General features: G+C 35.1%; 4 protein-coding genes and 1 long non-coding RNA gene across 5 annotated transcripts; 2 read left to right on the top strand and 3 right to left on the bottom strand.

Moving 5' to 3' along the window:
- Positions 1-1626: 1626 nt before the first annotated feature.
- On the top strand, positions 1627-6343 carry LOC114760788 (nuclear pore complex protein NUP98A-like). The gene is made up of 9 exons (XM_028950072.1): positions 1627-1729; positions 2221-2282; positions 2842-3129; positions 3836-4366; positions 4544-4756; positions 5144-5194; positions 5285-5359; positions 5540-5793; positions 5990-6343. The coding sequence occupies exons 2-9, from the start codon at positions 2264-2266 to the stop codon at positions 6341-6343; spliced, it is 1785 nt and encodes a 594-aa protein (XP_028805905.1). The 5' UTR covers positions 1627-1729; positions 2221-2263.
- Positions 6344-19786: 13443 nt separating this feature from the next.
- Positions 19787-20140, bottom strand: LOC114760786 (leucine-rich repeat extensin-like protein 5). Its single transcript, XM_028950071.1, has one exon. The coding sequence runs from the start codon at positions 20138-20140 to the stop codon at positions 19787-19789; it is 354 nt and encodes a 117-aa protein (XP_028805904.1).
- Positions 20141-21453: 1313 nt separating this feature from the next.
- Positions 21454-42475, bottom strand: LOC114760797 (uncharacterized). The gene is made up of 3 exons (XR_003742088.1): positions 42393-42475; positions 37176-37180; positions 21454-21466 (listed from the first exon to the last, which is right to left on the bottom strand). It is a non-coding gene; the product is annotated as an uncharacterized LOC114760797 (long non-coding RNA).
- On the top strand, positions 42436-49086 carry LOC114760796 (nuclear pore complex protein NUP98A). Its single transcript, XM_028950085.1, has 13 exons — positions 42436-42613; positions 43101-43162; positions 43728-44030; positions 44733-45287; positions 45440-45664; positions 45773-46341; positions 46554-46641; positions 46740-46785; positions 47068-47206; positions 47342-47458; positions 47552-47726; positions 47934-47999; positions 48127-49086. The coding sequence occupies exons 2-13, from the start codon at positions 43144-43146 to the stop codon at positions 48789-48791; spliced, it is 2967 nt and encodes a 988-aa protein (XP_028805918.1). The 5' UTR covers positions 42436-42613; positions 43101-43143; the 3' UTR covers positions 48792-49086.
- A 16789-nt stretch (positions 49087-65875) lies between these two features.
- On the bottom strand, positions 65876-67177 carry LOC114760785 (transcription factor MYC2-like). The gene has a single exon (XM_028950070.1). It carries the CDS (start codon positions 67175-67177, stop codon positions 65876-65878), a length of 1302 nt encoding a protein of 433 aa, XP_028805903.1.
- Positions 67178-72089: the final 4912 nt, after the last annotated feature.

The raw sequence follows: 72089 nt of genomic DNA, 5'->3' as shown, positions 1-72089 counted from the left end.
ACTCAAAAATTATGTCTTATATTAAAAACTGGATGAGTAATTAATTAAATTTAACTGGCTAAATTTTGATGTGAATAATTTAATACTCCTTTGATTCTTAATATAAAATCTATTTAACTAATTTGATTAGATTAAGAAAGTTAGATATATTAGTTAATTATAAGAAATGTAACATTTTTTTTTCTAAAGTACCATAATCATCTTTCTTAATATCATCCCTCCCCCTCCTACTTGATTATAGTTGAGGAAGTATCAATAGAAATAATTTAAAAAAATTAATAAATTTGATAAATAATTCTTATATGTAGGACTAAAATTAACTCAATAACTAGCACTACTAAAAAAAAATTCATTTTCATCTCTTATTTTCATTTAAAATAAAATAAAAGAAGATAATATATTCGTTTGGTTACACTAAACAAAAAAATATAGGCACAAAAAAATATAGGCTCTCATGCTCATCTGTTGGATCATAAAAGACAAGCATGAGGCCCTGTAGTGATCAGACGAGTACATGAGTGACCATTACGAGTATATGACCCGTATACTCGTCTGGCCACTGGAGAAAGGATCGGAGCAGTACTACAATAAAATAAAAAAATAAAAAATAGAGAGGAGTAGTGAAGGTTCTAACTGACTTATACGGGTATGAAGATTAAGGACGGACTGTGAACAAATCCCTTCAATATTGTAAAATATGTTATTCATAATTTTTCTAGATTTCCCCCTTTTTTTTTCAAATCCAATTTTTCAATATCGGAAAATATGAATGATGATCATATGAAATGATTGGTTGCTAGCTTGGGAGGTATGGATTATAGAGAAAAGTGGTTCGATGAAGAAGGCGAGCATATAATGAAAAAATAAATTAAAATAATTTATTCATATTATATTTTAGATATTATTTTAATTTAAATTTCCAAAACTAAAATAATTTAAATTAAATGAACGAAATTTGCAAAAATTTCTCAGCTTTGTGAAGCCTTTAATTACATAGCCACTATATAAATTTATTGAGTTAATATTTTTCAATAAACAATGATAAAATTAGAAGACTAAAAGTATACATTACAGGACTAAAAATATACATTATAAAATTAAAACAAAAAATGAAGCTTGATATAAACTTAAAAGAACCAAATGTATAATTTATCCTCTAAAGTAAAATATAGGTAAATGATTTAACGAAAATAATAATAAGGTGTAACTATTCTTTCTTTGCATGTAATAGACATTTTGGTTTAATTAATTTTTTATATCACAATATCCATAATTTTGTTACTAACTATAATAATTAATAGTCTATATTCTTAATTATTTATAAAAATTATTTTGTATTATTTAATTTTTTTTGCCAACGTATTATTTAATTATTACTAACTTTTTAATGTTAAAAAGATGAATCATATTATTTTATATACACACGAATGACTCCCCAGCCTTTTCCATTATTGATTTATTTCCTGCTTCTTAGTCCCCACCCTCAGGACGGAATTTTAACGCAATGGCAAAAAAATCTACAAAAAAAAAAAAGAAAAAGGGACGGATTTTTAACGCTACGCGGCTTTTCTTCTTACAAAAGCAACCCATTCCCGCTTTGATGTCACTCCCCGTTGGCCTTCTGCTCTTCTGTGTGCCTCTTCTCGGAAGTGTTTTTTCGATTTCCTTCTCTGCAACCATTGCCCTAATTGACCTTATTCGACGCAAGGATCTATCTTGTTCGCACGCCGTAAGTCTTTCTCTTGATTTGTTTGAATATTTTTCATGTCAGAGTTGTAGCGTATCTCCACCACACCATATTCGGATCTTCTGACTGAAATTTACTGTTGTTTCTCTCTTTGCTTGGCTGAAGTTATTTCTTCATTGTCACCACTTTCAAGTTGCAACCATCGTCACTGTGAATAAGTTGCCTAACGCTCAAAGGCACATTGCTTGTAGTAAGATGATTTGAATTATTCTATTCTTGCAAAATGTAGATATTAATTGTATTTGTCTGCCATTAAAATATTATTTTCTAATTCATTTTTGCCCCTGTACGGTTACTCATTGAAGCTTTTTCCATGCCTGTGCTGGCGAAATTCCTCATGATGCCATTTATATATCTTTTTCTTTCTCTCACTGCGACCATTGTGGCATATGTTGCAGAATGTCTTGTTGGAAATCTCGTATATAACTAATCGAAATCTTAATCTTAATGAAGTTTGTTTGCTGTGTTTTCAGTTTGGGAACATAAAGCTTCTGCTGCGTTTGGAAAATTACAAGCATGTTTGGTTCAACAAACCGTAAGCCTTGCCCCCTAATGCCTTACTTGGCTATAGCACTCAAGCTAACAAACTGCTATAGGGCATGCAAATGGACTAAACATAGAATTATCGTCTGAAAATTTATTCTAAGATGTCACTCAATTCTGTATTTTTATTTCTTGTCTACGTCAACATTAGGTGATACACTATTTTTGTGGTGGTTCTACTCTTGCTGCCCTCAGCACTGAAATTCATCATTGTTATTGCCTTTATGTTCAACCTGATTTTTCAGCATTCTGTGGTCTTATTTCTTGAAGTATTTAGGTTTTGATTTGTTTCTTCTGACCTTATGGCTATCACGCAAACAAAATCTGTTGATGCTTTTGATCATCAAAATTGAGCCAGTTCTATTTGGTCTCATAATTGATCATATTATTGCATTTTATTTTATTATGTGATACGTGGAATATTATTTCTTGAACTGATCACTTGTTGGATGTGATAGCTTTTTTTATATTGTGATTCCACATAGAGCATCTTGCTTCTTTTCTTGCCGTCTGCTTCTGCATCCCATTAATAAGGTGACATCATTTAACAGCTATTGGGCAATCATCTTCAAGTCCACTTGGCTTCCAATCAGTTTTTGGGCAGACCAATGCATCGAGTAGCGGCCCTTTTGTCCCAAAGCCATTTGGTAGTACAACACCACTTGGCTCAAAAACTAGTTCTTTGTTTGGAGGTGCTTTGACTGGCGTAGTTGGTGCATCTTCCCTCTCTTCAACGACCACCTTTGGTGGTTCTTCTTTGCCAGCCTTTGGCAGTTCAGTGCCTGCTTTTGGGTCATCTTCAACTTCAGCTTTTGGCAATTCATCTTCATCGTTTGCAGGTAGGCAAGTGCACATGACTTGTTTGTTATACTTTGTTATTAGAAGTGTATCTTTAGTGTTAATCAGATTCACTTATTTGAATCCTTGGAAAACAAGTGTACGGCGGATATGTCTAATGGTGTAGAACACTATATTTGACTGATTGCATTCTGTCTTGTTTAAAATAAGATAAAGACAGAGTGCATACGCTTACATGTATATGCTTGAAAATGCATGACTATGTTGAGGGCCTCTTTGAGTTCGATTATGTTGTCTATATCACTAGGAAGAACAAATAATGTGGCATTTTCTCTAGACTTGTTTCATCTGGTTTAAGTTTCCTTGATGCCGGTGCTTGATGTCGTTGGAAGCAAGAGTTAATAAAAAATATTGGTGATGATTTTCATATGTGCATGCTATTTCTTGTGCTCTTTAGAGAATTGGATTACAGCATCTAGGGACTACATCAAATTTTTTACCATTCCTTTTTTTGTTATGGCTTCCTTGACTTTACTTCTTATACGGACAGCCATCAGTACCCTTTGTCCTGTTTTCCCACCTCCTTTGATATTTTAATTTTGACTAATGTTCTAGAATCTGCTAAGCTTTACTTTGAACCATCTGACTTTTATATTGTTTTATGAGGTCTTGTTAGAAAAATTCAGGCTTGTCAGTATAATCTCAACGTCTTACAATTAATGCTGATGAAATTCTCCTGCTCTTTAGGGTTGTCTACCTTTGGCCAAAAACCTGCTTTTGGAGAGTTTGCAGCTTATGCTCGAATGAGTCCTTTTGGAGGTGCTGGACAACCATCACAAACGGCATTTGGGAGCAGCATATTCGATTCTTCGACAGATTTTGGTGCATCATCTCAGCCAACACTTGGCTCTACGAGCACCCCCGTCTTTGGTTCTACAAGCACTGCTGCCTTTGGTTCTACAAGCGCCCCAACATTTGGGGCAACTAGCGCCCCTGCATTTGGTTCAACCTCAAGTCCAACTTTTGGCCACACATGGAATGCGGTTGGTGTAAGCTCTCCTGCATTTGGAGCTGGTGAAGGATTTGATGCGTCAAGTACCCCTTTATTTCATTGTTCAGCTATTCCAGTATTTGGGACTTCATCCACTCCTGCATTTGGTGCTTCTAGTACTCCTTCCTTTAGTTTTGGATCCACTATTGGTAAGTCTACTTCAGCATTTGGTAGCAGTCCATTTGGGAGCACTTTTTCATCTGTTGCAGGACAAAGTTATCCATTTGGTGAGTTTAGAATTTGGAATTATGAATAATTTAATTTTGACATTTATATATATTTTAAGTCAAAAAGGGACTTTTAATTTTTTTATATCTTTTCGTATCTTATGTGTTGAATTTTTTATGCCAATTTTATGTCTTGTGCTACAATTGAAAGTCACCTATGCATTTTTTCTCATTCAGGATCTCAGACAACTTCATCAGCTTTTGGAAGCACTGGTATTGAGAACTCTGGTTCGGGGGGTCAACGGGGTGGGAGTAGAGTCATTCATTATGCACCAATGACTGAAGAAGATGGTGGTACCTCTAAATTGGAGTCCATATCAGCTATGCCTATTTACAAAGATAAAAGCCATGAGGAGCTAAGATGGGAGGAGTATCAAATTGGAGATAAAGGTGATTGCCATTATTATTCATCAATTAATAGTGTGTAATTTTTATTTTTTTTTAAGTTTTGGTGGTTTTTATGGCATAATGAACTTGATATTTCTATAATACTCAATACAAATTGAGATGGGCTACTCTGTTCTGCTCAATCTATTAGCTTGGTCTGCTTTAATTCATCTTTTGGAAGACAGAGTTCTCCATTTTGTGAGTTTAGAATCTGAAATCATGAATAATTGAATACTGACATAGATGATGTGTGTGTGTTTGTGCATTTAATTTACAAGGGGCTTTTTTTTTTTTTTCAATACCTTTTGCATCTCATGTCTTGAAACTCTGATGCCTTCTTTATGTCTTGTGTTACAATTACAAGTCACCTTTGCATATTTTCTCATTCAGGATCTCAGATGACTTCATCAGCTTTTGGAAGTACTTCGACATCTACATTTGGTGCTAACTCTCCATCACCTCTCTTTAGTTCTTCTATTGTTCTGGGTATATGCATTGGACTTACCTTGTATGCCTCGTTGTCACTAATAGGATTTTTGTGTATGAGATGCATATTGGTATTTTTCGACCTCTTTTCAACTTTTCGAGGACAGAGATCTCTATTTGGTGAGTTAAGAATTTAGATTTATGCATAATTGAATTCTGACATGATATATATTTTTAAGTTACAAAAGGCTTTTATTGTTTTTTTCATATTTTTTTGTATCTTATGTGTTGAAATCTTGATGCCTTTTTTATGTCTTGTGCTACAATGGAAAGTCACCTTTTGCATATTTACTCTTTCAGGATCTCAAACCACTTCATTAGCTTCTGGAGGTACTGGTGTTGGGCATTCTTGTTTCGGGCGTCAGAAGGGTGGGAGTAGAGTTGTTAGTTATACACCAACAGCTGAAGTAGATGTTGATACCTCTGGACGATCTGCTAAATTGGAGTCCATATCAGCCATGCCTATCTACAAAGATAAAAGCCATGAGGAGCTAAAATGGCAGGACTATCAAATTGGAGATTGTAAAGATATTGTAGGAGATATTATAAGATATGTAAATATCCTGTAATTAGTATATAGGATATGATGTGATATGATTTCATATTAATGAGCCATTAATACCTAGGCTCCTCTATTGTATATGAATACCCAATCGAAGTATCAATAAAATACACAATTTTCATTCTCTAAATTACATGGTATCAGAGCCAATTTACTAGGGTTAGAAGAAATTTTTTTTTGGCCGCCAGCGTCCGTGCACTGTTCACCAGCATCCGTGCACTGTTCACACGCTACCAGAGGTCCGTTCTCCCGCCATCTACAGTGCACACGCGCCGGTCAGGGGAGGTCACAGGGTTCCGATCGGCCAACCACCGGAGTCTCGTCGCCGTCCGAGCAGCGCGTGGCCTTCACGTGCCGTCACCCCGTCCGTGCACTGTTCACGCGCCGTCGCGTTTTGCAGTGTTTTCCGGCGTTGTCTGTCATTTTCCGGCGTCCTCTCTCGGTTTCCGGCGTCTTCTGTTGTTCCCCGACCCATCCTTGCTACTTATACTTCGTGGGTCCCATTATTTGTTGTGATTCAGAGCAATTTTTTGGCTTCCTGAGAAAGCGTTGGTGCTCTGGTTTGTGGAATTCTGATCTATTTTTTATTTTGTGGTCCCTAGTGTGATCCATTTGACTGATTAGTGTTGTTGTGATCATTATTATCCTAATGGGTGATAACAAATCTGTTGTTCCTGAGGTGGTTCCAGTAGTCACTAAGATTACTGAACACAAACTAACTTGGAAAAATTACCTGGATTGGAGTAAGACTATTCGTATTTATTTTCGGAGTATTGAGAAGGAAGATCACTTGACTGACAATCCTCCTGATGAAAAGGATGCCTCTCGCAAGTCATGGTTAAGAGATGATGCACGACTTCTGTTACAACTTCGTAACTCTATTGACAGTGAGATCATGCCTTCTATTACTCATTGTGAATTTGTTAAAGAGCTAATGGATTATTTGGCCCTCTTATACTCAGGAAAGAACAACATCTCTCGTATTTACGAGGTCTGCAGATCGTTCTATCGGTCCGAGATGCCCGTTGACCGTTCCCTCACAAACTTCTTTATGGACTTTAAAAGCACCTATGAAGAGCTCAATGTTCTTATGCCTATTTCTGATGACAGGAAAGTTAATGTGTCTCACCGCGAGCAGATGGCCACCATGAGTTTTCTGACTGCACTGCCATCTCAATATGCGGCTGCTCGATCACAAATTTTGTCGGGAGCTGACATCCCCTCTCTTGAAGAAGCTTTCTCTCGTGTACTGAGAACTGAACAAAACCCTTCCTCAGCTCCCATTCCACCTACTAGTGCATTACTCAGTCGAGGCCAGAATGACAATCGAGGGCTCCCTAGTCGAAGTGGTCCGAAACCAGGAGGTGGTAATCAGGAGCCCAAGGAAGTAATATGTTATTACTGCAAGGAACCGGGACATACTAAACGCACATGTCGTAAGCTGCAAAACAAACAACAACGACAGAGCTCTGCCCATGTGGCTACAACAACCAGTGACATGGTTACTATCTCAGCTGCCGAGTATGCTCAATTGAAATCTGCAAATCCCCCCGTGAGCACTGCTAGTGCAACAGGTAATGAGGCTACTGCCCTTGTCTCTTCTTCCAACAAATGGATCATAGACTCTGGTGCTACTGACCACATGACAGGTAACCGTCATCTCTTCTCTAGCTATACTTCTTATGCCAACCCTTCTGCTATCACCATTGCGGATGGTTCCCACTCTCGTGTCCTTGGATCTGGATCTGTTAAACCTACTCCTTCTATTCATTTAAAATCTGTACTCAATGTCCCAAATCTGGCTTTTAACCTTTTGTCCCCTAGCAAGCTTACTCGCCAATTAAATTGTTGGGTCTCACTTTTTCCTGACCATTGCTTGATACAGGATCTTTTGACGAAGAAGATTATTGGTAGGGGCTACGAATCTGGCGGGCATTACTTCCTTGATGATCAGGGGTCTCGTGCGGTGGCTTGTACTGGTGGTGTCACTCCATTTGAAGCACATTGTCGTTTGGGTCATTTATCTTTATCCTCTTTAAAAAAGGTTTATCCTCAGTTTCAGCATTTGTCGTCTTTAGATTGTGAGTCGTGTCAGTTTGCTAAACATCATCGTCTACCGTTAGTGTCTAGAGTCAATAAACGGGCTTCGTCCCCTTTTGAGTTAGTGCACTCCGATATTTGGGGTCCGTGTCCAGTTGAGTCCAAAGGTGGTTTTAAATATTTTGTCACATTTGTTGATGATTATTCCCGTACCACTTGGCTATATTTAATGAAAAATCGTTCTGAGCTTTTCTCTCACTTTTGTACTTTTGTTGCCGAAATTAAAACTCAATTCAATACGCTTGTCCACACCTTGCGCAGTGATAATGCTAAAGAATATTTTTCTGAATCCTTTCGCTCTTTTATGCTTCAACATGGCATTCTTCATCAATCTTCCTGTGTGGACACACCGGCTCAAAATGGTGTGGCCGAAAGAAAAAATCGCCACTTATTAGAAGTGGCCCGTGCACTTTTATTTCAAATGCAGGTTCCAAAACCATTCTGGGCAGATGCAGTCTCCACAGCTTGTTTTCTTATTAATCGCATGCCCTCCTCTGTCCTTGATGGTAACATTCCCTACACTACTCTCTTTCCTTCCAAAGCTTTGTTCCCTATTGATCCTAAGATCTTTGGCTGTGTTTGTTTTGTTCGAGATGTGCGTCCCACGGTCTCTAAATTGGACCCCAAGTCTCTTAAATGTGTCTTTCTTGGCTACTCTCGAGTTCAAAAGGGTTATCGATGTTTTTCTCCTACTTTGAATCGTTATTTGGTTTCAGCCGATGTCACTTTTCAGGAATCTGTTGCCTACTTTGCACCTAATGCTTCCGCTGCACCTTCTCCACCGGCGGAGGAGGATACCTTTCTGGTATATTCTGTTAGTCCAAGTTTACCACCAGCACCAGCTCCCGTACTGGCACCTGGTCAACCATCTTTGTCTTGGGTCTACACCAGACGTTTGAAGGAAACTACTCCTACTGTTGCGCCACATTCTGCTCCACCATTATCTGCTTCGTCATCTGATCCTGCAGCAAGCATCATGCACCCTGAGCCTGACCCTGCCCCAGGTCTAGATGCCGATCCCTCAATTGACTCTGAGACACCTCCTGTTCCAGATCCAGATCCCTCTCTTAATTTGCCCATTGCCCTTCGCAAAGGTAAACGTACTTGTGCCCATCCTATTTCTTCTTTTGTTTCATATAACCACCTCCCTTCTGTTTCTCGTGCCTTTGTTGCCTCTTTAGATACTATTTCAGTACCTAAGTCCCTTCATGAAGCCTTGTCCCACCCGGGTTGGCGTACTGCTATGGAAGAAGAGATGGCGGCTCTTCATTGTGCTGGCACATGGACCTTAGTAGATTTACCAGCAGGAAAGAAAGCTATTGGGTGTAAGTGGGTGTTGACCCCTAAAGTTAAGGCGGATGGTACACTTGAACGCCTCAAGGCTCGCCTTGTCGCAAAAGGCTATGCTCAAAAGTATGGTATTGACTACTCTGAGACTTTTTCTCCCGTGGCCAAGCTCTCTTCAGTTCGTCTGTTTATCTCCATGGCCGCTACCTATAGTTGGGATCTCCATCAATTAGATATCAAAAATGCATTCTTGAACGGTGATCTCCTTGAAGAAGTGTATATGGAGCAACCACCAGGTTTTGTTGCTCAGGGGGAGTGTGGGAAGGTGTGTCGCCTTAAGAAATCACTCTATGGCTTAAAACAAAGTCCTCGGGCATGGTTTGACAGATTTAGTACTGTTGTGAAAAACTTTGGCCTGCACCAGAGTAAGTGTGATCATTCTGTGTTCTATCAGCAAACAAGTGCTGGCATGATTCTACTGGTTGTGTATGTCGATGACATTGTGATTACAGGAAACAATGCCTCGGGGATCTCATCTCTCAAGTCGTTCCTTAACTCACATTTCCAAACGAAGGATCTGGGTTCATTGAAGTATTTTTGGGAATTGAAGTCATGAGGAGCAAGAAAGGCATCTTATTGACTCAGAGAAAGTATGTTCTTGATCTGTTGAAAGAAACTGGGAAACTAGGGGCTGCCCCGACCAGCTTCCCTATGGTCTATAATCCTCTGCTTGATGCTGATGGTAGCATACCATGTGAAAATCCTGATGAGGCTGCTAAGAGCAAGCCATTTGAAAATCCAGAGAGGTATAGGAGACTGATTGGGAAGTTGAATTACCTTACAGTGACCCGTCCTGATATCACCTATCCAGTAAGTGTCCTTAGCCAATTTATGGTTGCGCCAACTGTCCGACAATGGGAAGCCTTAGAGCATGTGTTACACTACTTGAAGGGATCCCCGGGTCGTGGGATATTGTACAAGAATCATGGTCACACAGACATTGAGTGCTTTTGTGATGCTGATCATGGTGGGTCGAAAGCCACGAGACGATCGACTACAGGATACTGTGTTTTTGTAGGAGGCAACTTGGTGTCCTGGAAAAGCAAGAAACAGAATGTGGTGTCACGATCGAGTGCAGAAGCGGAATACAGAGCCATGGCGCAATCTGTATGTGAGATAGTTTGGATACACCAGCTACTAAAAGAGGTTGGTCTTAAAACCTCGTTACCAGCAAAGCTGTGGTGTGATAATAAAGCAGCCCTACACATAGCTTCGAACTCGGTCTTTCATGAACGAACGAAACATATTGAGATTGACTGTCATTTTATTCGAGACAAGCTCAAGGAAAACTTCATCTCTACAGGACATGTCAGATCCAGCGACCAGTTGGGTGATCTTCTCACCAAAGCTCTCAATGGGGTTCGAGTTGAATATCTTTGTAACAAGTTGGGCATGATTGACATCTATGCTCCAACTTGAGGGGGAGTGTAAAGATATTGTAGGAGATATTATAAGATATGTAAATATCCTGTAATTAGTATATAGGATATGATGTGATATGATTTCATATTAATGAGCCATTAATACCTAGGCTCCTCTATTGTATATAAATACCCAATCGAAGTATCAATAAAATACACAATTTTCATTCTCTAAATTACAGAGATAAAGGTGATTGTCATTGTTAATTAATTGTTTATAAGTTTTAATTTTGCTGCTTTTCATTGCACTAATGAACTTGATTATTTTATGATATTCTATACAAATTTAGGTGGGCCACTAAGTTTTGCTCAGTCCACTGGCTTGGTTGGCTTTAATTCAACCACCCCCCAGATAAACACATTTGCTCCTTCTCCAGCTTTTGGTCAATGGGCTGCTAATGCTTTCTCTACTTTAACCCCTTCTAATCCATTGGCAATAATGACTTCAGCTTTTACCACTGGCTTTGGGACTTCATCTACTCCTGCCTTCAGTTAATCAGCCTTTGGTACTTCGACGTCAGCAGCACCACCTCCTATTTTTAGATCATCAACATCTATATTTTGAGCAAACTCTCCATCACCTCAGTTTGGTTCTTCTCTTGCTCTAAGTTTAGGCATCGGACTTGACTTGTATGCCTCGTTGTAACTAGTAGGATTTTTTTTTTTTTTTAATGAGGTGTATATGTCTATTTTCAGACCGTTGGGTATTTTGATATGATTATTGTATTTGGAACTTGAATTATTTCTCCTTTTGAATTATACTGCAACTGGGACAGTTCTGTTACTTGGATGGACGTCATTGGAATTCTTTCATGTGGTTGGAGCGACGTTGTTGGCTTTCTGTTAATACAATTATGTTTTGATTCAAAAGCTCTTGTGTTGTGATGGCTTATCGGACGTTGATTCTAGTGGGCTTGTGCGTAGGGTAATACATCCTCGTGTGATAATTGTGCCCTAAGTCCCATTGTATTTGTTAATGTTAGTGTTTAAGCATGACCAGTTTGTTATGAGGAATGTGTTTACAGGCATGGTAACGTGTCATCTACAGGTTTTATTCTTTTTTTTTTTTTTACCGTGGCTAACCTTTTTGAAACAATAATTTATTGGGAAAATCCCAAAAAAAGTCCTTGGAATATGGGAAATGCCAGATTGGGTCCTTAAATTTCAAAAATGACAGAATGGGTCATTGACCCAATCTGTCATTTGTGAAATTCAGACGAATTGACAATTTTGCCCTCATTTATTCATTCACTATAATGATTCAAGGAATCACTATAAGAGTTTAGGTGTTATCTAGATTCGTGTAGCGAATAACTACTCACTTTTTCATAATCAGGTGTCTTGTTATTAACTACAACTAATTCTGTAATCACTAGAACAATGTAAGCATTATCTAGATTTGTATAGAAAATAACTACTTATTTTTTCATAGTCAGGTATTTTATTATTGTCAAGTACCTTATTATTAACTACAACGAATCTTGTAATCACTAGAACAGTGTAAGCGTTACCTAGATTTGTTTAGAGAATAACTACTCACTTTTGCTTAGGGACAAAATTGTCAATTCGCCTGAATTTCACAAATGACAGATTGGGTCAATGACCCATTCTGTCATTTTCGAAATTTAAGGACCCAATCTGGGATTTGGTATATTCCAAGAGCTTTTTCTGGGATTTTCCCTAATTTATTCCTCTTCTATTATGGTAGCCTTTCCATATTGGTTTCTTTCTTTTCTACCTCTATAGTATTCTGAATGTTTTTTTTCCCCCGGTAAACAGTATTGTAAATGGTTTTAATAACAAAGCGAACAATCTGTAAGGATGTGTGACAAATAGTATATAGTAAAGGTAAATACATGACCTTAAGTCATAACTCAAAGTAATCGTATGATTTGTGAGTACTTAAGCACCAACTTGAGCTTGCAAATAGGGTAATGAGGATAAACACAAGACTTCATGTTATGCCTTGAATGAATGATATGAATAGAGAAGCATGTATTTGAGGCTTAGCTTTCAATTGACTTCACTTAGATAAAATCTTGAGAATGGAATACAAAAGTCAAAACAAACTTCTAGTTAAGATTTGAATTTCTGTTCTAAACAAGAGACTGAGCACATGAAAGATATGGATCATTATAATTTCATGAAGTGGAGTAGATGATTTGAGGCACTTAATTTCTGAAATATAGTCAAGTATGTAACTTCTAATTTGATCTCGATGTGAGGCATGTGAGTTGGCCCTTAGTAATGCTTGACTTGAGTTGATGACTCAAATTTGTTTAGCCAAGAGTTGAGTATCAACTTAACAATTTATAAGAATTGGAAGCTATCATTAGTTAAATAAGCACATAATACTTGACTCTCACATCATATAATTTATATGAAGTATACGACTTAAATTGTAGGCTTGAGTTATGTGCTTAGGATCTGTATTTTCTTATTAATGGTTATTAACAGTTAATCTGGTAATACAATACTTATTTTTAGTTTTCATCGTCAAAAGATGAATACTAACATAATGGTTTAAAACATATCAGAAGACTCTTTGGCCAATGACCTATAGAATAGGAATATCTGATCAAATCCCATCAGACTTCTAATTAATTTGTAACTCATATGGGACTTCTTTGCTATATTTTTTGTTTTTTGAGACCGTAATACAATTTTCTTAAAAAATTCTCCTCCCATATCCACCCGTTGGTAGGAACCTTTTGACTGCCACAAGGTCATCATTATCTTCGATAGCAGGTCCCTGTGTCTTGTACTTTTCCCTAACAATTTAACCATGTGTGTCTTCTCCAACTCTTTCACCAATAGTGCCTGAACACTACTCGAGAAATCAATTGTTAGGATGGCACCCCTTTTTATAATCCAATAATCACCCTCATTGATTAAAATATCATGCCCTCTCATTGCCACCAAGCCTCTAGTTTTCCAAATTCATTAGCTTACTACAATACGATATGCTTCCCAAACTCTCTCCCATTTACATATCACCACCTTCCTCCTCCGTAGCGTCCTCATGCCCTTTCCCCCTTGGCTTATCCAACCTTGTTAGTTGATCGAAAACTATATCCACTGTCAGCGATGGCGTCGCTTCCTTCTTGTTCAGAGTATTTTTACTCATAATTCTTCATCAATGGCAAATACAAATGTCCGTCTGTGGAATCTGTGGATCTGGATGGTAGGATGTCGGCCATGTCCTGGGACTCTGCAGATTGGCTATGGATTGCTGGAGCTTAATTTTTCCTAACACGCACCTGACGCGCTTTCATGCTGTGAGTTTGGCGGATTGGTTTAAGGAGAATTTGGGAGGTAGGAAGAACAATCCCTTGTGGTGTGTCACTTTTGGAGTGCTATATTGGAAGTTATGGAGTGCGCGCAACAACTTAATTTTCAACGAGGAACGGACCCGTAGCTCCCGCTTAACCAATGAGAGCATCTCTTTTGCAAATGACATTATAGAAGCTAGGAGGTTTCTTGTTGCTGTCTTGCAGTTAATTTCCTTTTTTGTACTTACATTTCTGCCTTCGTCTGTACATATTTTGATTAACGAAATACCTTTCTACTTCCCAAAAAAAAAAAAACACACACACACACACACACAAATGTCCATCTTGTTCTTACATTTGTAACTCAAATGCAAGATAGTCTTACACTTTAACTCATTACAACTTAGTTCTTATAATTTTGACTTGATTGTAACTTGGTCTATAAAATTCAATTTATTATAATTAAGTTCCTATAGTTTTAACCTTTTAAAACTTTAGTTCCTAGATTTCATAAAGTATATAATTTTATTTTTAAAAATATAGGAAATAATGTTTTAAATGGTTAAACTATAAGGACCGAGTTATACCAAGTTAAAACTTAAAGGACTGAGCTACACTAAGTTAAATTTTAAAAATGGAGTTACAATTGGGTCAAACTATAGAGGTCAAAAGATTAATTTTTTCAAAAACAAATGAAATGGTAGCCATTTTACATCCACTTTTTTCCTAACCTAGCCTTAATAGAATGACTTGAAATTAGGGGATTAAAGACTAAGCAAGTTCCTTTATTTTTCTTTTACCTATTGGAAAGTATGAAAATGAATTACTTTGTGATGTCGTGCGAAGGCACACTTGTGATGAAGTTGGAGATGATTATTCCAAAAATTATTATTCCTTTCTTCTTAACAACAAAAGTTGCCTTGTCTCCTCTTAGCTTAAAGAAGCATATAAAGATGAAATCAGAATTTTTAGAGAATGTAAGTTTAAAGAAAAATTGAGCGTAGTAGAACAAAAAAAAAAAAAAGAAAGAAAAAGAGAAAAGAGGAGAAATTGAGAAAGTAGATATTTTTCAAAGGGAAAAGTGAAAAAGAAGAAGAAAGTGAGATTGAGTAGAATATAATTAAGGATGACTTGATTGTGAGTGAAAATGATGAGAGCTTTAATTACCCTTTCTCTAGTAAGGTTGTTTCACTTTTGTAGGTGTAACAACAAATAATTGATATGAGAAATAGGTCTTGGATATCCCTTAAAGATGCTAAAGAGTCGAGGACAACTCTTTCTAAGGAGGGAGAGAATAGTAGTAGGAGGCAATTCTGAACTTTTACATGACAGTGGTGAAGAAGGAGAAGCCCACCAGAAAATAGGCTCAAAAAGAATATGAGGCATGACAAGAGGTATCCTATGTGATATTTAACTTCCAAGTGGTGCATGTAGAGAAAGACAAATAAAAGATCAACATGCATAGCCCATCCTCATCAAGCAAGGTGGTGGAAGCAAAGGAGAACCAGGTCCCTTTTAGTTTCTTGCGTCCTGGGCCTTGCACCCGGATTTTAATAGCTTAGTTGCAAACACATGGGATACTAATTATGGGCTTGTAGAGAACATTGAATTCTTCACTGAGCAAGCTTAACAGTGGAACATTGACGTTTTTGGGAAGGTGCGAAAAGAGAAGATTGTGAAGTCGACTAGTAGGGGTGCAAAAAGCCCTAGAATCCAGCCCCTGTTCAACAAGTCTTCTCGAGCTAGAGTACTCCCTGCTCATGGAATATGAGAGCATCTGTTTAAGGGGAGAGGTGATGTGGGCTCAAAAATCTCGAAGTGAGTGGATTAAGAGTGGGGATCGCAACACTCACTGCTACCATATGAGGGTAGTGATTCGACAAAGGAAGAACCAAGTCCTCCTTCTAAAAATGACGAAGGCATATGGGAAGCAAACCAAGACTAACTTAAGCGTCTAGCTGGGGACTACTTTTGCAATCTGTACTCTTTAGAGCAAAGCCACCATATAAGATACGAATGCACAAATTTGTTCCCTAATCTTGTAGACTCGTTGGTTACCTATCTTGAACTCCCAGTTACTAAGAAAGAAACTAAACATGCTCTATTTGACATGCACCTACTCAAATCTTCGAGGGCTGATTGGATGCATGCTTTTTTCTTTCAGTCCCAATTGGAAACAGTGGGAGAGTTGATCTTTAAAGAGATCAAAGCTATCTTTGAAGGGGGGCTATTGACAGAAGGTTCAATAGAACAATGATCACCCACAAACTTTAAAAGAGTTTAGGTCTATCAGTCTCTGCACCACAATCTACAAGATTATTACCAAAATAATTGCCAATTGAATGAAGAGTGTGATGCCGTACCTAACCCTCCCTTACCAATCTAGTTTCATAAAGGCAAGGAACATCACCGACAATATAATTATGGCACAAGAGGTTATACATTCCATGAGAAGAAAGAATGGAAAGATTGGCTAGATAGCTATCAAGATTGACTTGGAAAAGGCTTTTGACTAGCTCGATAGGATTTTATACAGGAAACCCTCCTAGAAGCTAAACTCCTGAATGGATTAGTTCACCTAATTATGAATTGCATTAGTTCCTCCTCCATGCAAGTTTAGTGGAATGGGAAGCCTACTCACTAATTTACTCCACAATACGGCATTGGACAAGGTGACCCTCTCTCACCTTACATTTTTGTACTATGCATGGAAAGGTTGTCTCAGGCCATTCACCTGGAGGTAAACAAAGGGAATTAGCAACCAATTCGATTAGGGAAAAATGGACCACCCTTATCGCACCTCTTCTTTGCTGATGACTTAATCTTATTTTGTTCCACCAAAAACTCCCAAGTTAGTCTTGTCAGTAAACTCTTGAATAAGTTCTGCATTGCATCTGGCCATAGGGTGAGTGCTACAAAGACCAGAATCCACTTCTCTAGAAATGTCAACCTGCAAGAAGCTCATTCTATTTTTGGGGAGCTGGGTTACTAAAAAATAGATAATTTGGGTAAGTACCTAGGGGTCCCACTATTGCATAATAGAATCATGAAGGATACTTATCACTACATTGTGGAGAAGGTATAAAAGAAGTTATTGGGATGGAAAGTCTGATCACTCTTACTTGCAAGGCATATAACTCTCATGCAGTTAGTACTCTCTATGATACCATATTATGCCATGCAAACAGCTCGAATCCTTGCGTCAACTTGTAATAAGCTCTAAATGTTAATTTGAAAATTTATCTAGGTGATACGAAGGAGAAGAAGAGTGTCTACCTAATGAAATGGGACTCCATTTGTCAACAGAAGAACTGTGGAGGTTATGAAATTAAAGATATTGAGGTGCAGAATCCAGTATTTCTTATGAAGCTTGCTTATGCGATAGTGAACCGACCAGACTTATTGTGGGTAAAGGTCTTACGCTCAAAATATAGATGGAATGAAAAGCCAAGCCAGTAGCATAAAACACAATGTGGATCTCATCTCTAGAGAAGCCTATGTCCAGTATGGGACGATTTGACTTTGGGAATTGAATGGACAGTAGTGTTAGTGGCAGTCTCACCCAAGAGAGGGTGAATTGGGTGAGTTATAAAAATTTGTGAATTTAAAACAATAAGCTAACGGAAATAGAGAGTGTGAGTAGGAGAGATTTCACCGTAGAAAGTGGACACAGGATTTATACTAGTTCGGTCTCAAATACTTGACCTACGTCCAGTCCTCAGAACACCTTTGAGTATTCCACTATGTTCCAAGATTGATCGGGCTCTTGGTGCCGCAGTACAGTAATTGATACTCTCAATTACTCCCCCTTACTACCCCTAAGGTTACAATCCCACTCAAGAGTCCACACTCTTGAGTTTCACACAAGACGTGATTAATGATAAAAGATACAAACTCTCTTACAGAGTGAATAAATGATAATCACTGAAGCTCAGTGTATAGAAGAAAAGAGTACTGAATGTAACAGTAAATGATCAACAGGGGGTAGCTCGCGTATTCAATCTATTTATTTAATGCTTCTTCGTGCCTTTTATAGTTAAGGTAGTTTAGTAACTGTTAGACGGAAGAGCTTCTAGCTGTTGAGAGTCCGGTTGCGTGTTTTCCCAGTTGCAACGGTTTTCGCCATTAATACTTTTAACAAGGTAGGTTACAGGCTACTTAGATAACTGTTGGAGAGTCGTTGGGTTTTTCTTCGTAATCTGCAATAATACTTTAACTCAATAAGTTTTTCTTTGCAGAGTAAGATTTAAAGCAGAACTGAACAAATGATAAAATGAACATTCATAGTTTACAAGTAGAATCATTCAGTTGTTAAATGTGCTAAGCAATAACTAGACATGCTTGGTCAAAGTACTGATCGATTACTGGTTGATCGATCAGTTATGATTATTCAAATAAGAGCTTTTGAAACAGATAACTAAGTTTATCGATCAAGTGATGGATTAATGATTTATCGATCAAGTGATCGATAAAAGAAAACAGGGACATCATACTGGTATGCAGAGAAAAAGAAGATCAAGATCGCTCTTGATTTTGAATCACTTTAAAAAGATAATTAGTATAAGCATGAAGGCTGAGAAAAGCTTGAATGAAGTAGATAATTGAAATTGAGAATCATCGTAACTGATTGAAGTTTAAACAGAAAAACATTCCATGATCGAACAAATGATTGAACACTTGTTGATCGATCAGGTTATCGATAAATAAAGTGTTATAGAACAGATTTTAAAGCAATAATAATCGAACACTTTATCGATAAAAAGATGATCGATAACTTTATCAATAAATGATGAGTGAAAATATGTTCAGTAAAAAACACAGACTATGTAGGTTAATCGAATAGGTGATCGATTAATGAATGATCGATCAAGTGATCGATAAAGTAGACATAGAGATTTAATCCTGCAAAGTCAAAGAACTGATTTATCGATCACGTTATGTGAAAAATAAGGCAAACATGAAGTGCAGTGATCAATCATATTATTGATAATTTGATTATCGATCTGGTGATCGAAGAACCATGATTTAAGAACGATGTACTGATGATCAATCATGTGATCAATAATTTACTGATTGATCAGGTGATCGATAAATTACTTGGATAAGTACCTGCATGTAGAGAGGGTTATGAAGCAATGTTCGGTCATGTTATCGATAAATCAACGATCGATAAAGTGATCAATCAATGGTGGCTAAAGCAAAACATAGAATGAGTAGAGCACATTACCATTTATCTGTCTTCTCATCGATAATCTGTTTATCGATCATGTGATCGATAAATGCCTATCAGATTTGTATCTCTTTATCTAACTGATGTTCGATCATCTTGATTATAGATCAAGTGATCGATAATTTACTCCAGACTTTTATACATAACTAAGTTAACAATGATCGATCAATTGATTGATTAACACATTATCTAACAAGTTATCGATCAAAGTTTCTGCTAAGTTACTTGATTGTATAGAGATATTATATATTAGCTTATCAATAAGTCCTTGATCGATCAGATGATCGATCAATATACTGAAACACATATTACTTACTTTGTTATCATCAAAACCTTAATCCTAACATTCTCCCCCTTTTTGATGATGACAAAACATATGTGAGGAATATTAACTATGGAGCATCAGATAACAGTAAAATCAAAACAACAAAGGCTCTTGACAGACCAAAGTGAGACAGAAAGGCAATAGAAAGGAAAGCAATTTAACTGATAACGTGAGCTGTCAGAATACACATCAGTAAGCAAATTACACAACTGTTAGAAATCAAAATACATAACAGTAAAAGCATAACAGTAAAAGCAAGAAACTGAATAAAAGAGACTTAAATAGCAGAACTAAACTGTAGAATCCTTCTCCCCTTTTTTGTCAGTATCAGAAGAAGAAGGGGAAGGAGTAGAAGCAATAGGCATGGGCAGTGGAATAGGAAGAGGTGGAAGGTAAGAAAGTGGAGAGAATGGTGGAAAATGCAGAGAAGGAACTAGTTGAGGAACAATGATAAGAGCTAAAGTAGTAGGAGGAGTGGGAGAGGTAAGGGGTACAGGTGGTGAAGTAGAAATAGGAGATGTGGGTATAGGAGAGGTAGATGGTACAAGCTCATGGTGAGAAGGAGATGGTGGGTGAGATAGTAAATCCTCAAAACTAAAAGAAGTGCTGGGGGCAGAGAAGTTCTTGCAGAGAGAGGCCACCATCCCTTTGAGTTCTCAGATTTCTCTGTCAACATAGTTGAATCTCTGAGAAACCTCCTTTTCCAAAACTATCAGTGCTTGTCGATGAAGATCCAAAATTTTGGAAATGCCCTTAAATTTTCTATCTGAGATGTCCCCATGGTCTCTGGCAGTGATATAAACTCTCCTCTCAAACTCTTGAAGTTTAGCTTGAAACATTTCCCTGATTGATCTCTCCATAAATGATGGTCCAGGGGTATGAGAGGGAGCTGCAGTGGATTTGGCCTCATCCTGGGTTCTAGAGGTGCTGACAGCTGGTTATTTCCCTTTATCCTTCTGAGTCATCTTCTGTGAGGGTCTAAAGGGTACAAAGATCCTCATCTTGTTCAGCTAGGTGATACCAAAAGCAGGAACTTTGGTCTTGAGTTCTCCCAGCTCAAAAAGGGCAATGTTATTTACCTGTAGGATGTATGTGGCTAACTGAGGGTAGGGGATTGGTGTAGACTTGGATTTGTTAAGAATAAAATCCTTCATCTCATTATAGATCAAATCCTCAATGTTGATCTTACCCCCATTGATAATCCTAGCCAGCAGCAAATAATCATCTTGAGTCAGATGTGAAAAACTCCTGAATTTATTGATCATGCTCCTCGAGTAGATATAGTAGATTATTCTATAATAATCACACATTTGTTTAGGTGGAAAGTTTAGCTCACCGAGGTAGTCATCACTTTGCATCAAAATCTTGTAAGCTTTGATATCATTCATATCCCCCTCACAGATTCTTGGGTTCCCAGCAACTCATTCAGCTTAGCACCAGTAATGTGGAAGGTTCGGCCTCTAAGTTTGACCCTAAATAATCATCTATCAAATTGTCCTACTCATCATATTCTTCCACTGATTCCATATTACAGTAGAACCGCTTAACTACTTCAGGACAATATTGTCCGCCAATAATCAACCAGTTAGAGTAGTATTACAATGGGTTACTTAAATCTAGATTAATCTATTTGTTTTTCTTCAAACTCTCAATATCCACAGAAACCATTGGACAGAATTTTCGGTTGGCAAAATTTGTCTTAAACTTAGCCAAATTTACTTTACTATCAAGGTTCCTAATTAATAGCTCAGAAAAATCAGATAGGATACCTTCGATAGGGATTTGCCATGACATACCTTCACCAGCTATCTGTTTTCTCTGTCTCGATTATCTGGGGATGGGAACTCTTAAGGCAGTCTCCACAGCTTTCTGAACTGAGGCTCCTTCATCCGACTCTGTTTCTGATTCCTCGGTGACCACTGGTAGCTTGGATTTGGATCGAGGAGATTTTCTCTGAGGAGTGGGTTGCTCTTCGGCTTGACTCTCTCTTATCTTAAGGACTCCTCTCTTCTTCGATGATTCTTCCCTCACTTTCAATCTATACCTCTTCTTAGTACCCGAGGGAGTAGTGTCGCTGGGTTGAGTTTGTTTCTTAATGCTTTCTTCCCTCTCAACGTTTGGCTGCTTTACTCTCGTCATTTTGTGGTACCAAAAGATTCTGACGATTTAATCGGTTCAGCAAGTGTTTCTTGAGTGCGGTGGAGGTCGAGTGAGTGTCAGAGACTGATTCGAGTGGAACGGGGCCAGAAATTTAATGGAATAGTGATTTCAGACTGTTGCATGAAAACAGGGTATCGGTTTTTGTTCGAGCTAGGGTTCGATAACTGACGGGGGGTTTTCAAAGATTGAACGTTATAAACTTCAGAATTATCGATCATGTTATCAATCAATGGATGATTGATCAAGTGTTCGATAAATATGAAGAACACAGAAGAACACTGAAGACAATTATCGATCAAGTTATCGAACAAGCAATTATCAAACATGTTATCGATAAATGTTGATAGAGGAAACACGTACCTAGCCTATTTTATCGATCATTTGATCGATTAACAGGTTATCGATTAGCTTATCAATTAATGCTTACCAAAATTGAATGAAGTGTCTCAAATCCTTGTCACCCCTGATCGATTGTGTTGATCGATAATCAACTTATCGATCAGCTTATCGATAATCCTCGTTTTGACTTTCTTCTTTCTCCTCACATGCTACATTTATCGATCAGTTGATCGATAAATTTTCCCTTTATGGCATCATGATTATCAATGTCTTGATCGATTATTCCATACTCTGTTTACCTCTGTTTTTCTTCGACAAAACATAGCTTCCTGCAAAATAAATTTCTATCCACTCTGATGCTTAAGTCAGTCTTTTAATCATCAAAATATTAAATCTAAAGATTCAAATTTTAGAGATAATATGATATTTCTTACAACTCATTAGGATTTACCATTCCCAATTTTCTTCTAAAGTAGTTGAATTTTTGTTGATCTAGAGGCTTCGTGAAAATATCTACTATTTGATAATCGGTGGGGATGAATTCTACTTTTACATCTTTCTTTTGAACATGATCCCGAATGAAATGATGTCAAACGTCAATATGCTTAGTTCAGGCATGATGAATTGGATTCTTGGACAGGCTTATCGTACTCGTGTTATCACACAGGATTGGAATTTCTCTCAAGTTGATTCTTAGATCCTATAATTGTTGTCTTAACCATAGAATATGAGCACAACAGCTGGCAGTGGCAACATATTCTAATTCTGTGGAGGAAATTGCCACAGTATTTTGCTTTTTCCTTGACTACGACAAAGGCACCATCTGAAGAATTGGCATTATCCACTGGTGCTCTTTCTGTCCGTCTTATATCCTCCATGATCTGTATCTGAGTATCCCATTAGATATTTTACTCCCTTCTTTGGATACTAGATTCCCAAATTCTGAGTTCTGACAAGGTATCTGAGAATTCTCTTGACGGTTTATTCATGTGATTCTTTGGGGGCTGATTGATATCTTGCGCAATTCCCACACTGAATTGAATATCTGGCCTGCTAGCAGTGAGATAGAGTAATGAACCAATCATTCCTCTATATCTGGTCAAATTCACGTCCTTGCCCTTTTCGTTTGTATCTTGCGAGATGGTTGAGCTCATAGGAGTTTTTACACTTTTGGTATTTTCTAATCCATATTTCTTTAGTAACTCCTTCAGATACTTCGTCTGGGATATAAATATACCATTTTTCTTCTGCTTGATTTGCAGTCCCAGAAAGAAATTCAGTTCTCCCATCATCGACATTTCGAACTCCCCCTGCATTAGCTTAGCAAACTCTTGACAAAGATCTTCATTAGTAGCTCTGAAAATAATATCATCTACATAAATTTGAACAATCAAAAGATCTTTCCTACTTCTTTTAATGAAAAGAGTAGCATCCACTTTGCCTCTATTAAAGCCTTTTTCTATCAAGAAATTGCTAAATCGTTCATACCAAGCTCTAGGAGCTTGTTTTAAACCATATAAAGCCTTTTTCAGTTTATAAACGTGATTAGGAAAGTTGGAGTCTTCAAAACCAGGAAGTTGTTTGATAAAAACTTCTTATAAAATATAGCCGTTCAAAAATGCACTTTTAACATCCATTTGATATAATTTGAAATCTTTTATGCAAGCAAAGGCTAAGAGTACTCGTATGGCCTCCAATCTAGCCACTGGAGCATAAGTTTCCTCATAATCAATGCCTTCTTCCTGATTATAGCCTTTAGCTACTAATCTGGCTTTGTTTTTTATGATCTGCGCAGATTCATCGAGTTTATTTTTGAATTCCCATTTGGTGCCTATGACCGGATGATCATTAGGTCTGGGTACCAATTCCCAAACTTGATTTCTCTCAAATTAGTTAAACTCTTTCTGCATTGTAACTATCCAGAATACATCAGATAGGGCCTCATCAACATTGGTAGGTTCAATATGCGAGATGAATACAAAGAAGCACACTTCATTGAACACTTGTCTCTGGGTTTTGACCCCTTCATTGACTTTACCAATGACTTGTTCCAGAGGATGGTCTCGGTTATGTCTCTAAGCCTTAGACTGCTCTAAATTTTCTTGTAAAGAAGGTTCATTTAAATCATTTTTGTTTTCTAAACATTCTTCTGAAGGTAATTTGTTTGAAAATTTATTTAAATCTAGTTTTTGAAAATTTTGAACGATCTCTGCATTATCATCTAGAGGTTTCGAAATCAGCTCAGTTTCAGCAAACACAACATGTATTGATTCTTCAATTGTGAAAGTGCGTTTGTTGAAAACCCTATAAGCTTTACTGTGATTAGAGTAACCAAAAAATAAACCTTCATTAGCTTTAGGATCAAATTTACCAAGATTCTCTTTGTTGTTGTTGTGAATGTAGCACTTACTCCCGAAGATCTTTCGATGAGCCATGTTAGGCTTTCTTTCTTTGTATAGCTCATATGGTGTTTTCCTGAGCAGTGTTCTGATGTAAGCTCTATTGGAGATGTAGCAAGTCGTGCTCATTGCTTCTGCCCAGAACACTTGTGAAATGTCTTTCTCGTTCAGCATTGCCCTTGCCATTTCTGTGAGCACTCTGTTTTTTCGTTCAACAACACCGTTTTGTTGAGGAGTTTTTGGTGCTAAAAAGTTGTGATCAATTTCGTGCTCGTCACAGTCGTCTGTGAATTCGTTGTTTTCAAATTCTTCTCCGTGATCAGACCTGATTGACATAATAGAAATACCTTTCTCATTTTGGACCTTCTTGGCAAAAACAATGAATGCATTAAACGTTTCATCTTTAGAGGAAAGAAACAAAGTCCAAGTGAATCTGAATAGTCATCAACTATCACAAGAGTGTATAGATTTCCACTGAAACTTTTAACTCTTGATGGACCAACCAAATCCATATGAAGCATTTGGAGTGGCCTTTCAGTTGAGAGTGTCTTCTTTGATTTAAACGAAGACTTTGTTTGTTTACCCTTCTGACAAGCATCACAAATAATATCATATTGGTACTGAATTTTTGGTAAACCAATAACTAGATCCCTTTTTATTAATTTTGAAAGTTGATTCATGTTAACATGTGTAAGACATTTATGCCAAACCCAACTTTCCTCCTTTTTGCTACTAAAACAGTTTTCAGAAGATTTTGAGTCAATTTGGAGTGTATAACAGTTACGTCCCTTGGAGCTTTCAACTTTATATTCAACTCTTCTTTCTTCAATGGCAAGTCATCTTTGCTTATGACTAAGCATTCTTCTGAATTGGAGATCACCCAGTTGTTTTTGTCGATACTCTGACTGACACTGAGTAGATTGTGACACAGACCTTCTACTTAGTATACGTCTTCAACCTTCATTCCTTTGTTACTTCCTATCTCTCTAATTCCAGTAATTCTTCCAGATTGATTGCCACCGAAACTTACTTTGCCTCCGTCTTTTGGTTTGAGTGATGTGAACTTCTCAGTATCACCCGTCATATGTCTGGAGCATCCACTGTTGATGTACCATTTGTTTGTTCTGGATGTTTTGAGGCATACTTGCAACAACACAATCATGTTTTAGGTACCCATACCTTCTTGGGTCCTTTTTGGTTAGTATGAGTTGTTCTAGGCACATAAGTATCTTTGGGCACCCATTTTAATGTCCCGTAAGTTCCTTTCTTCTTGTGATAACAAGAAGAGGTTGTATGACCTTTACGGTTGCAATAAAAACATAATGCAAAAGGATTAGAGGAATGATTAGTATTTCTAAAGAAGGTAAGATACGATCGGCCATTACTCTTCTTCTTTCCCTTCGTCTTATCTTGAACAGGATCATATCCTATTCCAGTTTTATCCATCGAACATTGTTGAGCTCCCAAAATCACTTTGAGCATTTCACTACCCTTAGTGAATTTTTCCAAGGTTTTTGTAAGATCCTCGGCCTTCTTTTTGTTCTGTTCACATTCCGTACATACTGGAGGTGGGGCTGTGTTGTCTTTCTGTTTCATTTGCTGTTCCTCTAGAAATTTTATTCTTTTCTTGGAGCTTACCAACTCCTTTACAATTCTTACTAATTCTGAATGTAATGCATTGTATTCAGATTGTAATTCATCATAGGAGGGTTCATAAGTAATTACCTCATCTGTCTCTGAATCTTCATCTTCCTGAGCCACAAGACAGATGTTGGCGGTTTCTTCATCATCACTTTCTTCTTCTTCTTCTGAAGAACTGTCTCCCCGGATTGACATGACAAAGGCTTTCTTCTTTTTGAACCTTTCTTCTTTTCTTTGTCCTTTGTCTTGGACAGCTGGGGACACTCTGCTTTGATGTGTCCTGACTTTTTGCATTTGAAACAGATGATTGGTTCTTTTGGCTCATTCTGAGATGTGGAGATTCTGCGTTTTGACCAAAGCTTCCTTCTGGCCTTGTTCTTGTAGAATTTTTTGAATCTTCTAATGATAAGACCCATTTCGTCATCTTCCGGTCTTCTTCGTTGTCATCTTCGCTTTCTTGAGTTCTAAGAGCAATGCTTTTACGATTTTTCTCATTCATCTCCTTTTTATATCTTTGCTTGCTCTCATATTTTGCAAGGCTTCTGAATAGCGCTGCAACCGAGCCAATTGATTCTCCCTTCGTTTCCTCAATGGCTGTTACTTTCAGCTCCCATTCTTTTGTGAGACCACTTAAGATTTTCCTTACTTGGTCCTCCTGACTATACTTCTTTCCGAGTGCCGTGAGGTGATTTATGAGATGTGAGAATCTAACTTTCATGTCTCGGACGCTTTCTCCATCCTTCATTCTGAATAGCTCGAATTCTGTGGTGAGAGTGTCGATTCTGTTCTATTTTACACTAGTAGTTCCTTCGTGAGCTATCTCCAGTGCTTCCCACATTTCTTTCGCAGTTTCTAGATTGGAAACTCAGAAGTATTCTCTTTGGCTCAGTGCACAGGTAAGTATGTTGATGGCTTTGTTGTTTAAGGTCACTAATTTTCTGTCTTCTTCATCGAACTCGCTGGGACTCTTACGTATTTGTTGTCCATCTACGGTTTTCATAGGAACGTAGTTACCATGCTTGATCACGTCCCATAATCTATACTCGGTTGCCTTGATGAAGATCTTCATCCTTATCTTCCAGAAGGTATAGTTTTCTCTGTTGAAGCCATACTGTTTGGATATTGAATACCCTTCGGGTAGCACGCTGTCTCTGAATCCTGCCATGGGATCTTTCTTTGGATTGTTAAGTCTTTACAAAAGAGACCTGCTCTGATACCAAATGTTAGTGGCAGTTTCACCCAAGAGGGGGTGAATTGGGTGAGTTATAAAAATTTACAAATTTGAAACAATAAGCTAACGGAAACAGAGAGTGTGAGTAGGAGAGATTTCACCATAGAAAGTGGACACAAAATTTATAATGGTTTGGTCTCAACCACTTGACCTACGTCCAGTCTTCAGAACACCTTTGAGTATTTCACTATGTTCCAAGATTGATCGGGCTCTTAGTGCTGCAGTATAGTAATTGATACTCTCAATCACTCCCCCTTACTACCTCTAAGGTTACAATCCCACTCAAGAGTCCACACTCTTGAGTTTCACACAAGACGTGATTAATGATAAAAGATACAAACTCTCTTACAGAGTGAATAAATGATAATCACTGAAGCTCGGTGTATGGAAGAACAGAGTATTGAATGTAACAGTAAATGATCAACAAGGGGTAGCTGTGGATTCAATCTGTTCATTTAATGCTTCTTACTCCTTTTATAGTTGAGGTAGTTTAGTAACCATTAGACGGAAGAGCTTCTAGCCGTTGAGAGTCCGATTGCGTGTTTTCCCAGTTGCAACGGTTTTTGCCATTAATGCTTCTGACAAGATAGGTTACAGGCTACTTAGATAACTATTGGAGAGTCGTTGGGCTTTTCTTCATAATCTACAATAATACTTTAACTCAATAAGTTTTTCTTTGCAGAGTAAGATTTAAAGCAGAACTGAACAAATGATAAAATGAACATTCATAGTTTACAAGTAGAATCATTCAGTTGTTAAATGTGCTAAGCAATAACTAGACATGCTTGATCGAAGTACTGATCGATTACTGGTTGATCGATCAGGTTATCGATTATTCAAAGTAAGAGCTTTTGAAATAGATAACTAAGTTTATCGATCAAGTGATGGATTAATGATTTATCGATCAACTGATAGATAAAAGGAAACAGTGACATCATACTGGTATGCAGAGAAAAAGAAGATCAAGATCGCTCTTGATTTTGAATCACTTTAAAAAGATAATTAGTATAAGCATGAAGGCTGAGAAAAGCTTGAATGAAGTAGATAATTGAATTTGAGAATCATCGTAACTGATTGAAGTTTAAACAGAAAAACATTCCATGATCGAACACTTGTTGATTGATCAGGTTATCGATAAACAAAGTATTATAGAACAGATTTTAAAGCAATAATGATCGAACACTTTATCGATAAAAAGAAGATGGATAACTTTATTGATAAATGATGAGTGAAAATATATTCAGTGAAAAACACAAACTATGTAGGTTAATCGAATAGGTAATCGATTAATGAATGATTGATCAAGTGATCGATAAAGTAGAACACAGAGATTTAATCCTGCAAAGTCAAAGAACTGATTTATCGATCACGTTATGTGAAAAACAAGGCAAACATGAAGTGCAGCGATCGATCATATTATCGATAATTTGATTATCAATCCGGTGATCAAAGAACCATGATTTAAGAATGATGTACCGATGATCGATCATGTGATCGATAATTTGCTGATTGATCAGGTGATCGATAAGCTACTTGGATAAGTACCTGTATGTAGAGAGGGTTATGAAGCAATGTTCAATCACATTATCGATAAATCACTGATCGATAAAGTAATCTATAAATGGTGGCTAAAGCAAAACATAGAATGAGTAGAGCGTATTACCATTTATCTGTCTTCTCATCGATAATCTGTTTATCGATCATGTGATCGATAAATCCTATCAGATTTGTATCCCTTTATTTGACTGATGTTCGATCATCTTGATTATCGATCAAGTGATCGATAATTTACTCTAGACTTTTATACATAACTAAGTTAACAATGATCGATCAAGTGATCGATCAACACATTATCTAACAAGTTATCGATCAAAGTTTCTGCTAAGTTACTTGATTGTACAGAGATATTATCTATCAGCTTATCGATAAGTCCTTGATCGATCAGATGATCGATCAACATACTGAAACACATATTACTTACTTTGTTATCATCAAAACCTTAATCCTAACAAGTAGGCAATAGCAGACTCGCTAAGTTCTAGTCTAATCACTGGGTAGGGGACTTAGGTCCACTCAGCTTGCTATCCTACACACCCCTGTCTGAGGAAGAGTTGCAGAAACCCATTGCTGATTATGTTGACAATTTGAACAATTGGAAGTATCATGAATTTGCTGATAAACTACTAAAAGCAGTGATTAGTCAAATTACTCAAGCCAATCCATCTTTGGCTACAAATGGTGAAGCTAAATGCTATCGGTACCTCAATTGTAAGGAGGACTTTACTGTCAAATTAGCCTACTACCTCTTCAAAGAAACCAATTGGAATGATACTGACAAGGTTTGGGATTATGCATGGAAATGGCAAGGGCCCCAGAGAATCAGAACCTTTTTATGGCTTACTCTGAATGGGAAACTACTCACCAATAGAGAGAGGGTCAAAAGGCATATGATTAATGATGATCATTGTAGAATATGCATTATGGGTATGGAAGACATCGACCATATCTTGCAAAAATGTCATTTAGCTTCTTCATGTTGGCACCTAATAATACCAGAAGCTAAGTGGACCCATTTCCAGGATCAACCTTACTGGAAGTGGTTAACAGAAATCTCAGATGAGATGATAATAGGCCTACTTGGAATATTTTCTTTGGTATTGTACGCTAGAAACTTTGGATAGCTAGGAATAGTTTTCTTTTTGCCAATGAGTGAGCAAGAAGTGACAATTAGATCAACGAGGCTATTGCTCTTGCTCACCACTCTACTCTAGTCAATGAAACCCTTAGGAGACTATACACAGGCGGACTCTTTTAGTGTTTTTTTTTTCCCTGGCTTTTTGACTTTGTACATAACTTTTGAGTAATGATAGGGTGAAGGGGTAAATTTACCTATTGAAATATTGAAAAGGAGCACCAGGCAACATAATAAAATATTGGGAGAAAAAAATACCTATCAACTTTTTAAAACGGAGCAAAAATATCCTTCCCGTTAAGAACCCTTAATGTTTGTCACTTTTTTCCTCAGTGGGTCCCACAATGTTTGTATGTGTCAAACATTTTGCCATGTAATCTTTCATCTTGGTCAACTCAGTTTCTCACTCTTATCCTATCTCTATCAAAGCAATATGTGGCAGCTTAGAGGCATCAGTGTTGTGGACCCCACACCCTCTTTCCCTCTGCTCACTTCTTGTCCTCTTACATGTTATCACACACCCTGCCCTTTTCTTTTCATTTCTCTCTCTCCTTACCTCTCTTTTTTCCCCAAAATTGGACATACACATGCTCACTGGAATCTGGAAGCCATGAACGCCGGCACCATCATCTTCCGTTGTAATCTTGACAAACCCCTCAGTTAGCTCACCTAGGATGATATTTCCCAACTCATCCATGAAGACTATTACTGGTTTCCTCTTTCTTCTTCTCTCTCTTACATCTTTTGTTTCCCAGCTCACCGCCAGTACCGTCACCTTCCACTGCATCCTCTTTGATCGAATAGCCTGAAGCCCACGATTTCTTAGATATGGGTCTTCGATTTCTGCAAACCATTTAACAAATCTTGTCGTTCTTCTTCCTCTCCTATGGCATCGAACTGTCTTCAATTTCACATCTCACATGGGTTTTTGATTTTTTTTCATTCTCATGATAGTTGTGGGTCTTTGAAAGATTGGCTATGCGTGTTTGATATTATTAAGAATGATTGTTTCTGAATTGGATTATATTGTGCTTGATGTTGATGATTTACTCTCACGGTAAGGATGTTTAACATCTAGATTGTGTATGATTTTTTTTGGGGTTTTCTTGGTTTGATTAATGTTTCTGGTGGGAGGAGGATGACAAAATAGAAGAAGTTGATGATGACGGTAGTGCTCTGGTGGTGGGAATTAGGAAAGGCGACGATCGGGGGAGGAAGAATTTTCATAGTTGTTTTATTTTTTTTGTCCAACTCAGATATTATTCTGTCATATTTGCGTCCACGTCACCATTTTTAGTCAAAAAAATATTTCAACGTTATTCACTTTAACAGCAATAGTATTTTAGAGCCCTTTTTAAATCATCATAAGTACTTTTGCTCTTCATATTTTATCACGGTGTCTGATGTTCTTTTTCAATATTATAGTGGGTAAATTTGTTCCTTTAACCGTAATGGTATTCCTTTTCACTCAAAAATAAAAGATCAACAGGTATGACAAGAGATATCCAATGTGACATTTAACTTCCAAGTGGTGCACGTAGAGAAAGACAAATAAAAAATCTTATGCAAGTGGACTTCCGATTAAGTCATTTTATTTTTATTTTCTACATAATTTTAGTATTTAAAAGAGCCATTTTGTATTTAGTGAATCAATATCCAAATGAGCCTTTAAATCTTTTAGTAATTTATCTCATTTTAGATTAGGATATATTATTTTATATATGAGTTGCGAATAGGGATCTCAAGGATGTGATTTGATATCCTATTATTATGTCACAATATTCTTGACTTAAAATTTAGGCTACTTCTTTGAAATATTTAGAATATTTTTTAATCATTAGAGTCTTACTAGGATATTAGAAATTTTATCTATTTAAAGTTCAAGTTTTATTCAATTATTAGTAAGCTATGAAGTTATGAATAAGAGTTAGTATGATTGAATACCCAAGAAGAGGTAAATTAGGTGTTATAAAAATTTTCAAATAATAAGAAAATCAAACTTCAATAAAACAACCAGAGTAGAGTGAAGATGATATCACCTATCATTTGAAGGAAGAATCAGAGAAAATTATATATAAAGATTTATATTAGTTCAGTTTGACTCGACCTATGTTTAGTCCCTATGTTCATCAGAGAGTTTCACTATATTCTCAAGATTCAATAGGTTTTTGGTGTCATAGTATAATAACTTCCCCTGTCTCAGAGGCAACAACAATCAAGGCAATCACTTCCCCTTACTACATGTAAGAATATATCCTTCTTAGAATCCCATGATTCTAAGTAACAATTGAAGATTTATAACATTGGAGTGTTTTACTCTCCCAACAGAGTAAATGCTAATCATTGGACCGCAATAATTTCTTTTTAGAGAATGTTTGCAGTGAATGTAGCCTGTAATCTCTTGTTCACTTGTTTTTCTTCTCTTTTCTTTTGACTCCTTATTTCATTCAATGCATTGTCTATTTGTAGTCATTCTCTAAATTTGTTTGTTAGACAGAGTCTTTCTGTTGAAGCTTGTGTCCGAGATAGGTGGGAGCATTAAATGTAACTTCTTGTTGAAAATTGTGTTTGAAGTAGTCTTCTCAATTTGATGTTGTTTGATGTTTTACAATTTTTTAATCTTTCTGTTGAGGCTTTTGATCTTTCTTTAATATCCTCAAAAGAGTATTAAAATATTTTTAAAATAATTTTGATGAGAAACTCTTCTTAAAACATTTTTAGAACTTTTTCAAATCTGATAAAATAATTTTTCAATATAAAACTCAGATAGAATAGGAATCAGAGAGACTTGGAACATATCTTTGTTACGTTGGAGTTAACCAAAGAACACACTACGTGAAAAGCTTAGACTGAGTTGAGTAGAATCGGAGTTATTTAGACTTGATCTTTATCTTGAATACATTCAAGTCTAATACTCGAAAATAAAAAGGAAAGCTTTGTATCGAACTCAAATAGGCACATAATCCAAAACGACTTTGAATATATTTTTTATACATTCGAGTTGGGTCATTAAAAAGGTTAATGATATAATCAAATAAATAATGAGGTCTTTTTGTTTTGGTTCATATTTTGAATTCATGTAAGTTGAATACTCAGTACTAGGGAAAACGTTTAAAAAATTTATGAACTAATTAAATGACTTTTGAAAAACGGTTAAAGATAATACTCCCTCCGGTCCTATATGTAAGTTTTAAATAATCGAATCGTGTTTAACGAATTGATAGTTAAAATTAGTTAAAAATAATAAATAGGTGAGAAATATATTTTTCCCTAAATTTGTCCTTATTTATTAAAAGAGTAAATGAAAGAGGCAATAAATGAAAAGAATGAAGAAAGAGAATATATAGTGTAATACTCCCTCCGTTCCTTATTATAAGAGACGAATAACCGAATTACGTTGTTCAAAAAAACAGTTAAAATTAGTTAAGAACAATCAATGTGTAAAAAGTATAATCTTTTTTCCAAAAATGCCCTCATTAATAAGGAGAGAGAGCAAGAGAGAGAACAATTAAATTATTAAAAGAAAGAGAAGTGGGAAGGAGAGAGAGTGTGAGTTGGAGACAATAAATATGGGTAAAACAGGAAATCAACACAAAAAAATAGAGACAACTTTTAAGTGTCTCTTATATATAGGAACATGCCATAAGCATCAAATGTCTCTTATAATAAGGAACGGAGGGAGTATTAATGAGAGAGAGATAATACTAAGTATAGTCAGCTAAGGGCAAAATAAAAAAAAAAAGTAATAAATGCTCAGTGAAATTCAAAAATAAAGTTTATATTTTGGATTAGATCTCTCTCCAAAAGTGAAGCTTTTATATATAGGACCCGAGGGAGTAACTTTTCTTAAAGCATTTCATTAATAGTTTTAATTAAGTTTCTTGCAAAACAAATTGTTCACTAATTTTATTATCATCAAAATATTGGTTCTACATAAGAAGTTTTCTTTTAGCAAAAGTCTTTTTGTGAGTTTGCACTCTTGATAAAATACTTTGGGAGAATTACAATGAGGTCCCAAAGAAAGAAAATAATTACAAAACAAGTCCTAAAAGTTATCATTTTATACTCTGAAACCTGTCATTATAGGCTGCTTAAGTTGTTATTAAGGTTTTTTAGTAATTATTTTTCTTCTTTGGAACCTTATTGTAATTTTCGTAAATATTCGTAGGTTGCAAGAATTTAATAACCTTTTGTGCTGCCTTTCTTACCTAAGGATTTAGAGATGAGTTCTTCAAGGGTTTTAGCTTATTAAATTTTTATTGTTGTCAAGTGTTTTTATTTCGTATTTCCTGGATTCCTGGGGAATTTGTATCACTTTTGGGTATGGCACTCCTTGAGCCAAGTGAGTAAGAGAGAGGACTTGTTAACCTATAGTGAATTTGTGGCCTTTCGTTCGACCACATCTCCTAAGTGGTTTAGGTCCTATCATGGAGTCATAACGAGGCCACGAGGATGGTGGGACTTAGCTCGTTTTCTATGTGGAAATATTTGCCAAATGCGCGTGTATGTATGTTTAATATATCACGCACTGCTTCACTAGTTTATAATCCTTTACTACATGTGTTATAAATTGATTATTAGGTATTAGGATTTTATGTACACTCCATGATTATTTAATATTTTTAGGCAAAAGTTTCTAGTACAGATGGTTGCGAAGGTCAGGTGCACGAGGAATAGACAACCATTTCCTCTATATGCCTCATTACTTTGATAAGGTTATTGTCTGAGAACTTGAATTATTCAATTGAATTATACTGCTACTAGGACAATGTTGTCAGTTAGCTAGAAGTCATAAGAGTTATTGCACATTACTTTTGTTGCATGTGGATCACATTATTAAGTATTTTTATTATGTTATGAATTTATTCCAAAAGTTATTGTGTGATGACCTACTGGTCGTGTTGGGATTTTGTAATAGGTTTTTGTGTCGTGGGTAATATACTCTTGAGTTCTATTTGTGCCCTAAGTCTCATTGTTCATCAGTGTCAGGTTTGGATAGACCCAATTTATATCGAAATTTTTTTATAACCGTAGCAACATGTTTGTTTAGTGTATCTATCTTTTGGTTAATTTCATAAAGGTATTTAAAGAATGAGTTTTGTAAATTGTAGAGGTGTTATCCCTATGGTTCACCCATCTAGGGCTGTAAGTCTTAGGATCCAAAAGGTTTTTGACCTTTCTACTCCTGATCCTGTTTGCTGGCTCTCACCTTGGAATGTATCTCTAGTTAAATCAATCTACTCTCTAGAAGTAGCTCATAACATACTAAAAACACATATTTCACTCTGCAATGGCAAGGATGAATGTAATACCTATCCTATAAGCTTCTCAACACCATATAAAACCAGTGTAAAGCTTAGGGTCTCACAATAATCAAGGTAGCACTTAAGGACTCAGCCTCGTAATCACAATATCGAATAACATGAGCAATAAAACTCATAATATAATTCAAACATAAATATCCAGGTCTACAATCTCAAAGTCTAAATTAACATAAGTAGCGGAGAGAATTTGAAATAAAGAGCTAAACTCCATCAATCAAGGAATTAAAAAAATGAATTAATGTCCTAGGGTCATGAAAAATAGTAAATAATCAAATTAACTCAATATGTACTTGAGAAATGTAAGAGCCACTAACTCACTCTTTTGGTACCTTCCCTTACTCCCAATGAGACCTGTCACCTAGAAAATTGTTACTGGGGTGAGCACTAGCATCTCAGTAGCCCAGAGTTCAACCACGCAAATACAAGCATAACCAAGCATCCACATCAGTTATGTAAACAAGTATTGCAACAATTTAAATAATCACTACTAGATGATATAGCTAATTTAATAATATATTGCATGTTTATATGCAATGGATGCTTCCTCTCTTATTGCTCCATATATCCAACCTTATTCTACTGATTAGAACCATAGGCTTATCCATGGTCTAGCCCATATATTGAACTGACTAAAGCTACTCCCATACTTAGAATATATCTTGCCAAATATACAGAACCCAAGCCTAGCTATAGTTTCCCTCCTTAAAAAACAAAACCAGGAGATGTCACTGTCTCACATTCCTCCCCTACAAACTTGGCCAGGTAAGAATTAAGGAACAGGGCTCTAAAAAGGCCAACCATTTTGTGCTAAGTGAAGACAAACCATGCGGTCACGGTGTATTACATATATCAATATCATAAACCCCCCAATCCAACCATCAATGCATGTCATGAGTATGCAAAAAATTCAAAACATTCAAGCATGCTTAAAAGAAATTAAATTACCCTATATTTTGTGATAATAATCATAACATAATCATACTCAAAAGAGAGCTCAAATAACACATAATATAATCCCATCCCTTTACCTTTTTAGTCTTATCAATTTATTTGCACTATTTAAGCAAATAAAGTTATATGTATATATATTGTCATAAATGTATGTATACTGCAACAAATAAGGCTTGTGCACACATAAAAAAACCCCGGGTTACCTTGGCTCCTCAAGATCACAAGTAGTTCAGCAACAAAATCCCAAACAATAAGGCTCTTAGTGAGAGTCTACAAAATCATACACATATAAAAAGAAATTAATATTTAGACCATACTACTCAAAGCATATCCTTAAACTATCCCAAAGTCTTAAAGTTTTCCTAAATATCCAAAATATGTTATATTCTTATATATTTTTATCATATTGTTATTCTGAATTATTATCCTCTTGTAATTTAATTACTTTAATACACAGTGGCCTACATGCAAATCTAAATTACAAGGATTTCTGGCTCTTGAAGTTTTAATCTATGAAACGATACCTACTATACACATGCATATATTGAATAACAGAGCTTTATTAAGATGAATTATCAACTATTGATGTTGACGCAAGTGCTGAAATGTAGTTGTATAACAAGGAAAAAAAATGTTAAACACTATTAGACTATTAGAATAAAAAAAGTCATTTGTAGATTTTTTTTTCAGAAATTTCAGATATTACTCTATAACTGAATTGTTAAGGCTTATACATACACACCCACGCATTAAAGTCAAGGGCACATAAAGGTAATAGTGTGTGATTCAAATGGTTGGAATGAAAGAAGGTTTCACATGTCTCCACGCGAAACAGGTACACGCACACACACCCCGCAGACAGACACAAATACTACCTTCGGTCATTAATATAAGACCATGTTTGACTTTTATTTTGGTCATAAATATAAGACCCTAATCTACTTTGTCTCTCACATTTATGTATTTTTTTCCAAGATAGTCCTTCTAATAATTGTAGTCCTAGACAATATAGTTGATTAGTAAAGATATTTTAGGAAAAACAATACCTATTTATTACAAATAACTTACTTAACTTCTTTCCTTAATCTCCTCAAATTAGTCAATTGGGTTTTATAATTAGGATCGAGGGTAGTATATAAATTGGTACTTGTACAACAAGAAATTAAAAGGCATTAATCTATATGTATATTAGTATTTGATGCGGTTAATGAAGGTGGCATTTGTGCCTCAACTTCTGTCAAGAAAAGATTGTATCTAAAGAGAATAAAAGACACAGGGGACGAGAAAATAAATTTTATGAAACAAAAAAAGATGAAGAGTTGAGGAGAGAGCGGACTAAAGAAGACATGAAAAGTAATAATAGAGAGGAGAGAAGGTACCTGGCGGCAGAGATTGCTAGTGAAGCTTGCTGGATGAGTGTAAAGGGTGGAACCTAGGTTTATGTTTCTTACATAATTTTTTTTGTTTTGAATTTCTAAACTTCAAATATAATTCTTGTCTGATTTTTATCACATTATCATCATCATGGTTTATGATTTATTTTCAATATCAACGCTATAAATATTATTATTAAGATAAGGTTAGGTATCCAGCAAATCTCAAAATATCTAATAGATTTTTTATTATTTTTTGCATTAGATTTATGTATACAACCAGATTTTTTATTTTATTTACTATTATTATTTTTATTTTTTTTATCATTCTTCATTATTATTTTAATTCATGAAAACTTCTTCAGCTTCTTAAATCTTTTTATTATAATAGTAGCACTAGTAATAATAATGACAACAACAACAATAATAAAATCCCACCCCTCACTGCGTGCCTTACTCTTTGGAATTAATTCAAATTCCTAAATCTTTTAGGTCACTATCAGGATACCACTGGCAGGTGTAGTACTACCTTCGGTCCTAATTATAAGAGCCAGTTGACTAATTTGAGGAGATTAAGAAAGTAAGTTGAGTTAGTTATTTGTCTTAAATAGGTGTTGTCTTTCCTAAAATACTCTTGCTAATCAAGTGTATTGACTAGAACTCTTATTATTAGAAGGACTACTTTGGAAAAAATGTATAAATATGAGAGACAAAGTGAATTGGGGTCTTATATTTAGGACCAAAATAAAAGTCAAACAAGGTCTTATATTAAGGACCGGAGGTAGTATTAAATAGGACTATGCTCTGTCTTCACAGAATGCTGCAACTAGAAGGGTTGCTGCATTGAAACTTTGGGATTTCATATGGAAAATTCAGTTACCTCATAAACAACTCCTTTTCATTTGGAAATTAGTACATTTTGATGTTCTTGTTGGAGAGATTTTGAGAAAACACCATTTAAATGTTTATACAAATTGCGTCTTTGGTTACTAGGCCTCTGAAATGTTAGACCATCTCTTCTACTCTTTTTCATATGTACAGGCTCTCTGGTTTGGTGTATTATCCCTTCGTTCTAAGATATTTCCGCCCAAGATTTCCCTGTATGGCTTTCTAGAACATTGCACCAACTTTTTTCTAATGGCAACATGGTTAGCTTAAGGGAATCATTATGCTAGTAAACCTTATTTGGGCTAAGAGAAATATGGCACTTCATAGAAGTCTCACCAGCTATCCGAAACAAGTCATTTAAGATTCTCGAGGCTCCTTGCACTGCCTTACAAAAGTTTGTAATGGGCAGAGCTTATCATGTAATTCTAATATTTCCAATCTAGCTCCTACTTCTGCTTTGCCTAACTGTGATATTCACAACATTCTAAACTCTACATAGGATTGGACAATCCTCATGAGCAAGGTTAGATTTCGAAGACATATCTCTTATGTTGCCATAATTTTTGTTGGTCAAGATGAAACTCAATCCTTTAGGCTGGTGGAACTACATTCCCTTATCCTTTTCTATTTTGCATTTCCCATTTCGTGTTTGAGACTAATATTGCGCTAGATTATTCAAGTAACTTCTACTTTCTCGACATCTTTAAATCACATCAATTCTTATAAGAAGAACTTGCTCAATGGTCTACTTGATCATTCTGATTCTAATGGCATCTTGGAAAAGAACATTAACATACTTCTTTAGTTTTTTCCTAGTTACCTTTTTTATACAACTGACGTTTTACTCATTCCCCTTTCCTCAATCCCTTTAATGTTGACTTTAGTTGTATAATTCTCCTTTTTATATAATTGATCCTTTTATTAGATAAAACTATGATAGTTCATTTGTTGCACTTTTTAACTTTTCCTTATTATGGCTAGCCTTTCTAAAGAAGTTTAAATTCTTGGTCCAAATTTTGTTAAGTTAAATAGACTAATATTTTAGATGAAAAGAAATTTGAAGAATCAAAACCTATTATTTAAAACTTAAGGAATCACAACCAATATGAAAGTAAACTAGAGGAATTAAAAATTATAGTAACTTTTCTCTTAATCATGATAGTGTTTTTAAAAGGTTAAGTTTCCATTTTTTTTTATTGTGATTAAGATTTTCAAATGTGTTTTTTCTTTTATTTCTTTTAGCTATACATGAGTAATTGAACTCTTATCTTTTATGGGTAACTTTTCCAAAACCGTAGTTTGTTTTTCTATAATGGTAGATTTTTTAAATAAATTTCCCTCGTCCGTGAAAAGAAAATTCTTCATTTTCTGCCATCATAGTTCTCTAAAGATTTATAAGAGTTAACTGTGCAGTTTTTAGTAGAGATTTTATATAATTCAGGGTAAATATAATTTTTAATCCATAAAATTTGGACATATTTTCATTTTGGCCCATCAAATTTCAAATATATGATTTTAGTCCTTAAAATCTAGTCTGTTTTAAAAAATTAGTCCTTAGAAGTGTAATGATGTTAAAATCTACTCAAACATTATAAACAGTATTAAAATGATGATATTGACTAACTGGATGACATATAATTAGAAAAAAAATGCCTTCAAAACACAATGTAAAGAAGGATTATATGGAGGGGAATGAGTTCTTAAAATGTAATGTAGTGAATAACTTCTCAAACAAATAATAATAGTTTGAAGACTTGTTCTTTTCCCCATTTGTCCACACAAGATCTAATTCGATGCCATTTGGTAAGTCTACATTATCACTGTTTTGAAGACTTGTTTTTTTCCCTCATTTATCTACACAATATCTAATTTGATGTTATTTGATGAGTCTACATTACTACTTTAATGCCATTTATGACAATTCAACTAACTTTAACATCTTTGTACTTTCCAGGACCAATATTTTAGATGGACTAAATTTTAGGGATTTACGAATTTAAAATTTGAGAAACCAAAATTAAAATAGGTCCAAATTTCAGAGGGTCAAAATTATATTAAACTATAATATATGATAAAATTAGTAAATATAATTTATATTCACATTTCTTTAAATTTTATTAAAATAAACACAATTATTTTTCTTAAATTATTTATTTAATATGACATCCTTAATTATTAACGTGAGATAAACTTAGATAATTTAAAGAAAATAATAATAAGGTGTAACTATTTTTTCTTGGCTTGTAATAAATATTTTGTTTCAAATAATTTTTATGTCGTATTGTAGATGATTTATTACTAATATAAAAATTATTAATTATTATTTATTATTTATTGCAAAAAATAGTTTATATTATTAAATTATTAATATCCTTTTTTCCCCTAAAAAATCAAGTATATATGCCAAGAAGATTTCGTCCCTATGCAAATGAACGCATGATTCCCCAATTTCTTTAATGATGTCTTGGTACATCGAGACCAAATTTTAAGGCGGGAAAATTCCAATGAAATCGGAGTTGAATTTATAAATGCCCAAATGAACGCTTAAACTTGCAAAATCTTAAATTAGTTATAATGAATAAATTGAAATTTTAAAATGTTGATCAATTTATAATTTTTCCTTTTGATTTTTTTTTTAAAAACCTCAAGTCATCCCATTGAGCACTGGCAGCTAGCCCCAAAGGTCAGGTAGCTGCCGATCATCAGAGCTTTGAATACTGGCAACTATTTATGGGGATTTTTTTTTTTAACTTTGATAATGTGATTAACACTTCTTGTAATGATATTCACAATTATCAACCACATGTTTTTTCAGTTTTTTAAACTGGAATTTTTTTAAATTTCATATTGCGATTAACAATTCTTGTAACGATATTTGCAACTTCAGTAACTATATTAACCACATATTTTTTAGGTTTTTAAACTCAGACTTTTTTAACATTCATAATGTTGCTAACAACTCTTATAACAACATTTACAATTCTATTAATGTCACAAACCACTTTAGATGATAGGTTTTTAAATCAATATTATTAGTTTAATACAGATTTTAATTTAATAAAATAAATGCATGTTAAGTACATAAGAGTTTGACATGATTACTATTCCCTGATATAAAGTAGTTAATGCTGTTAATATAGTTGTAAATATCATTATAAGAATTGTTAATAACGTTATGAATGTTAAAAAATCTCAGCTCAAGAACTTGAAAAACATGTAGTTAATATAGCTACTGAAATTGTGAATATCAATACAAGAGTTATTAATCATGTTATGACAGTTGAAAAAATTCCAGTTTAAAAAGCTAAAAAAAAAGAGTGGTTAATAGTATTAATGAAGTTGAAGTTGAAAAAAAAATTCCAATAAATAATTGTTGGTCGCCGGAGGTCATTGGCCAGCTGTCGAAGGTTCAGCTTGGTGAGGGGTGTTTGGATAGAAACCAAACCATGGTTTCAGAAGTGCTTTTACGGATTACGAAGTAAATATGTGGAGGAGATTACCTCATTTTGCGGAAAAGTGCTTCTGAAACTATGGTTTTGGGTTTCCCAAACACCCCCCAGAGGCCACCTCACCTTCAGTGTTGGCTGTCAGGTGACTAGAAGATTTTTTAAAAAAAATAAAATAAAGAGCAACATGATAATTGATCAAAATTTTAAAATTTTAATTCAGTCATTATGACTTTTTGGAATTTTACTAATTTAAGTTATTATTTGAAAATTCTGATATCAAAAAACCAAAAAAAGTGATGATTTGGAAATTTGCAAGGTCAAGAATTTTTCCTGTTTCAGCTCAAAAAAAAAAAAATATTTTTCCTGTCAACATGATGGCAAAAAAAAAAAAAAAGTAAATAAAAAAAGAAAAGGACGGAATTTTAACGCTACGCGGCCTTTCCTCTTACAAAAGGAACCCTCTCCGGCCGCCTTGATGTCACTCCCCGGACTGGCTGGCCTAATTTATGAATGATAGGGTCAGTTGCGGACCCTTCGGCCTTCCGCTCTTCTGTGTGCCTCTCCTCGGAAGTGTTCAAGGGAAAATCCCTTTCGAGCTCTATTTCCTTCGCTACAATTCCTTGCCCTAATTGACCTTATTCGACGCGACGATCTATCTTGTTCATACGCCGTAAGTCTTTCTCTTGATTTGTTTACATTTTTTCATGTAAGCGTTGGGGCGTATCTCCACCACACGATATTTGGATCTTCTGATTGAAAATTTATTGTTGTTTCTCTCTTTGCTTGGCTGAAGTTATTTCTTGATGTTACCACTTGCAAGTTGCAACTATCGTCACTGAGGATAAGTTGCCTAACCCTCAAAGGCACATTGCTTGTAATAAGACGATTTGCATTATTCTATTCTTGCAAAATGTAGGTATTAATTATATTTTCTAATGCGTTTTGCCCCTGTACGGTTACTAATTGAAGTTTCTATTTTGCCTGTGCTGGCGAAATTCCTCGTGATGCCATTAGGATATCATTATCTTTCTTTTATCTCAAGTGGTGCGATCATTGTCGTACATGCTGCAGTTTGTCGTGTTATTTCTATCGTGGAAATCTCGTTTATAATTAATTGAAATGTTAATGTCATTGAAGTATGTTTGCTGTGTTTTCAGTTTGGGAACATAAAGCTTCTGCTGCGTTTGGAAAGTTACAAGCATGTTTGGTTCAACAAACCGTAAGTGCCTATACAACTCAAGCTAAGAAATTGCTATAGGGCATTTATAAGGGCTAAACATAAAATTATCGTCTGAAAATTTATTCTGAGAAGTCACTCAATTCTGTGTTTTCATTATTTGTCTACGTTAACATTAGGCGATACACTATTTTTGTGCTGGTTATACAATTGCCGCCCTCAGCACTGAAATTCATCTTTGTTATTGCGTTTATGTTCAACTTGATTTTTCCGACATGTGCTTTTATTCCTTGAAGTGTTTAGTTTTTCACTGGTTTCTTCTGACCTTATGCCCGGGGTGACATGGGTCCTTCCCCCCTCCCTCCATATGTTAATGCTTTTGAGTACCAAAATTGAGCCAGTTCTGTTTGGTCTCATAATTAATCAGATTATTGCTATCTCTTATGGGATACATGGAATATTATTGCTTGAAGTGGTTATTTTTTGGATATGTTAGTTTTGTTATTTATTATTTATGTTTCTGTTTTGCAATTCCACATGGAGCATCTTGCTTCTTTGCTTGCTGTTTGCTTCTGCAACCCACTAATGTGGTGACATCATTTAACAGCTTTTGGGCAATCATCTTCGAGTCCATTTGGCTCCCAGTCAGTTTTTGGGCAAACCAATGCATCAAGTAGCAACCCTTTTGCCCCAAAGCCATTTGGTAGCACAACACCATTTGGCTCACAAACAAGTAGTTCCTTGTTTGGAGGTACTTCAACTGGTGTATTTGGTGCATCTCCATCTTCATCTCCCTTCTCTTCAACGAACACCTTTGGTGCTTCGTCTTCACCAGCCTTTGGCAGTTCAGTGCCTGCTTTTGGGTCATCTTCAACTTCAGCTTTTGGGAATTCATCATCATCATTTGCTGGTAAGCAAGTGTATGTGATTTATTCGTTATACGTTTTGTTATTAGAAGTCTATCTCTAGTGTTAATCGGATTGATTTATTTGCATCCTTGAAGAACCAGTTTGCTGCAGTTATATCTAATGGTGTGTAACACTTTTTTTGGTTAATGGCGTTCCATCTCTTTTAAAATAAGATAAAGACAGAGTGCACACATTCAAGTAAATATGCTTGTAAATGCATGACTGTGTTATGGGCCTCTAAGAGTTTGATTATAGCTTCTGACATCAATAAGAAAAAATAATGTCGCATCTTTTCCAGATTGGCTCCCTCTGGCATAAGTTTTCTTGATGTTGGTATTTGATCTCATTGGAATCATGAGTTAATAAAAGATGGTTGTAATGATTTTCATATGTTCCTGCTGTTTCTTGTCCTCTTTAGGGAATTGGATTACAAATCTAAGGATTACACTAAATTTATTACCATTCCTTTTGGTTATGGCTTTCTCAACTTCACTTCTTATAAGGACAAGCATCATTACCATTGTCATGTTTTCCCGTCTCTTTTGATGTTTTGATTTTGACTGAAGGTTCTAGACTCTGCTGATCTTTAGTTTGTACCACCCGACTTTTATGTTGTTTTATCAGGTTTAGTTAGGAAATTCAGACTTGTCAGTATAATCTTATCATCTTACAATTAATGCTGATGAAATTCTCTTGCTCTTTAGGGTCATCTGTCTTTGGCCAAAAACCTGCTTTTGGAAGCTTTGGGTCTACCACTCAAACGAGTCCTTTCGGAAGTGCTGGACAACCTTCACAACCAGCATTTGGGAGCAGCATATTTGGTTCTTCAACACCTTTCGGTGCATCATCCCAGCCAACATTTGGCCCTACAAGCACCCCCGCATTTGGCTCTGCAAGCACCCCTGCATTTGGCTCTACGAGTACCCCCACATTTGGCTCTACAAGTACCCCTGCATTTGGTTCAACCTCAAGTCCAACTTTTGGCAGCACAGGGAGTGCATTTGGTGTTAGCTCCTCTGGATTTGGAGCTGGTGGGGGATTTGGAGCACCAAGTACCCCATTTGGTTCTTCAACTACATCATTTGGAACTTCAAGCACTCCTGCATTTGGGGCGTCTAGTACTCCTGGTTTTGGTGCTTCTAGTACTCCTTCCTTTAGTTTTGGACCCACTCAAACTTTTGGTCAGTCTACTCCAGCATTTGGTAGCAGTCCATTTGGAAGCACTTCTTCACCTTTTGGAGGACAGAGTTCTCCATTTGGTGAGTTTCAAATCTGGAATTGTGAATAATTGAATACTGACACTTATGATATATATTTTTAAGTTAGAAGGGCTTTTTTCCCATATCATTTTTAATCCTATGTGTTGAAATTTTCATGCCTTTTTATGTCCTTTGCGTATTTTCTTATTCAGGATCTCAGAGTACTTCTTCAGCTTTTGGAAGTACTGGTATTGCGCAGTCTGGTTTTGGGGGTCAACGGAGTGGGAGTAGAGTCGTTAATTATGCACCAACAGCTGAAGCAGATGGCGGTACCTCTGGACAAACTGCTAAATTGGAATCCATATCAGCCATGCCTGTTTACAAAGATAAAAGCCATGAAGAGCTAAGATGGGAGGACTACCAAACTGGAGATAAAGGTGATTGCTATTGGTAGTTGTTAATTACTAGTTTATAATTGTTTGGTTTTGCTGGTTTTCATCGCACTAATGAACTTCATTATTCTATTATATTCAATACAAATTTAGGTGGGGCTGTCAGTTCTGCTCAATCCACTGGCTTGGCCGGCTTTAATTCAAGCACCCCCCAGGCAAACACGTTTGCTCCTTCTCCAGCTTTTGGTCAATCGGCTGCTAATCCTTTCTCTACCTCAACCCCTTCTAATCCATTTGCAGCAAAGAGTTCACCATTTAGTACTGGCTTTGGGGCTACATCTACTCCTGCCTTCAGTTCATCAGCCTTTGGTACGTCGACGTCAGCAGCAGCACCTTCTATATTTGGATCATCAACATCCACATTTGGAAATAACTCTCCATCACCTCTGTTTAGTTCTTCTGCTCTGGGCACATCCTCGCCATTTGGTTCAAGCATAAATTTTGGCAACACCCAGTCATCAAATCTATTCAGTTCTGCTGCACCTACAATTGCACAAACGGGTTCTGGTTTTGGACAGAGTACCTCCCTGTTTGGACAGAACACATCTGCTTTTAGTCAATCGAGTTTGTTCAATTCATCATCTTCTGGGCTTGGCGGAAACATTTTCCCAAGCAGTGCTCCAATCACTTCCAGCAATCTGCCGGGTTTTGGTCAAACACCAGTAAGTAGTTGTTAATTAAATAAATGTTTCTTAGTCTCACCTTATCTTTGGATTCTTAAATAGTGTACAAGTCAAGTTTGATTCTTCCTCTTGTCTACGAATCCCAGCCTAAGTATTTTTTAATTTTGATTTTGTTCATTTGAAGGATAAATTTAATTTTAGTACTTGTTTATTTTGTCTTTGTAATTGATTTATTCTAACCATATTTGCAGCCTTCAATATCAACACCTTTCCAAACTGGACAAGCAGCTCAAACCAGTGGTACTTTTGCATTCAGTAATTTTGGTCAGACGCAACCTGGTCAGTTTGATCTATTTGCTATTTTCATATACTTTTTGGGATTGCAATGATTGAATTGCTAGAAGTGATGCTTCATTTTATTCTGCTTCCTTGTGCAGCCGGTGGAACCCCAAGCTTATTTGGTCAGAGTAACTTTGGACCCTCGTAAGTTACAAATACTGTCTGTCAAAGATATGCACCAGATTTAAGTTGTGTTTCACACATCTTGCTTATTTTGCCTGCTGCTGAGGGGGTGGATGTCATAAAGTTCAACATCTTTGGCATTGAATTGAAAATTTCTACTGGCGTCCAATTAGTAGCAATGCATTGACTTTGATGGCAGTTCTATACTGATCTTTCATGTGATAATTTCTGTTAGGAGAAAAGACTGGATCTTCCGGTCATTTTATCCATTTGAAGTTTAATATTGTGCTTTTTGTTTATTAGGTCTTCTGCCCAGAGCCCTGCAGTTGTACAAGCAGCACCCATTTCAAATCCATTTGGAACACTTCCTGCTTTGCCTCATATGTCGATTGGTCGAGCTGGAACTACTCCATCTATTCAATATGGAATTTCAAGCATGCCTGTAAAACAATCTCTCTTGCATTTAGAATTTAGTTTATATTTTATGAGATTTTTAACTTACTTCAATCTATTTATAAACTATGATCAAAATTTCCGTGCTGCTTTACTCAGATCTGACTTTATTTTTTTCTCTCAGGTCACAGACAAACCTCCTCCTGTTAAAGTAGCATCCTTACTAACATCTCGGCACCTCTCACAAAGACGGATCAAGTTTCCTGTCAGGAAATATCATCCTAAAAATGATGGACCAAAGGTGAGTTTAGTAGTTTAATTTATGATTATCTTGGTTCTTTCATTATGGCTGCTAGTTGAGCTGTTTATGGTCTGTGCACGCACTGTCATGCAGGTTCCATTCTTTGGTGATGATGAGGATACTCCGACAACACCAAAGGCTGATGCTCTCTACATTCCCAGGGAAAATCCAAGGGCGCTGATCATACATCACGCAGAACAGTGGGCTACTAAAGCTTATCCTGAGAAAACTTCGTTTAGGGATAGATCCACTGCAGTGAATGAGAATGGTAATATTTTGGATTGATTGCAGTAATTTGTCATACTTGAGCTATATAGGGAGTAGTGCTAAACACGATGGGCATTTTTCTCCTCCATTATTCAGCGTGGTATATGTTCCCATATGATATTTCTTTCAATTTTCTTTTCCTTGAGAGATTGAAAATAAGATTCTTGCTTAATAGTTTATGGCTTGTCATTTGAAATGTTATGTGCAGGTATTAACACTAAAGAAGCAGGTACTGCACCTACTACTGATGGGAACAACACACAGGAAAAAGCAAGTATGTATTTCTAATGTTTTTTAGGCATATATCATAATGGAACTTTCTTGTTTATTGATTTTCAATGACACATTTGAGTTTTATTGACATCTTGGTTTTGGCTGGGTTGACTAATTCCTGATTCCAGCTGAAAATGGTTTTGTTGAAGAGCAAGTTGAGCCTTCTAGATCAGAGCAGACATCCAACGGGACTAAAGAAGATCACTCTCTTCCGAAAGGGAATACATATATGACACTCAGCGGTCACAGAGCCGGTGAGGCAGCTATTGTGTATGAACACGGAGCTGACATTGAGGCTCTGATGCCAAAGCTTCGTCAGTCAGATTACTACACGCTGCCTCGAATCCAGGAATTAGCGGCCAAGGAAAGAGCTGAGCCTGGGTTCTGCAGTCGTGTCAAGGACTTTGTGGTTGGAAGGCATGGATATGGCTGTATCAAGTTCTTTGGGGAGACAGATGTGCGACGGCTTGATCTTGATTCTCTTGTGGAATTCAACTATCGTGAAGTGGTTGTCTACAGGGACGAGACTAAGAAACCTCCTGTTGGTCAAGGGCTCAATAAGCCAGCTGAGGTAACACTACTCAACATAAAATGCTTGGACAAAAAAACCGGACGTGAATATACTGGAGGGCCAAAGGTCGAAAAGTACAAGGAAATGCTGAAGAAGAAGGCCGAGGACCAGGGCGCAGAGTTTCTATCATATGATGCTACCAAAGGAGAGTGGAAGATCAGGGTTAACCACTTCAGTAGCTACAAGCTGACAGACGAAGGGGACAGTTGGGACGAATGCTGACAAATGGGAGGCACTGTAGATCTATGATACGTGTAGTCTACGATGGGGCAGCATTACCTTGCATGTTGCCAACGCTGAATTTTGCTTTTTATTTACTTGTACATTTTGCTGGTTCATACTGTTTCAGTTTGGGCGAACATGTCTCTGTTTTTGCGTCATGCTACCTGCTATGGAAGGATGGATCTGTACTCCCCCCCCCCCCAAAAAAAAAAAACAATAAATTCTAGGTTTTGGATTGAATTCTGACTTGTGTACATTGTCGTAATAGAATCTTTGAACTCTTTTTTTGTGACCAGATCTTTGAACTTATTCGAGCTCACCTTTTTTTTTTTTTTTTTTTTGTGGGGGCTGTCAAAGGCAAGTGCAAAATGAAAACTAATAAGAGGTTGAAAATTAAAATAGCTAATCGCCTAATCGTGATGGGTATAACTTCCCCCCCTTGGGGCTTCAGATAGAAAGAAACTCGCCAGAAGAACGAGAGCATCTTGCTTAATGATATTAGGTAGAGTGCTGATCAAACAATTTAGTTTAGTAGATTGCTTCTTAGTCGATGTAATTATATCATCGATAATTGTGTCACTTGGAGCAACTGACTAGCATGCCCTTCAGGGTTCTAGGACTGATTGAAGTAACGTGATAATGCGGGTAAACTCATGATGGGTTCAACTCATGTGGTGTGGGCTAAAAGGCCTGCTTTTAAATGGGTTGTTTTTTTAGCCCATCTTAATCCACACCCACCACATTTATTTACTGTCTTTTTTAATTTGTTATATTTTTCCCTCATATAATATAAAAAATATATAATAAAATTCTTCTTTTTCCTAAAATAATTTATTGAAAACACCGAATAAATATTATGGGCATTTTCTTAATTTTTCAAATAAGATATGACATTTAATGATATACTTATAATAATTAATATAATTTAAAAAATGAAAAAATGGGGGCTGGCAGTGCTGGTCAAAATGCTTAGGCGGGTTGACTTTTAATCAGTTATAACTTGCTATTTTTAGCAGGTTAGACCCACAAGCCTAACTCGTTACCAGCTCTAGATAGAAGGTTTTCAAGTTGCCCTTATTAAACAAGTGAGGATTTCATTCAATATAATATAACCCTCTTGGAACCTAACGCTCCTCAAGAACCATGCTAAATAAGTAACAATCTTAGCCAAATCTTCACGATGACCTCCAACTAAGTATTCAACAATCCTAGAGCCGTTGCAAACTTTGACCATCCTAGCGTAAAAGAAATAGATATGAGAAAGCAACGAATTGATCCAAACCATAATCAATGTAGATTGAAAACTGAAGGTTTGGTTTTTTTCCTCCTAAATTTGGTTTTTTTCCCTAAATTTTTATAAATTTTTATTTTTTTCCTTCTTTTTTTTCCCTCTCTTTTTGATTAACAAAATTCAAATCAAGTGACAAGTTACATATATAAATGATGCGTCCAGAGGATGATTCTCCGGAAGGTTTAGGATTAGAGTACCTTAACAAACAGCTTTAAGAACCCAAAGTAAGAAACTCTACCCCAAATTCCATTATGATGATTCTTGGCTCTAGGAAGGTCCGTAATGACAGAAGCCCAAGTAAACTATCGTGAAGCCAAAAAAAAAAAAAAAAACACCGCATGCTTTAGTGTTCTATGGTGAGGCTTGTAAGAGACATGCTATGACATGAGTTTGGCAATATAATGGGAAGGTGATGGGTTATGGCTCTGATGCCAATTATTGTAGGGTGGGGAAGGGGAAAAGGGAGAAGAAAAAGAATATAAAGACTAAAGAGGAGGGACACTACCAAAAAAATTAGTATTTTGTTATGGTTAATTTGTAGCACTTCTAGCAATTATACTTGTTATTAACATGATTGGTAAAGGTTATGCAAACCGTTACTCACTCAGTGGAGGCAAACAATTTGGTAGCATTTTTATAAAACCGCCACACACTTGGTCAAACTTGTTACAATATTCATAACTGTAAAATGAACTCTTTACAAAGCTATGGTAAAATTCTGATGTCTAATATAGTAGTAGAAGTGGTTTTTCTAATTGCTACTATAGCGACACTGAAATTCAAATAATTTTTAGATATTTGTCGTAGCTGAAGAACAGCCACAGATGTTAGCGCCAAAATTTTGAAGTTTTCACGAGAATTTTTGAAATATTGGAGCCAAATTTTGCAATGGTTCTAAAACCGCTACAAATATATAAGAATTATTTGAATTCAAGCATCACCATAATAGTGGTTTAAAGTTTAGTTGGAAATATTCGTGTCCCAAAATTTGTTACAATTGTTAATTGCTACAAATTTTTATTCTAAATTTAAAAATGTATAGTTTAATATTAGGGAATTCTGTGCAATTTTAATAATTAGTCAAATGTAATAGATTACTAGGGATATAGAAAACAACATTTAAAAAAAAAAGTATTTTCATGCAAACTGAGACAGCTTCTATCGCATACTTATTATTATTATTATTATTTTTTTTTTTTTATAAGAAAGAAAGCAGGAAACTAACTACATTCCATCAGAATCCGCCAGAGGTGCACCATGTAGTCCGGGGGCAGCCGTAACCTCTCACATACTAATTTTATAAATATTGTAAAATTACTTCTAAAAAATTAATCCAAATATTAAGAGAAGAAGAAAGAAACGAAGAGAGGAATAGGAGCAAGTTGCAAGTATTTATAAAAATCAGGATAGTGATTTTGAGTAATCTTATTTGTAGTGGTTGTGTAGCAACAATTTGGATAAGCTTCTGTTAACCGCTACAAGTGAAATTAGTATCGGTTTTTATCCTGAACCAATGCGTATTGCTTTCAATTTGGGGGCAAAAAAAATTAGCCCCAAAATACTTCCTACTGAGGTGTGTGTGGAGATATATACTTTCAAAGTTTACCTTATACATTGTAAAAGTTAAGATTAGCTCTATCTTTATACCTAACTTGAACTTGTCAAATATACTGCTTTTGTATATGGCATTTTAATGGTGCATATTGCACAAGATATTCACATACTAAAATGGAAGAAGCCGCTGAAGTGTTGGCTATAGTTGTGTACCACTTTTTGGGGTGGTTTTTTTTTTTCTTTGGGGGGGGGGGGGTTACTGCATTTGAAAAAACTTTTAGAAAAAACTGATTTGAGATGAAACATTTTCCTCCTCTCTAATGTTGCCGGTGACACCCTTGGATTCAGGCTAGGGAAAGATACTGCCGGACCGGCAGCTAGTCGACGGCCAAGAGGACTGGAAAATGAAGAAGGTATAAGGGACTCCACAGGCCATCCTGGATGATGAAATGGAGGAGAAACTTCTGCAAGAGAACCATACCATGGAGGAGAACAGGAGTGAAGCTGAAGGCTTCAACACCCCGCCAAAGATGTCCCCTTCCTACGGAGTTTCACTAATGGGATTTAGCAAAGTTGCTCATGGAACCAATCCCATGGAGGAAGATGAACTCTTTGATGAAGGTAAGGAGATTCTCTGCAAGTTACCAGAAGCATTAAAGGAAGTGAAAAAAAATTGACGGAGATGTACCCCTGTTGTTCCCGTTACACAGGAAGAATTTAACGAATGGTGCCAACCTTAGAAGTAGCCTTGATTCTAACAGTGTTGGGAAGGAAGTTTAATGTCTTCCTGGTAATTATTTTTCTGTGATAATCTCACTACAGAATGCTACTCCCTCCGTTTCTTATTATAAGAGATATTTGATGTTTATAGCATGTTCCTATATATAAGAGATACTTACAAGTTGTCTCTCCTTTTTTTTGTTGATTTACTATTTTACCCATATTTATTATCTCCAACTCACACTCTCTCTCCCTCCCACTTCTCTTTCTTTTAATAATTTAATTGTTCTCTCTCATGCTCTCTCTCCTTATTAATGAGAGTATTTTTAGAAAAAAAAATTATATTTTTTACACATTAATTGTTCTTTCGGTTATTTGTCTCTTATAATAAGGAACGGAGGGAATACTTTTTTTCATAAAAGGCAAGCTCTGTCTGTGGCATCTCCGCAGAGTCCAAGAAATTAAAGACTGACTTGGGACTTTTTTTTTCCCTCTAAAACATAGGTATCCTTCTATTAGAAGGAATCCTACTCGAGACTGACTTAGGACTTAAGTCTTCAAATGAGCTGAAAAATGAGAATGAGCCAACTCAAAACTCCAAGCCAGACCTAAATCCAGTTAATCCTCCCCTCGTGGACCAGGCTATAGATCACCATAAACATAGATAGGTTTAATTTGTTAGTACCAACAAGAGTTGGTTCAATTGGTAAAAAGCTGGTTCATAACCCCACAAGATCATGAGTTTGAATCCCGCCGCCGATATGAGGACCTTGTTGATGAACGATCTGTAAGTACCTTTGTGAGTCTCCGGGACCCAACTCACCTAAACTTTTTTGTACCAAAAAAAAAATTTGTTAGTGGACTCAGCAGCATAAAGGATTTTTTTTTAACAGTGCTTAATATCTAATACACAATACATTAAAGTATTTTTCAGTTATATTTATGTAAAATAATTTTTGATCCACTTAGCAGGCTAAAATATTTTTTCAATAACATCTTCTATCTAGCATTCAGCACACTTGAGTATTTCTTTACTAGTACCCAATATCTTAAACTAAAGTTTAGTGCATCCAACACCAGAAAATGTTGCATCAAAAATTACTTAAAGATATTAAATGTTATTGAAAAAATATTTTAAAGTGCTGGATGTATTAAAAATTAGTTTAGTAACTAGTAATTATGTTCTAAATACTTGACAATTAAATTACATAAATGTCAAATAATGTTGTCCCAGGTTTGTTCATCTGGGTCATTAGAAGTAATCAGTACAGTTTGCCAAAGAAAACCGTACAATTACAAGAGATTAAATGCACCGTGGCGTCCCAACCCCCAGGTCATCGCCGCATCTCTCCCCATAATCTGCAGTTACACAAGAATATCTTAAACACCTCCCAAGCCAAACCTGTGTGCTCATTATTACTTGGCAATTTTGTTGTTAAAGCGGTCAAATATTAGGACTCATCACAGTGATAAATACTATGTGTTTATTATTATAATATAATTTAAACTATTTAGAATTTGATATAGATAGTTTAGATTTCAAAAATTTTAATATACAATTTTTTAATAGTAAATTTATTTTTTAAAGATACGTTAGTTATAAGATTATATTTATTTTATAACTAACGTATCTTTTATCTTTTATTTATTATGTATTAAATTTATTTTAAGTTATGTATCTATTAAAAGAAAAAATTAATTAAAATATATTAAACATTGAAGAGTAAGTAGTTTCATATTTTATCTTTTATTATTCTTTAAACATGTTTTTGTTGGCATTAAGTTCCATCATATTTTTTTATTTTTAGTATCATCGTCAACCCGAATGTAGCATCTGCTACATGCATGAGATTACCACAACTGGGAAAGTTAGTTAATTGTTGTTTGATTTCAATATGCATATATTATACAGTGATGAGATGGATGAGATTCGAGAAAGCTTGTGACAGCACATAATTGAAGTTGGGAAGTCGTGAAAACCAATTAGTTTGTCGGATATTGTTTTTAGTGTAATACTACCTTCTATCCTAAATATAAAAACTAGTTGATTAATTTGAGTAAATTAAAAAAATAAATTAAGTTAATTATTTATAATAAATATGTGTTGTCTTTCTTAAATTGTCCTTGCTAATCAAGTTTATTGGCTAGAGTTACCATTATTAGAAAGACTATTTTGAGAAATAAATAAATAAATATGAGAAATAAAGTGGATTGGAATCTTATATTTAAAATCAAAATAAAAGACAAATGAGGTCATATATTAATGACCGACGATGGTACTACTTTCAGTCCTCAATATAAGAGTTGGTTTGACTTTTAAAAGTTAATTTTAAATATAAGACTGAAATCCACTTTATCTCCCATATTTATTTATTTTTCTCAAGATAGTCTTTGTAGTAGTTGCATATGTATGTTAAATATTTTATGAAATAATACTTGATTAGCAACCGTATTTTAAGAAAAATAATATATATTTATTACAAATAACTAATTTAACTAATTTTTTAATGTACTCAAATTAGTTAACTAACTCTTATATTAATGACGAGATGTAGTAGAATAGTTAGTTTCATTAGCTGATGACATTTATAGTTTCTTTGGACTTCAACTCATTATAATTGTATTTGTTATTGATTTTGGACACAAGGCATTTTGGTTTATTGTTGGTTCACTGGATGCTGCGATATTATTGATTTAGTGTTGCTAATTCTGGTTTTTGGTTTAATAAATGTCTTTTGCAAGTTGGTGTGATAAAAAAGCAAACAATACACACGCACATTTCGCATCGGTTAACTGTAAAAGAAACATGGAAAGCGACTTTTAGTAACATTCGTTAGATTAAAAAAAAAGGGACATAAAATGTAAACATTTCATGTTGATTGACAAGTTAATTTCTATGTCATCTTTTAATTGATGTGGAATTTTTACATTTGACATTGAATTCTTTACCTAACTCATCTTTTTACATAAGTGTTTACAAAACTATGTTTATACATTCCTTTTAAAACCAATATTAAAAAGCTCTACCTAACTCACATTAAAAATCCTCTCTTGATATATAATATTATCTTCATTCTTGATATAAGAGTTAGTTGAGATTTGAATTTGGTTTTAAATATAGGATGCCAACCTATTTTGTACCTGAAATTTATAATTTATTATCTAAAATAACCTTATTTATTACACATATTAAGGGAGTTTCCATCTAATCTAAGTCATGATTACTAAGGGTACTTTAAGAAAATTAACTCATATTTATTACCAATAAATTAGTCATATACTACTTTCAGTTCTTAATATAAGAACTAGTTTGACATTTACTTTGGTCATAAATATAAAATCCCAATTCATTTTGTCTTTCATATTAATTTATTTTTTTAAGGTAATTCTTGTGGTAGTTATATATATTAAATGTTTTATCAAATGATAATTCTAATTAATATATATGATTATTAAGGATATTTTAAAGAAGACAATATCTGTTTATTACAAATAACTAATTTAACTAATTTTCTTGATCTACTCAAATTAATAAACTAGCTCTTATATTAAAGATTGGATGTATTAATAATTACAACTAGAAGATATGCACATCCACATTCCCACTTGGAAATTTTAAATTATATTCGTAAGACAGATTCCTTTCAAAAATCACTCAAGACTTGTATACAATGAATTTGTTTATCATCATTTGGAACATGACAAAGCTGGTGATACAAACGAAATCATACATGACCAGGTTAACCAGCTGTTAAATGAATCAATAATTGGGAAACTAAACATCTTGATCAAAATCTAACGCAATAGAAGCAAATTTCCCAGCATCAAAGAAGAATAATCTGTGGAATGAGCACTTTAAAGACTGACACAGACATAGTGTAATGTCACCACTTACCTAGCTAGAACGAACCATGATAAAAAAGAATAAAACCATATAACATACTTATCATAGTTATTTAAAAGCAATCACATTTTTAAGAGACTAACCATGATAGAAAGCGTTCAACCTTAATTAAGGCTATCATCGTTAGAAAAAAGAAAATAACTTATTACAGTTCAGATTTGACTATTTCAATCAAAACTAACAATGACTAAACTTCCAAAAATTTTCATTATCACATCATGAATCCACAAATAATTCAATTACATACAACCTAAGGGCTTCATGCCCACTATCAGTACTCTAAGCCAGTGTCAAGACAAAATAAACCAAAGATAGAAGATGCAATATGTCCATCAAGACAAACAACATAAAAATATGAGAAAGTATAATAAGTTCCAAGTGAATGCAATCCTGATGCATGGCAATATACGAAAAGATTGCATAAAGTAAGGTCCAGAAGCTCTACATTGCCAACTACAACTATTGAGCCTCAGGAGTCTTCCCCGAAGGTCCTGCTAACATATTGTTTCCTGCAAATAGTAAAACAACGAGAGTGAGACAACGTCTTAGTAACTAAATCCCTCCCTAACACATACCTTGGTATGGGCTAGTGAGGTGTCAGATGGGATATTTAGAGTTAACAGTCAATAGACATTTATTTAACATTTCAACTTATAATAACCATATAAGACAAATATTTCCACCAATCTCATGCAGCCAATAATTTCAAAAAGGATAACATACTTTTTATTTATTTAAAAGATATAAGTATCAGTGAAGATCCCATATCATATGCAATTCATGAACCCAAATCCATCCTTATATCTTCCTTATTTCTGCCGATTGGACCCACGGGCTAAGTTCTTTCTATTTGATTGGCTACTCTGACAAGCTCACCACATGAGTGGTATGGACCGGCCAAAGACCATAGAGCATTCAGTGGATCATAGGTTCCACCTTGAAGAACTAGTAAGGTGTTGTAGTCCCTCGAAAAACTAGTGGGACAATAATAGTGGCCAACCATAGAGTTTCATATGGAGGCTAATACTACGTGACAAGTATATAAATCTCAGTAACTCCAGTCATCTTCTTCCCCCACCTAAACTAAATGCACAAGGTCCACAATAACATATTTATATGCATAATTAATAGAATTCCATAATAACATCTCATAGTCATAATGATTAATTTCTAACAACACAAATGATTTCAAACCTTTTCAAAATAGTATTCCACGAGACAGCTCATACAAAGCATAATATACGTATACAAAAATTGGTTATAAACTACTCACCAACTTCATATCAGAGCATGCAACAGATAGAAATTTAGTTACCTGGTCTCTTAGCTAACAGTCAAATACAACAAGAGCCCAACCTCAAAAATGCCATAATAGGATTTATCTACAAATAAAATTAAAATATTATCTCTATAGCATTAGAGTAAGCTACTAACAAAATCCTAGCTTATAACTCCTTCTCTAAAAGCTTCAACTTTTACTTGGAATTCTAGCTCAAAAGACCTTTTTCCAAGGTTTGGAGTGAGAACATATGTATATGATTTAGACTCGATTCCTAGATTTTACTTAACTTAAATATCTTTAATTATTAGGTTATGTTATTAGAATCATCAAATTCATAACGTAGATAGAAAAATCCCAATTTATAACTTACGTTCTATTTTTGAAGGACTTAGATAAATAGATTTAATACAAGTTAGGTTATTTTCACTACAAAAGTTAAATCATTGATCTGACCATTGAATTTCATTTTCTATCTATCATGATTCTATTCTCCAAATTACGGTTAGATCTAACGGTGAATAAATTTAAAAACGCTAATTTACTATTTAGAACTTTATCTACAAAATCTTTTTAAAAAAAATTAAAAACGTACCTAATAACTTGTAACTCAAAGATTGGATTGATGATCCAATTGTTGAAATTGATTATTTGGCTGTCCTAAATGGTTTGGCCAAATTTTAGTATGATCCAATGGTTAACAGACTCAAAACTGGTATTTTTTTGAGACTGCTTATATATGTGCAAAAATTATTTACTTACTCCAAACGCCAACCACCACCTCCTATATATAGGCTCCTCAAGCTCATTCACTCTAGTAATTAGTCAATCTAGGACTTCTACACTATGTTATACTTTTCTATTTCCATAGTATCACACACATTCACATTCACATGCGCACACACAAAGCATGATTAATTCAAAAATGATCTAGCTATATTTAAATTTCCATTAACTTGATACTAAAATATATTTGTTTATAAAATTAATTAAATTCTAGATATAAAAATAAGGATGTTACAGTTCTCCCCACCTAAAGGAATTTTGTCCTCAAAATTTAATGATGGACAACGTGTTCATACCTTTATCGAATAGGTAAGGATAGTCACAATGTATTCTCTCCTCAGTTTCCCAGGTATCATTCCCATGTGACATGCCCTTCCAGAAGACTTTAAGGAGTCTAATAGTCTTATTCTGCAATTCCTTATCCTTGGCATCAAGGATTCTCTGTGGTTCTACTTTATAAGTTAAGTCTTCCCGTAGTTCCACCTCTTTTAGTTCTACAATATGTGATGGGTCTGACTGGTATTTCTTCAATTGGGAGACATGGAATACATCATGCACATTTGACAAGTGCGGAGGTAGTGCAATGTGGTAGGCTACTAGCCCAATTTTTTCTAGAATTTTGTATGGTCCGATATATCTTCTTGTCAACTTTTTAGCTTTAATGGATGTACTAATACTAGTAGTAGGAGATACCTTTAGGAACACATGGTCCCCCACTTTAAACTCTAAAAGTCTTTGTCTTTGATTAGCGTAGGCTTTCTATCTACTTTGTGTAGTCAGCAACATTTATTTGTTTACTTCGATTTTCTTGGTAGTCTCATCTATATAATCGGGGCCAATAATAGTCCTTTCACTCAACTCTATCCAACACAATGGTGATCTACACTTTCTACCATATAATTCCTCAAATGGTGCCATTTCTATACCAGAATGGTAACTATTGCTAATGATAAGTGGCTATCCTAACTCCCTCTAAACTTAATAGCATGTGCTCAAAGCATATCTTCCAATATTTGTATAGTTCTTTCAATTTGTCCATTACTCTATGGGTGGTATGCCGTACCAAAACACAATTTGGATCCCACTACCTCTTATAATAATTTCAAAAATCCTGATGTGAACTTGGGATCGCAATCTGAGACTATACTTGTTGAGGTCCCATGAAGTCTAATTATTTTTTAGACATATATATGTGCTAATTTTTCTATTGAATAGTTCATCTTAATGGAAAAAAGTAGGCATACTTTGTTAATCAATCCACAACAACCCATATGGCATCAAAACCTCCTGGCGTCCTTGGCAATCCTGTAATGAAATCCATAGAGATACTCTCCCATTTCCACTTATGTACCTCTAGATTCTACAATAAGCTTGGGGGTTTTTAGTGTTTGATCTTTACTCTCTAATAAGTGAGACATCTCTGTACATACTCTGTCACATCCCACTTTATTCTTGGCCACCAATATCGTTGCCTCAAGTCATAATACATCTTAATGGCTCCAGGATGCATGGTATATTTACTTCGATGGGCTTCCTCTAGTACCAGCTTCTTAATTTCTCTATTACTTAGAATATACACCTTCCCTTGATATCTTAAAATACGATCCCCCCAAAGCTATAATCCTTTACTCTTTTTTCTGTAACTCTTTTTTAATTCTCTTTAGGTGCTCATCTTATGATTGAGGACTCACAAGTTCCTCTCTTAAATCAATCACATTAACATCTGACTATAATATGATAGGTAAGCTAAGGAAAGCCCTGCTATCCCTCAAGCTCTCTAGTAAGTAGTACTCTCTTAGATTCATATAGAGTACGTGAATGGTTTTTTGGCTTAGAGCATCTACGACCACCTTTGCCTTGTCTAGGTGATATTTCAATTTAAAATCATAATCTTTTAGAAACTCTAGCTACCTTCACTTCTGGTTGTTTAATTCTTTCTTATCAATCAAATACTATAGCCTCTTATTGTCACTAAACACTTCAAATTTTGAATCATAAAGATAGTGTTTCCAAATCTTAACGGCAAATACCACTACTGCCAGCTCTAGATCATGAGTCAGATGATTTTTCTCATGGGATCTTAGCTATCATGAAGCATATGCTACCGCCTTCCTATCTTGCATTAACACGGCACACAAACCTTTTAATGAGGCATCATTATATAGGGTGTATGGCCGATTTGGGTCAGGGATAGTAAGAACGGGTGCAGTTGTTAATCGAGATTTCAATTCTTGAAATGCAGCTTCGCACTTGTTAGTCCATATGAAAGATTGATCTTTCTTTGTTAATTTTGTTAATGGCATGGTGATCTGAGAGAACTATTTGATAAACTTATGATAGTATCTGGCTAATCCCATGAAGCTTCTAACCTTTGTAATTGACTTGGGTGACTCCCATTTCAACACAACATCTACTTTACTCGAGTCTATTGCCACCCCTCTACTGAAACCACGTGGCCTTAAAAGTTTACTTCCTTCAACCAAAACTCACACTTGCTCAACTTTACATAGAGCTTATGATCTTTCAACACTTGTAGTGCAACTCTGAGGTATTCTTGATGTTTTGTTTCACTTTTTAAATAGATTAAGATGTCATCAATAAAGACAACTATGAACTGGTCTAGATAGGGTCTAAAAATTTGATTCATGTAGTCCATAAACACTGTTGAAGCATTAGTTAGCCCAAATGGCATTACCAGGAACTCATAGTATCCATATCTTGTACAAAAAGTAGTCTTAGTGATATCTTTTGCTTTAACTCTAAGTTGACGGTAGCCTAACTGCAAATCAATCTTAGAGAAGACTGAAGATCTCGCCAGCTGATCTAATAGATCATCTATTCTAGGTAAGGAGTACTTGGTTTTTGATTGTTACCTTGTTCAGTTGTCGATAATTGATGAACAAATGCATACTCTCATCTTTCTTCTTAACAAATAACACTAGGGATCCCCATGAGAGTACACTGGGTCTAATAAACCCTTTCTCGAGAAGTTCCTCTATTTGTCCTTTTAATTTATTCAACTCGGATGGAGACATTTGATAAGGAGTCTTAGATATAGGATGCCTGGCATTGAATCAATTGCAAACTCGACTTCTTGTTTAGAAGGTAACCTAGTCATTTTCTTAGGAAAGACTTCTGAAAATTCCCTTACCACATCAATATGATTGATTCCTTTCTCAGTATTTATTTGTATTAAAAACAACACTGTGCAAGCTTGACACTCTTTTTGTACACATGCATCTACTTGTACGACATATAAGAATATTGACCCACTAAACGGTCCTATAGGCACCACATCTCCAGGGAAGACCACTACTTTTTTTGTACAATCTAGCATAGCATTATTATGTGATAACCAATCCATCCCAATAATTACATTCATCCTTTGTAATGGCAAACAAATTAGATCTATTATTGTTCTACAATCTTTAAAATCTAACATAAGGTTTAAACAAGCCTGGGTCATTTTAACGGATAAACTTGTAAGAGTAGACAAACTCAAAATAATAGGCATCTTGAAGATGTGCAAATTGGAATGCAAGACATACTTATAAGAAACAAAGGAATGGGTAGCACTAGAATCAAACAGTACTTCGACATTATGTTCCTATCATACATTTGATGGTGTTAGGAGCAGTACCCACTTCTTCCTACGTGATAGAAAAGATACGGCTTGACATTATTGATTGAGTATCCCGAGAGTTCTGAGCATTATGCTAATTCTTAGGGCAATAATGAGCAATATGTCCCATTTTATGACATTTATAGCATTCCCAACATTTTTCAGGATGGTTTCTTCCACACTATAAGCAAGGTCCATGAACAGTAGGGGTTGACATCATTGATTCATGATGAGTGATCGGGCTTTTATTAAACTAAGATCTTGAGATTATATTCTTCTGGGTTGAACCCTTCTGTACAGATTTCTTGTGGCCTAGACTTTGATTTTTCCCATATGGACCTACACTTCCGGTGCCAGTATTATTTCTCTTACTAACCCCTCCAGTTGGTCTGGGGTACGAGGAGAACTGCCCTTGAGAATCCTTTTGCGAGCTTCTTCAGCCTCATAAGTCCGCCTAATTGCAACTCGAAGGTTGGTGCACATGTCTTCAAAGTCAGTCACTGGAACTAGGGCTAGTTGTTACTTCAAGTCTGGTTTAGCTCTTTCTCGTAATTGCCTAGCCATCCAACCTAAGTCCTTATTCCTCCTCAACAATGTCACATATTTGCATAGGCCTATAAACTTAGTGATGAAGTTGTCTTCATGCATATTGTTTTGTTATAAGGCAAAGAACTCTGATTCCTTATCCTGACATAGGGTAGGTGGGAAATAGTGATCGAAGAACATCCTCTTAAATTCATTCCAAGTGACTTATGAGTCGTCAGCTGGGCTCACACTTTCCCACCAGTGCTTAGCTTGTCTTTCTAACAGCACAATAGCTACTTGCCCCTCATGCTAAGAAGTGCAAGGGGTAGTTCTTAAAATGGTCTCTGATTTATCAATCCAACCTTCCACTTTAACCGGATTCATGTCACCCTTAAATCTCAGGGGATTACGATGGCTCACATCTTTCCATACTATTTTCATTGAAGTGTCCGCCAAACGAGTTTGTTAGATAATTTCTGTCCTGCTCTTAGCACTTAGAGCACCTTGCTTTCTAGATCACAAGTCACCTATACCCTTAATCTCAACTGGGTTTTCTTCTGCTCCAATGTTAGAATTCCTTTTTCCATTTATATCCTCCTCCAGCTTTTTAAGCCTTTCTTCCACTACTTTAGCACTACCTGTCATAATTATGTCAGTAGAACCTCGTTATTCTGCTGTTGAGGTTGCTTAAGTAGTTAATCACTAGGTTGCTTAAGAGGTTAATTTGGACAAAAAGAAGCCTCCTCCATTATGGGTTCAATTCTTCATGGTCTTGTCATTTTTCCCACCTAAGGATGGAACTCATGAATACAACCAAAAGAAAGAAAACACAAGAAAAGTAAGGACATTTCAAGAAAGTTTATGCAATTATGTATATTACCACAATATGCATGCAGGAAGCAATTCAGAATCATGAAAAAGATAAAACCGAAGGCTTTGAATACCAAAATGTAATGTCACCACTTATCTAACTAGAACTAACCATAATAAAAAGGAATAAAACCATACAAAATACCCTATCATGATTATTTAAAAGCAATCACATCTTGAAGGGACTAACCATAATAGAAAGGCATTCACCCTTAGTTAAGGCTATCATGGTTAGAGAAAAGAAATAACTTATCATCTGTAATCAACATACACCATCATATAGCACATTCACACGTAAACCATGTTAGGAAAGATTAATCATAACTAATATGGTTATAAAACAACACACCCCTAATGGATAAATTATAATAGCAGTTCAAGTTTGACTATCTCAATCAATACTAATAATGACTAAACTTGTAGAAATTGTCATTATCACATCGTGGATCCACAAGTAATTCAATTACATACAACCTAAGGGCCTCAGGCCCACTACCAGTACTTCAAACCAATGTCCAGACAAAATAAACCAAAAATAAAAGATGCAATACGTTCATCAAGACAAACAACATAAAACTATGAGAAAGTATAATAAGTTCCAAATGAATGCTATCTTGATGCATGGCAATATATAAAAAGATAGTATAAAGTAAGGTCCAGAAGCTCTATACTGTCAGCTACAGCTATTGAGCCTCAGAAGTCTTCCCCGAAGTTCTTGCTAACATATTATTTCCTAAAAATGGTAAAACAACAGAAGTGAGACAACATCTCAATAACTAAATCCCTACCTATCACACACCCTAGCATGGGCTAGCAAGGTGTCAAGTAGGATACGTAGAGTTAGTAACAGTTAATAGATACTTATTTAACATTTAAACTTACAATAACCATATAAGACAAATATTTCCACCAATCTCATGTAGGTCATAATTTCAAAAGAGATAACATACTTTTCATTTATTTAAAAACTATAAATATCAGTAAAGATCCCATATCATATGCAATTCATGAACCCAAATCCATCCTTATATCCTTCTTATTTCCACCAACTGGACCCATGGGTTAAGTTCTTTCCATTTGATTGGCTACTCTGACAAGCTCACCACACGAGTGGTATAGACCGGCCAAAGACCACAGAACACTCGGTAAACCATAGGTCCCATCTCGAAGAATTAGTGGGGTGTTGTAGTCGCTCGAAAAACTAGTGAAACAATAATAATGGTCAACCATAGAGCTCTATATGGAGGCTAATACTACGTGGCAAGTACATAAATCTCAGTAACTCTAGTCATCTTCTTCCCCCATCCAAACTAAATGCACAGGGTCTACAATAGCATATTTATATGTGTAATCAACAGAATTCTAGGATAATACCTCATAGTCATAATCATTAATTTCTAACAACACAGATGATTTCAATCCTTTTCAAAATAGTATCCCAAGAGACAATTCATACAAAACATAATATATGTCTACAAAAATTGGTTATAAACCACTCACCAACTTCATACTAGAGCATGCAACAAATAGAAATTTAGTTATCCAGTCTCTTAGCTAACTGTCAAATACAACCAACGCCCAATCTCGAAAACGCCACAATAGAGTTTATCTACAAGTGAGATTAAAATTTTATTTATGTAGTATTAGAGCAAGCTACTCACAAAATCCTAACCTCTAACTCCTCCTCTAAAAGCTTCAATTTTTACTTAGAATTCTAGCTCAAATGGCCTTTTTCTAAGGTTTAGAGTGAGAACATATATATATGATTTAGACTCGATTCCTAGATTTTTCTTAACTTAAATATCCTTTAATTATTAGGTTATGTCATTAGAATCATCAAATTCATAACGTACATAGAAAAACCCCAATTTATGACTTATGCTCTATCTTCGAAGGACTTAGATAAATAGATTTAATATGAATTAGGTTATTTTCACTACAAAAGTTAAATCATTGATCCGACTATTGAATTTAATTTCCTATCTATCATGATTCTATTCTTCAAATTATGGCTAGATCTAACGGTGAATGAATTTAAAAACGCTACTTTACTATTCAGGACTCTATCTACAAAATCTAATAAAAAAAAGTTGAAAACGTACCTAATAATTTGTAATTCAAAGATCGGATTAATGATCCAACTGTTGAAATTGATTATTTGGATGTCCTAAATGGTTTAACCAAATTTTAGTCTAATCTAACAGTTAACAGACTGAAAACTAATACTTTTCTGAGACTACCTCAAATGTGTGTGAAAATTTTTTACTTACTCCAAACTCTAACCACCATCTCCTATATATAGGCTTCTCAAGCTTCTTCACTTTAGTAATTAGTCAATCTGAAACTTCTATACTATGTTATACTTTTCTATTTCTATAATATCACACACACACATGCACACACACACCCAAAGCATGATTAATTCAAAACTGATTTGCCTATATTTAAATTTCCATTAACTTGATACTAAAATATATTTATTTATAAAATCTAGATATAAAAATAAGGATGTTACACATAGTCATATGTAGAACTAGTTCTGCAAACGTTGTAGAATCGCATCCTTCATCCCCTGGGCAGTCATGAAATTACTGGGAACCTTGACGACAACGTCTTGGAGCATTAGGTCTTTGACTCTTGAAACGCTGGCATGATGAACATGAAAATCAAGTTGTCTCAAAGCATCCATTAATCTGGCAGCTGGGTGGTTCACATCTAAGCTCTGAACCCTTATCATCGCCTCCGTTCCCACAATATTAACTTCCACTCCAAGCGAACTCGCTTCAGAACTCGAACAATGATCCATTATTCTAGCAGTTTCTTTTTCTTCTTCTGTGGTAGTTTTCTTAAATCTGGCCTCTAGTTCCTCAACTTTGGCCCTGAGTTGATTTATGTAGGTGACTGCGTCTGAGAGCAAAGAAGCTTTGTCCATTTTGGACACATTGGGAACAGCAGAACGAAGAGCATAAAATCTTTGGTTCAATCGCTCTCTTCTTTGCCTCTCGGCCTCTACGTGGTTTAGAGGCATTATTAGTTCTTGTCCTTTCATCTCAGCATCGTCATTTCTTCCCTTTTTTCTTGTGGGTCGAGGCTTGGATGAGGATGATCCGAAAAGAGCTTCAGAATCGGTGAGATCTTCGTTCTTGAAATGATGGTAATAAGGTTCAGAAGAAAGCAAACCCGGTGGGCTGGGGCTGATGAAGTTGTCAAACTCGAAAACTGATTTAACCGATTGAATCAAGCTCCAATCTTGGGTTATTAAGTCAGTAGAAGCCAACTCAAGAACTCCAAGTCCATTAGGAATGGGAATGCACACCAGAGTTTGGATTCCATGAGCAAAAGCTTCACGAACTCTCTCACACTCGTGGAGCTGGCTGCCGCCGGAGGAGGAGGCGGCGGCTGCAGCGGACAACCAAACATGTGTGGCTGAGCTGAAGGCACGGCCCACCACGTCTTCCCCGGCAGCGAATGATCTATTCAACGATACTGTGTAAAACCATTCCAACTCAGTCATATGCCCTTCGTCTTCCATGTGCTGGTTCGGAATCAACCTCATCTTCCTCGAGCGATTAGGGCTTCGCCATTGATCCCTCGTCTGGTTTTCCTTGGACTCGGACTCTCTGGTTCCACGAAAGTGGCCATCCGCCCAATTTAAGATTTGGCGCCTCGTACTGCTTCCCTCATCATCTTTCCAAGCTTGCCAGAAGATGATGTAAACCCACCACTCAGTAGTACGGCTATGCAAAATGAACTGAAGTCGCTGTTGAAGTGTGGCTGAGGTTTCAGAAACCATAGAAGACACAAGCGATCTGGATGATGACGAAGAACAAGACATGTGGGTGTCTGATCGAGATCCCCAATTCACTTTTCTCTTGTTAATTAATCAATGAGAAGTCGTAATCGGATTTGAGAGAAAGAGAGAGAAAGGAAGGACCAGGGACAGTAAAGGGGAAAATAGTATAATTAGCAGATGATAAAAGCTTTCCTGGAAGGGTTCTGCTACTATGTTGCATTAATTTCACGTGGGAATTCCAGAATCGATCCAAATGAACAAATGTGCCCCAGTGCGATGTACCATATCTATTAACTACGTGTAGCTTTTGAATTATATATCTTTCTTTTTTTTTTTTCTGTATTTTGATATTTCTTGAAATACCATTTCAGCGTTTTTATTTCATAGTATATGATATTAATATTAATTAGTTATACTTAATTAAAAAAAAGTAGAATATGATCAATTTATGACGAAATGACACTCGGCATAAACCTAAGACAAATAATATGATAACAAGATAGAATTATCATGAGGTCTCAAAAAAAAGAACCTGATTATAAAAAAAATCTTAATAATAAGTGAGTAGCATAAATCAGTTGTCATTTTTACAATGGAACTTGTTATTGCATACTCCTCATTTGTTAACAAATTTTAGGGTAATTAAATCTCTTTATTGGAACCTGATTGTAATTTTCCCTAATAACAATCTAGATTCTTGTCTTGGAATCATAGTGGAAAATAATTTTTAATTGTTAGTGATGTTATTTTCACATTTATTATAAATAACTAATTTATATATAGTTAACTAATTTTAATTTTTAAAATTTATGTAGATCAGTTTCTTAAGTAATGGTATACATGGAATATAACCATTGTAGCAATATATGGTAATCACAGTGGTTATAATTAATGAGGGCGGCGTGGTAGGAAAGGGACGTAACAATATATGACGTGTTTTCCATGTGCACTTATATGGGAGTAACGTGTAGAAGCCGCAGACATGTACTCTCAGCTTCCATAATAACTAGGAAAATCAAAGGTGCATGCATGGAATCACGACATGCTCTCAGATTTACCCACATTTATTGGACTATTCGCTTGAAATTATAACAAATTTTTGGCATAATTGTTTTAGGGTTAATACTACCTCCCGTCCTTAATATAAAATATTAAAAGTTAGTTGACTAATTTCAGTAGATTTAAAAAAAATTAATTAAATTAATTATTTATAATAAATAGGTGTTATTTTTCTTAAAATATTATTATTAATCATGTTTAATAGCTAGAACTATCATTTGATGAAACATTTAACATGTGTAACCGGTATAAGAACTATTTTAAGAAGGAAAAAAAGATAAATACGACAGACAAAATAGATTGGGTCTTATATTTAGAACTAAATTGAATATCAATCTAACTTTCATATTAAAGATTGAATGTAGGACAATTTTTAGCTAGTCTCTAAAATTTAGCCTCATTTTGGATTTAGTCCTTGAAATTTATAACAAGTAGTTTTGGTTTTGGAAATTTAACCTCATTCTAGTTTTGATTTTTGAAATTTGAAACTATTAGTTTTGGTCCTTGAAATTTGACCTCATTTTAGTTTTTGCTCTTGAAAAACATTGTTTCAGGGACTAAATTAAAAATCTTTAGGAAGATCAAAATGAAATTAAATTATAGGAATCAAAACCTCTGGTTTCAACTATCAAGGATCAAAATCAAAATGAAATTAAATTTCACAAACCAAAACCAAATTCAAAATAAGGTCAAATTTCAGCTCAAAATTATATTAAGGTGCACTAATTATTTTATAATTAATGTATAATTACATTTGAAACATATATAATAATAATTTTGAAGATTTAATTAATTGATTCCCTTAGTTTACTCTTTCATCTCAGAATAAGTATTCTAATCCACGGAAGTAGCTCTGTGAGTGTGAGAACTGGTAGTTGATTAGGGTTTTTTTTTTTTGGGCTAAATCCACAACGGAATCACAATATTATTAATCAATTTATTGCTTTTGCGGATCTGTTTATCTAAATTAACACGAAACTTTCAACAATTTGTATTACATTATAGTTCTATTTGTGAACAACAGTCCGTCTGTGAGGATCATCAAATCTCAAAAGAGATAATTTTTGAATATCTGTTGTCACAAAAAATATGAAACAGTTGTTGTTATATACATATATATATATATTAAATCAACACATAATAAATTGTCTGACCCTTTTTTTTTTTTTACAATTTCATTAATTTAGGTTTCAGAATATCTAAGAAAACAATCCCAAATATTATGGCTAAAAGGTAAAAGGAAATAATAATTAAATTAATTATTATATGTTTTGGCTAAAAGGTAATAATTATATATTCTTTTAAACATGTGAGTTAAAAGGCAAACAATTTGTCTTCATTAAGAAAAAAAATCAATTTCCTGAAAAATCCTCACATTCTTTTAAATCTTGCCATTCTTCTTTAACCGAGACAGGATTACATGGAGCATGTTTGTCCTGCACGTTGGTCACATATTCTTTGACCTTTCATATAGTCTATATATGTGTATTATGTGGCCTAATTTATAGAGCAATATGTCCATGTGCGATGTGTTTGTCCCTCGCGCTTTCCGCCCATCCTAGCACCCGCCTTAGACAGAAGTATTAGTATGCCCCGTCCTAAAAGTAAGATCCTCGTGACGAAAAGTTTTAGTCATCATATATTTAATGTTTGTTTTCTAATTTTATTTTTATTTAGTCGTTATTGAAAAAATAGAAAAAAGAAAAAGTTATGAGAATAATTTATAAATATAGAGAAAGAAATGAGAGAAGTGTTAAAAATGATATTTAGGATCAAAATAGTAAGATTTTAAATAAAAAATATAATTACTGAAAAGTCTCATAATAATCAAGCAATATAATTCAAGGGATGACAATAAATTCATCTTACTTGCTTGTCATGAGGATTTTTTAATGATTACTCTTTTAGTCTTACTTATAGAGAAGAGAGAGAAATTTTTCATATAAATGAACAATTTTACTCTTTATTTATTATTATGTTAATTTTGTTTTCATGGAGTAGGTATAATGCATATTAAATTAAGTATGATATATATTAAATGGGGATATATATATATATAGTTGGAAAGTTTCTTTGTTAGAGACACTAAATTAGTTTGTTGATGAATATATAATACTACCTCCGATCTTTAATATAAAAGCTAGTTGACTAATTTGAGTAGATTAAGAAAACTAGTTAAGTTAGTTATTTATAATAAATAGGTGTTGTTTTTTTCTAAAATATTCTTATTAATCAAATATACTGGTTAGAACTATTATAATTACAAGGACTATTTTAGGAAAAAAATGGATAAGTATGAAAAACAAAATGGGTTAGGATCTTATATTTAGAATCAAAATAAAAGTTAAATGAACTTTTATGTTAATGAGAGGAGGTAGTATCATCTATTGGGTTTGTAAAAATCTTTCCAGAGTTTAGCATTAGGACCCCATACAACTGTTGTAGGGGACGCAACTCAAAACAAAACTGGCTGGTCAAGGGAAAAAAAAAAAAAGAAACAAAGACGAATCTGAGAAATACATATTGCATTTATTTGCTGCGTTTAGTTTTTTATATTTGGTATGGGAGTTGATGCGGCTTTTTTTTTTTTTGGGGGGGGGGGGAGCTTTTTAATAATGTGTAATCTAAATATACTCGATAAGGGTCTATTGTATGCAAACAAACATGACAATTATGGTATAATGTTGTACAATAACCGTTAGGTAACCATGTAAATAACTTTTCTACCCCTCTAGCAATTTATTTATTATTTATTGGAAACAAATTTTGAACATCATGCCGTAATATTAGAACCAATATATTATTTATTTCATACTTAATCCGGTCTTCACTATAGACATGTCAACAAATTTATATAACTTAATAAATTTAATTAAAAATAGCTAATGTTTTTAAATTTTTAAATTAACTTTAAGAATTAAGTTTGCTAAATAATCAAAAAAGAAAAAAGTCTAGACAACTTGAGTAAAAGGAATGGAAATGGGCCTCGTAATAAACTGCAAAGAGAATAGTAAATAAGACAATCATGCGAATATAAAACGAATAGAATTAATGCATCTACTAATCACACAAAAACAAAAAAGAATTCTTTTGACCTGAAATCAACAAGTTTAGTCCAAAGTTGAAACATGATTAAAATTAGGTCATCAACAAAAATATAATTACTCTCATTGACCTTTTTCCTCACACAAAAAAAAAAAGCTTTAAGCCTCACAAACTGTATTTTAAAAGTTAATAACTTTTTAATTTTACTCCTATTTAATTTCATTTATATACTTTTCAAGAAAATAACTCTCAACAAAACTATAAATTACAGATAAATTTGTACATCTATATAATAAATTTAATCATGTGACTTATATTAAAGATAAAAAATATTTTCTTTATTTTATAAACAGGACCAAAAGAATATACTTTTATAAACTGAAACAGTTTTTTTGACCAGCATAAACTGATACAGTTTAATTTAATAAAATGTTTAGAAATAATGAACAATTTTTTTGTTTTCCCGTATGTTAGGCACATGCCCGCGCATACCAATATGGCTCTCACCTGCTTCTTGCTTGGGTCAACTTTTGTTCGGACTAGGTCCGACCATGCGTGGGCAAGTTCCGTTTATGGTTTGACAAAACCTGAACTAATTAAAGTCGAACACATGTTGGTAAGTGTGAGTAAAGTCCGTATATGTGTGGCAAAAAGCTTGGTTTATGGTGTTTTATTTGTGCTTTGCAGGCTCTTTTGAGGGTTTTGTTTTCTCTCTTAAGTACCCTCAAGGCAAGATCTTGCCTTTGTATTTTCAGAAAATTAAAGCAATTTTAATTTATTTTATTGTCATGACATTTTGATGTATAGTATTCCCTCCTATTCAAAATATAAACTAAATTTGATTGGAAGA

This window comes from Neltuma alba, unplaced genomic scaffold (assembly GCF_004799145.2).
Source record: "Neltuma alba isolate B1F8T4 unplaced genomic scaffold, ASM479914v2 tig00011022_pilon, whole genome shotgun sequence".
NCBI lineage: Eukaryota > Viridiplantae > Streptophyta > Magnoliopsida > Fabales > Fabaceae > Neltuma > Neltuma alba.
Note: the sequence above shows the minus strand (reverse complement) of the source record. Positions and strands in the feature narration are given on the sequence as shown.

Bases quoted from the DNA above. Each gene is read 5' to 3' on its own strand.
- LOC114760788 (XM_028950072.1), top strand. The intron at 5,195-5,284 runs GTGCTAACTCTC...TGTCACTAATAG, and splicing joins TACTTCGACATCTACATTTG to GATTTTTGTGTATGAGATGC. The intron at 5,794-5,989 runs GTAAATATCCTG...TTTGGCCGCCAG, and splicing joins TAGGAGATATTATAAGATAT to CGTCCGTGCACTGTTCACCA.
- LOC114760786 (XM_028950071.1), bottom strand. From the start codon at position 20,140: ATGGTGGCCTCTCTCTGCAAGAACTTCTCTGCCCCCAGCACTTCTTTT.
- LOC114760796 (XM_028950085.1), top strand. The intron at 45,288-45,439 runs GTGAGTTTCAAA...TTTCTTATTCAG, and splicing joins AGGACAGAGTTCTCCATTTG to GATCTCAGAGTACTTCTTCA. The intron at 46,642-46,739 runs GTCAGTTTGATC...TTCCTTGTGCAG, and splicing joins TTTTGGTCAGACGCAACCTG to CCGGTGGAACCCCAAGCTTA.
- LOC114760785 (XM_028950070.1), bottom strand. From the start codon at position 67,177: ATGTCTTGTTCTTCGTCATCATCCAGATCGCTTGTGTCTTCTATGGTT.